The sequence below is a fragment of the Cupressus sempervirens genome, chromosome 5 (genome assembly GCF_028749045.1).
Source record: "Cupressus sempervirens isolate cs-2001-9-10 chromosome 5, ASM2874904v1, whole genome shotgun sequence".
NCBI lineage: Eukaryota > Viridiplantae > Streptophyta > Pinopsida > Cupressales > Cupressaceae > Cupressus > Cupressus sempervirens.
Genome location: NC_143122.1, coordinates 523,233,157 through 523,305,245, shown reverse-complemented (window position 1 = coordinate 523,305,245; position 72,089 = coordinate 523,233,157). Strand labels below are relative to the sequence as shown.

Genomic DNA, 72,089 nt, shown 5'->3' with positions numbered 1-72,089 from the left:
TGGTCATGATCTTTATTTTCCTTTTCAGTGAACATCTATCTCCACATGCATTACTTTATTAATCTATTTACTATGGAGGATTGAGCAAAAATTGTGGCCATCTTTCTGAATATTTTTCTGATATTCAATGTCTAACAAATCTGAAATTTATTCCATACTAAGGGAATCTCTCCCATCATTTTTCAATTCGATGAAGTCTATTTTCATGCATGTCTCATCTTGAATGGATTAGACTTCAATCTAAGTTTGCACTTCACTAGGGTTATGTCCTCCTTTCATGAATTTCTCCCTACATTCATTCTCTTCCCGCATCATTGTATTCTATAAATGATCAATAATATTATTAAATTAGGGTCTCCATAGATTTTGAATTCACGAATTCTATTCAAGTAATCCTGATGTGTGGGCCTCATGTCTAAAGGTATTTTATGATAAAAAATTTCCATCCTTATGATCAAATGCACAACAGATTCACCTTTGTATCTTCCCAAATTGAAGAATGCATTCAAGGGAGATATATGAGGTTCATCTTCCATATTGTTATTGTGATCTTTATCCTATTAATTGCACACATTTCTTCATCTTCATTAGCACCATGAAAGACATGAATAAACCATTGCTCAAATCGCCTCCAAGATGAAATACTTCCTATAGGTAATAATTCATATTCTTCTTTTGCATTATCCTTTAGTGTCCTCACAAAAAGTTTCATCACATACTCTTTAGCATATATTTGATTTCTTCTATGAATGTGTAGAGTGCATCTAAGTGGTCAAGTGTTGATTTATACCATTCTCCATAAAACTTAGGCACAAAATTTGAGAGCTTTGCACACAACTTATTAGGGTTGTATATAAATCTACTGATATCCAATGGTCTAATGCCATCTAGAACAAAAGGTTTTCTTTCAAATGGCTAATACATCCTGAAATAAAATTATCTCCCTTTTTGAAAAGGAAAGTTGTCATTTATTTGAGTCTCCCCTCTTAGTAGAGTCATTGATTATTTTTTGAATAGAGTCACCAGCTCTTTCAAGGAAGATATTACTGTCTATATCTTCTAGATTCTTCCTCTTCATTATTAGAGATTCAAGAATTTATGTCACCAACCTATTGGTGTCAAGATCAACATATTAGAAATCATATGAGATTTCCCTCTCAATTTTGGGATCTCTAATTAAACTTGTCCAACTCACAAGAGTGAGCAATTATGGCCCTACTCCCCTACACTTCGAGCTTAACAGGATCCAGGCGGGTGAACCTATTCCTCAACCTTAATCTATTTGTTAGAGGATTTTTATAGTATATAATATGAAGAGAACTTTGTGATTCTCCTTAAGATGACAATGAGTTCTTAAGTAAAACAAAATTGTAAACTTGATTTCTTTGGATTTCTTTAAAGTAAATTGAATGTGTATGTAGGAATATAATGCTAGATGAATTGTAGATGAATGGACAATAAACTTCCAAAACTTTAAAAGTATATCAAGTCTTATGAAATAAACATTTCATACTAGTTCCTTATCCAACTTAGGGAAAATGGAGTCAAGCTTCCCCTAGATGTTTTAGTGTTGGAAAGATTTAATTAGGGTACTGGAAGGGGTGTGAATCAGTGCCACAAAAATTTCAACCTTAATTACTTTGTAAAACATAAACCGATAATCAGTTAAATACTTTCACATATATCTTTTACTTTAATCAATAACATACCAATAGTTTGTAATCTTATTGTTATTAATTGAAATGTAAAGTAATAAACTTAACACCAACATCACACACATAAATTCATAACACAATATTTTGGGTAAGCAAAAACCCTTGGTTAGAGGGAAAACTATGGTGGGGATGGTACCCACAACTCGTGACTGCACCAATAAGATGCCCTATTAAAAGCGTACAATAATGTCATCTTCCGAATGACTACACCCTGTCAAAAGTGTCTAATATCCTATCAGGAGTATCAACAAACATGTTAAAGACTACTTTGTTAAGAGATTTAATCCTAGTTATACAATGTCACCCTGTGAAAGACTACAATGTTCACCCTATTAAAAAATTTACAATAAGTTCAAAATATAACTCCTAAGTCCTTTTAAAGACCACCTTGTTAAAGGATCTATCGATCTTGATAAAAAATTATTAAGTATAAAAATAACAAGAAATATGACATGTACTATCCTTCCCTCAATGATTGATAGGTCATATTTTCTCTTTCTCCTTATTCACATTGCCCTGATAGCTTACTCTTCTTTCATTCTAATTGTTTACCTCTCTCTCTCTCTCACACACACACACACACACACACACACACACACACACACACACACACACACACACACACACACACACACACACACACACACACACACACACACATTTTATCTCTTTTATGGTCTTCCTTATCGTTATTCCTTTCCAACTTTGTGGCCTAGTTAGGGTTTCATCAAACTTCTTCATGAATTTTCCATAAGTCGTTTCCTTAGAGTCATTGATAAGTCTCTCACTCTGATAGTACCTCCTTTACTTTGATAGCTCCACTAGGTTTCTAACAATGTATTCATGATTCTGATAATGTTATTTTGATAGTGACTTCACCTAGTCCTTAACTATATTTTCTAGCAATGACAACCTGCAAAATCATACACATAGTGTTCTATGATTTTGTCAAGTAACATTTAGTACAATTCTTAAGAGACAGTTTCAATATACCATCCACTATTGTGAAGAGTGAAAGAGAAATAAAAGTATAAACCCTAATCTAATTGAAATTGATTTGGCTTAAGTTAACAACAAAAATACTTTGTCTTGTGAAGAAGTTGATGAAACATATAATGAACCAAAGACAGGTAAAAACTTGATGGTGAGAAGAGTCTTATGGAATGAAGAAACTGATGAAGAACCTATTTAGAGAAGTTTATTCAAAACCAGATGTAAGATTGTTGAAAAATGTTGCAAGGTAATCATTGATATTGGAAGTTCTGATAACTTGGCATCTGAAGAGATGGTTAACAAATTGCAGTTGTAGAGGTTGAGACACCCTAAGCCATACTGTGTTGCTTGGATCCAAAAGAAGCATAAACTACTTGTAAGTGAACAATGTCTTGTCAAATTTAAAATTGGGAATTATCATGATGAAGTCTTGTGTGATATTATGCCTATGGATTGTTGTCATATTCTTTTCGGTAGACCTTGGTAGTATGATAAACAAGCTTTGCATGATGGTAGATTGAATTAGTGTACTATTTGGGTGAACGAAAAGAAGAAAATATTGTTACCTTTGGTGGAAAAATTGAGTGAAAATCATTGTACTATAGTTAGAGTATGTATAGTTGAGGGTAATAAGTTTGCAAGAGAAATGAAAGAACAAAATATTTGATGTGCTTTGATTCCAAGAAAAACTGAGAAACAAGATGAATTAGAACATGCACTTGAGCTTGAACCTTTGCTGATAGAATTTAATGACACCATTTATGATAATGTACCCAATAGTTTGCCTCCTATGAGAAGCACAAGTCATTGTATGAATTTGATACTTGGAGCTAGTTTTCCTAATAAAGAACCACATAGGTTAACACCTGATGAGAAGATTGAGCTGAATAGACAAGTGCATAAGTTTGAGTTCATGTGTTGTACCTACAGTACTGGCACCTATGAAAAATGGAAAATGGAGAATGTGCACTAATTCTAGAGCTATAAATAAGATAACAGTGAAATACAGATTTCCTTGCCTAGGATGGATGACATAATGGATAGTTTGAGTGGAGCAAAATATTTACAAAGATTGATTTGAAAAGTGGATATCACAAAATTAGAATCAGAGAAGGAGATGGATGGAAGATTGCTTTTAAGACTAATGAAGGTTTGTATGCATGGTTGGTTATGTCCTTTGATTTGACTAATGTGCCTAGGACTTTCATAAGGTTGATGAATGAAGTTTTGAAAAGTTTCTCAAGTAAGTTTGTGATTGTATACCTTGATGACATTTTGATATTCAGTAAAAGTAAGAAAGAGTACATTGAACATATCAGAAAAGTATTGCAAAGATTGAAAGAGGAAAAGTCGTTGATTAACTTGAAGAAATGTTCATTTATGAAAGAGGAGATTGTGTACCTTGGTTTTGTAATTTCAGCTAATGGTTTGAAAATGGACCGAAAAAGGTGAGAGTAATTCTTGATTGGCCTACACCTGAGAATATTGGAGAGGTAAGATCATTTCATGAATTGGCAAGTTTTTATAGGAAGTTTATCAGGAATTTCAGTTCTATGTGTAATGCTATGATTGAGACTATGAGAGGAGATAAAAGGGATTTCAAATGGACACAAGGAGCACAAAAGAGTTTTGAAACATTAAAACAAAAGATTGCAAAATTTCCTACACTTTCTTTGCCTAATTTGAGTAAAGTTTTTCAAGTTGATTGTGATGCTAGTAGAAGTGCAATTGGAGCTATTTTGAGTCAAGAAGGAAGGCCTATAGCTTTCTTTAGTGAAAAATTAAATGATGCTAAGTGAGAACATTTAGTTTATGATCAAGAATTATATGCTATTGTTCAAGATTTGAATAAATGGAGACATTATCTGATGCCTAAGGATTTTCTATTATACACTAACCATAAAGCTTTGCAATATTTGGGAAGTTAGAATAAATTGAATCAGAGACATATGAAGTGGGTTGAGTTCTTACAAAGTTTTTCCTTTTCATTAAAACATAAGAGTGGATAGTTAAATAAATTTGTTGATGCATTGAGTCGAAGAAGAAATTTGCTGACAAAAATGAGAGTTGAAGTGCTTGGCTTTGATGACTTGAAGTGTTTGTATGATATTGATTTGGATTTTGTAGAACCTTGAAACGTTTGTATGGAACAGATAGTGAGTGATAAGTGGACTAATTATTTCATTCAAAAGGATATGTTGTTTAGAGGAGAGAGAACATAATAAAAGAGAACCATAAAGGTTGACTTGTTGAATATATTGGGATCGATAAGACTGTTAAACTGATTTTTAAGAGATACTTTTGGCCACAAATTTATAGGGATGTACAGAGAATGGTTAGAGGATGCAAAATTTGTCAAGTAGTAAAAGGAACTAGTCAGAATGTGGGATTGTATTTGCCTTTAATTGCACCTAATAGACCTTGGGAAGATGTGAGCATGGATTTTGTCCTTGGATTGCCTAGAACTCAAAGAGGTAATGATTCTATTTTTGTAGTGGTTGACAAATTTTCAAAGGTAGCACATTTCATACCTTCTAAGAAAATCTCAAATGCAATGCATGTAGCTGAGTTATTTTTCAAGGAAGTACTAAGATTACATGGTTTTCCTAAGACTATTGTTTCAGATAGAGACACTAAGTTTACTAGTTATTTCTAGAGAACACTTTGGAAGAAGATGAATACGGAGTTGAAGTTTAGTTCTACATTTCACCCTTAGATAGATGGAAAAACTGAAGTAGTGAACATAAGTTTGCGTAACTTAGTAAGATGTTTAGTTGCAGATAAGCATGCTAATTAGGATTTAGTTTTGGCACAAGCAAAGTTTGCATACAATAATTTTGTGAATAGAAGTACTAAGAAGAAACCTTTTGATATTATTACTAGATTTCATCCTAAAGGAACCACAAAGTTGAGAGAATTGCCTACTGAGATAAGGAGTGCTTAAGCTGAGGACTTTACAATTTTCATAAAGACTTTACATGAGGAAGTTAAAAGAAATTTGGAAGACAATAATCATAATTATAAACAAAGAGCTAACAAAAGGAAGAGACACAAATCTTTTGAAGTTGGTGATGAGGTTATGATTCATTTGAAGAAGAATAGATTTCTAGATGGTACGTATAGTAAGCTAAAAGTGAAGAAGTTTGGACCTTGTAAGATTTTGAAGAAGTTGATAGTGGAAATGCATATGAAGTGGAATAACTAGAAGATATGGATATATTTCTTATATTTAACATTACAGATATCTTTGAGTACTATTAGTTAGAATATGAGAATGACAGTAACCTGGATTATCCTAGAAATCAGAAAGAAGACATTAAAAAGGTTTTATAGCAAAGTAAGAAAGAGTACCAGAGGAAAGGATTACATGTAATACCTAGTTCAGTGGAAAGAAAAACATGTTGAAGATAGTTCATAGATTACACAAGTTGAATTGGATCTTTATGATTTAGGTCAGTATATGAGCAGTGCCCAATGTGGACATCAGTTCTTTATTAACCCCAAGTGTTTGATGCAGGAGCATCTTGGGATTTTGAGAAATCTTGCATCAGCAAAAAATATTTCTTGTTTCTTATACTAGTATGTTGTTTGTAAAGTAGTCATTGCTTATGTTGGTGTCTTGTTATACGCAATTAACATGTTGATGGGGACCTATCCCTAATCTTCCTCCTACGAGCAAAAGCTTTGATCGTTTGTATTTCTCGAGTTGTGAACTATTCTTTGGGATCTTTTTTTGACATGTTTCCTTCTAGTGAGGCATGTTGTTTCGTTTGGCATGGTTTCTTATGTTTTAGATTAAGGTAAAAACAAGTTTTGAAGGGACTCAAAACCCTTTACAAAAAACTAAAGATAAACATTAATGCACTACCAAGTTTTACAAGGACCTAAAACCTAAAGTTTAAAAAAAAAAAAACCAAGTTTTACAGGGACCTGAAACTAGAAGTTAAAACCATAAAAAGCAACCAGGTTTTACAAGGACATGGAACCAAGAGTTTAGAAATAGGTTGGAAAAGAAAAGTAAAAACTAGAAAAATTGCTCGGACCAACAACCAGTACACGAGCTCCACAACTAGCACCTACAATAGCTCTTTGATGATGTTCACCACCTCCTTACTTGCTTCTGCAGTACTTTGGATAATGTCAGCTGAAGCAAGGATAGGATCCTCAAGAGCCTCAGTGACCTTTTTCCTCATGCTTTGCCTAGTTCTCTTACAATCTTGCATCAACAAGAAATATTTCTTGTTTCCTATACTAGTATGTTGTTCATAAAGTAGTCGTTGCTAATGTTGGTGTCATTTTATGCACAATTAACATGTTGATGGGGACCTATCCTTGATCCTCCTCCTATGAGCACAAGCTTTGATCATTTGTATTTCTCGAGTTATGAACTATTCTTTGTGGTCTTTTTTTTGACGTGTTTCCTTCTAGTGAGGCATGTTGTTTCATTTGGCATGGTTTCTTATGTTTTAGATTAAGGTAAAAACAAGTTTTGAAGGCACTCAAAACCCTTTACAAAAAACTAAAGATAAACATTAATGCACTACCAGGTTTTACAAGGACCTAAAAACTAAGGTTTAAAATAAAAAAAACCAAGTTTTACAGGGACTTGAAACAAGAAGTTAAAACCATAAAAAGCAATCAGGTTTTACAAGGACCTGTAACTTAGAGTTTTAAAATAGGATGGAAAAAAGAAAGTAAAAACTAGAAAAACCACCCGAACTAGCAACCAGTACACCAGCTCCACAACCAACACCTACAACAGCTCTTTGATGATGTTCACCACCTCCTTACCTGCTTCTGTAGTAATTTGGATAATGTCAACCGAAGCAAGGACAAGAGCCTCAAGAGCCTCAGTGACCTTTTTCCTCATGCTTTGCCTAGTTCTCTTACTAGGTCCACTTGGACTCCCCATCCTAGCATTACTAGGAGACATTATCTCCTTGTTACTCTTCTTACCCAAATTGGCCACCGTAGCACACAGACTAGAAGTGACTTGTTCCATTCTTTGACCACTTTCCTTAATTAAGTAACAAACCTCCTACTCATATTCTTTGAGCTTTTTAGGGATGTTACCTATTTGTATTTCCATCTAAGCTCTCATAGTGCATACAAAGTCCAATCCTTTTTGCATAACCCCCATTTTCTTCTTGAGTACCATTATTTCATTATACAACCAACAATCACCCTAAAGGGAAGCCTCCTCTTTAAGATTAGCAGTGTGAAGAAAGGAAAGTTTCACTTCCTGAGAGTCATCCCTACCATCAACGTGGTTTCTTATGTTAACATGACATGTTGAGAAGTTAGGAGCCAAATCGTTAGACATGTGTAGATTCGCCTTCAAGTGCTCATTGCCTTATGTTTTATTTAGCATTGTCTTTGATTTACTCTTCCTAGGTTGGACCTATAATGTAATTAAATGCTTGACTAATCAACTTATGGCTAAGTTGGCTATATAAGAAGCTTAGTTAGAGATAGAAAATGCAAAAGTGGATGATAGGAAATGACATGAGATATTGAGAAGCATGATAGGATGTGAACTTGGATTGTAACATTGTAACTTTATTGTATATGGCTGAAACTTGGATGGCTTCACAGTCGGGCATGTTGAAAATCTTCTTTTAATTATTACACCAGTGTGGCTACCAATTGTTGAGCATTATGTTCAAACATGTTTCTTATTAATTACATTGGAGTAAAAGTCTAGAAATCTTGCCTTATGTACATGGTTTTGTATGTTGCTTATGTGTGTAAATCTAAGTGAGGTTGTTGGTAAGCTTTAGTTGAGTTGATTTTTCTTAAATTTTCTCTGTACCTACTTCAAATTATAAACCCCAGTCTAATTGAAACTAATTTTAACAACAAAAACCAATTAGACAATGACTACATAGACAAATTTGTATGCAACATTGATGATCAAGAATATATACTAAGTTCAATCTTTCACACAACAAATTGATCCTTAATCAAAAAAATCTAAAGGACAAATTTGAAGCAAGTAATTGAAGTTACAAATTTCCAATTTGGAACACAAAAGCAGGGTCTTTTGTATTAATTTCAAAAAATGAAGTATAATTGAGGTGTGAATAAGTTACATATACCTATCCAGAAATTGCAAAACATCTATCTAAAATCTATATTGTATCTTGTATATTCTATGTAGAAAATGGTCTTAGTATCATTCTCATAGAAAATGAAAGGATGCAAACTAGCTTTAGACCATTGCATCTACTCCTAACTAATAACTACATATAACTGAAAACACTTTAATTATAATTAAGAACAACATAAACTTAAAACTAAAAATATAACTATAAAATTTAAAATCTCACCATTTGTCGAATTAATCCAATTAAAGTCATCCTCCTCACCATCATTCTCAGGTTCTTCTAGTGCTTCTTCAGGGATCTTTAAGAAGGCCTCAACCTATTTTTTAATCAATACATGACAAGCCCAGTTAAACTATGAGAATTCCAAAATAAGTGAGAGGAGCTCCAACCATCGTTTGCCTACAAAAACTTTGACATCTATCTGGAATTTAGCAAACCTATTTTCTAGATAAATTATTCTATCTAACAGTTTATGAAACTTATCCAATTGGGAACTATCTTTATTCTTGAAATGAATCAAGACCTTCTTTAGTAATTCCATAAATTATTTTCTCCAATCCTCTAGACCTTTTATTTTTCTAGTATTATCCTTAATAGATGGAACATACTAATGCTCTGAGGTAGTTAATGCTAACATTTTTTGTTCAAATTTATGTTCATTCTATTCAATGTAACCTAGGTTGTTTGACATGGTATCTAGCATGTGAATTGTTGCCATGATTTGTAGAGGGACATCTCGATCCTATCTTGTAATTTCATATAACTTGTTCAATTTAAACTTCAAAGGTTTCCACATTCTTTCTAACTCTGTAAGCATAGGTTTGCTTTGTCTGAATGTTCTCAATATTTAGGAAATACCATTAAAACCTATATGCACTTCATCACACTTACCTCATATGTTCTTTATCCTATAGGGCAAGATCTCTTCCATATTCTTATAAACACAATCCCTATGGAGATCTTCCTATCCTCCCTATTTGGTTTCATAATAGATGAAGATAATCACACCATTGTCTTTCTCAAGGATACTATATCTATTCTGAAGACTACCTGTTCCATCATGAAATACACTTGAATTGTCAACCTAGGGATGTAAGACTTGAAATGGGTCAGCATAGTATGTGGACTAAGTTCATTTAAGAGTCTTAACACCTATGCTAAAGTAAAGTAAAATGCATGAAAGGAATCTATACTACTGTGACAAAATAATAAACAGACTCAGAGTAACAATAGATAACCATAGAAAGCTTTGGAAGATGAATTCTAAACTAATTAACAACTCAAAACATCCACCATGATCATTTTCCGTAAGTGCTACAAGAACTTTCACAATAGCAATGTTGTAGGATTAATACAATAAATCTATCTTGAAAATAGGAAATTGCAGGGAATGAATCTACTCTACCTAAATCTATTCCACCTCCCAAGTGGGCCCCCTTGGTTGGCTTTAACTAACTAAGAACACAACAGGTATTCCAAAATCACTCTCTCATTATGATCCTTCTTTGATTACATCACTGAATAATTCATGAAGAATAGAAAAAGAGTAACTTCTAAATCTTAAACTAGCATTGTTTATTTTCTCCTTACATTCCCTAAGACGATCCAAAAACCCATTATATAGAGGACTGGATGCTTATTAAAAACATGACATAAAAGTCTTGAACAAACATCGTCAGAAAAGAAGGCGAAAGATCAACCATAATATAGTACATTTACTAAGCAACAGAATGACAGCTCGTAGGAAATATAGCAAGTCGGGTCTTCCTGGATTTTCTAGAATAGTAACTCCTCTGCAGGCGCAACCTATGCATAGGAATTGAATTGCACTTCCCTTGCCATGATTAGTCTCCATCATCTTCTTCCTTTAATGCAATAATCACCACCCTTTTGCATTGCTCTTCATTTCCTAAAAGTTAGAAACATCTAGAACATGTATGCAAGATAACATTACTACTCTTATTCAAATATTAGAACATAGCTTAAAATATTTATATGAAATACTGCATTCTATGTATAATATTAAGCTAGGTATGTCATATACGCTACCCATAGGTTTAGTAAGTTCTAGTTGTCTCTGGCATAAGTTTGCAAGATATTTAAACAAATTTTTTTTTAGACAAAGCACAAAGAGTAAGTCCAAACTATAAACTATATCAAAATTGAGACATTAAATTGCCTCATCACTCCTTTGTTTGATTGCTCTTCTTTTGTTGCCACTATTGAAGGATTTTGGTGGACAACATTTTCACTACTCCTATTAGAAGTTTTCAACTCTTGAAGCTCCTTTCCCATATCATGTATTTTCATATACAATTTATTTACACTTTATTCATATCAACCTCTCTAGTTTGGTGTTCCTCAATCCTTTCCTACATATGTTTCATCCATACCTTATTAAACATGGCTCTGAGAATTAGTTATCTAGCAGAGTTACCATCTTAAATTGGGTACACTTATCTTATAAGACCTTTTAACACCCATCTCATAGTGACTTCCTAGACCTTGGATGGATATGTGCCCTGGACTCTCATTCTCCTATTTTCTCCCACCTTCTTCCCAAATCTTTTTGTGTTCCTCCCAAACTTTTTGTGGTCTACCATTTTCCTCCTTTGGGAATACCCAAGTTGACCTAATCTAGAATAGGTTGACCCAGGTCGACCTCTTCTCCTACGATTGTACAACTCAAGGCTTGAAAGGTCTCTAGATTTTAATTTGTCAACTCTCACTCTCCAATCAGCCTATATTATTTTCCCACCTAAAAACTATATAGTCTAAATAAATCTATTGTACCTCCTAATCAAAATTTGAAAATTTATACTAATCCTTTTCCTTCACATTCATCAAATTCCATTAATGAACCTTCATTGTTTGACATAAATTATGATGATAAGATTGAAGAAGCTAATCATGTAGTTAATTACATTGAGTTTCAACCTCAACCTCTGATTTTTTCTCCACCTAGACCTAAACAAGAACCTGTTATAACCTTTAGTCAGTCTAATATGCTTAAGACACCTAATGGTCCTCTTTACATCACTACTAGTGATGCAAGCAAGAGGGCGGATAACTAGGGCCAAAGGCTCACCCAGCTATCCAAACCACCCTGTAAGAGTTAACACAACGGAAGCAAACACAAGTGGACAACAACCAAAGGAGCAAGAAGAGTGAATTACTTTTATTGATTCATCAAGATATCTTCATACATGCCTAGCTATGAGGCCTTCTAGGTTACGACCAATTACAAATACATTCACATTCAAAGATCCAACTGTAAATTTGCACTTTCAGTTTTTCTCTCTAATCTGCTCTCTCTGAAACTTCTTCTCTCACAAACTTTTTCTCTAAAAACTTGCCTAAATCTAAGCCTAAATACTTTATATATACTTGCCAAAATGGCTTACAAAACATTCTAGAACATTACATAAGAGGAAGGCTGACACAAGATCCTATCGTTAAATTCACGATCAAAATTAAATATGCAAGTTGGCTCCCACTAAGAACCAAAAACAGACAACTCGACACCCACTGGATAACTCGACACCCACTAGGAAACTAGCACTCGGCATCACTCGACATCCACTAGAAACTGACACTTGGCATCAATTGAAAAATGGCACTTGGCATCACTCGGCATCAACTAGAAATTGGCACTCAGCATCAATTAGAAACTAGCAACTCGACATCACTTGGCATCAACTGGAAACTGGCACACAGCATCACTCGGCATCAACTGGGTAACTCGACACATGAAGGAATGCTACAATAACTTGGCATATGAAGAGTGCTACAGTAACTCGGCACATGAAGGAATTGCTAGGAACATGAAGGAACTACTAGGTGAACAAAATGAGCAGGATAACAAGGCAACCCACGATGCTCCTGCATCAACTAGGGTTTCTCATATTCCTTCTCATGGTCTTTTGATTGATCCTTCTTCCACTGTGAATGTGATTAATGAAGAACATCTTTATAACAAATGGTTGCATAAATATACCTATGATGCAACTCTTATACAGACTCAAAATTGTAATGGATCTCTTTATTGTCCTTGAGGTTTTATAATTCTCCCTATCACTCTTATCAAAAGGGTTGTTTACACTACCTTTTTTGTTATTCCTAATTCTGATCAATTTCAAGTTAAAATTACTATTCCATGGATCTCTTCCATGCAATTTGTAGCTTCTCTTTTCCATAAATGCATTAAATTTCTCCATAATGGGGAAATTGTCACAATTAACCATTCCCTTTATAAACCTTTGCATCCTCAATATTGTGTTGGGATTGATTTTTATTGGCCATATCTTCCTGAAAACCCACCTACTCACCTCGATCATACTTATTGCTTCTATTAACGTTACAGGGTAAACAAGATTCTTGAGCTTAGCCTTCCTAAGGGTCATTCTCGCACACCTATCTTTCCTACTCCTTCTATCCCTTCTACTTCAAAACCTATTTTACCTTCTACATCTATTCCTTTAACCACTAATCCAAACTCATAGTTATTCCTTCTTCAGAACTTATGGTCTTTGATCCTAATCCTTCTATTGTATCTTGCAAAACCATTTATAACCAACATGCTTGTTATCATCGCAAGACCATCAAGTTAAAGCTAAGGCTAAGGAATTTTCTCTTACTTCTCAACTTGCGACTTTATCTCAACCTTTATCTTTCTTTGATCAAACTTTGTATGATTGTTTGGAAGAAGCTAATTGAGGTAACAATATGAAAATGGATGGACATGATGATTCTATTCATATTTTAGATTCTATTAATCTTAATATGGAAGATACTATTGATGATGAACATGTTAGTAGTGATGAAGAATTAATTGATATGGATTATGAGTTTCCTAAAATACTTTCTACATAGCTAACAATCACTTATAGTGATGGGCATAGTGACTCACATCATAGTCCTTTCTTAGAACTAGTTGTGATTCCTACTATATTGGATGTTGTTGCACTTGTGAGCCGTTATCCTTTCCCTAACATTTTAGACAAAGATGGCGGGGTTGGGGGGAGAGGGGGGGGCACATAGAAGACTTGAAGTGGACCTCATTTAGCATGGTAGTCTTTTTTTTTTTTTTTGTCTTGTCTTGTCTCCTGCGTTGTCCTTTTTGTTATCTATTTTGTTTAGATTACTTTAGAATATCCTTGTTTCTCCATTAGCGCAATAGGATAGAGTTTTGAAAATTGAACCTTTTGTATACATTATTCTACTTATATCTCTATTCTTTTATATGAAATTACATGTTGTGTCGTACATGTGTTTCCCTCTTGGAGAATTTTATGAAGGCTTGGCTTTCACTAGGTTTAAGGATAGAAATCTTCTAGCTTGGAGGCAGTGGACATAAATCCTTTATCTATTGGAGATATCACTAAGGTCACTTGAGTGTCTCACTTTGTACTTCACATTCATATTTTTTGTTATCCAATATGACTATAAGTTATGTGGCTACAATTGAATATTTTTGTTATTGATCTACTCAATATTTAAAGGCAATACTCATGTCTCATTTCAAATTCTATATTTCAATTTTGATGTTTTATAATTTTTTTGTACAATATTTTGGGTAAATTGAAATCAATTATATGTAAATTATTTGTTAATATTTTTTTGTAGATATATTGTTGGTATTGTTGGGACTCAAAAATGTGAGAGAATTTTGAGTACCATATTTGAAAACTTTGCAAAAGTAACCCCTCTAATTGCTTTTCTTACATATGTACCCAACCATCATTTTGAAGCCTAGGATGTGTTTTAGGTGTTCCACACATTGCATTTGGTATATACATGCATCTTAACTTTTTAGGTTGCAACTCTGAATCATTTCATGAGATGTCATTTAGAGCATTTGAGAAATCTGCATTTTTGCTGAGTGTCAAATAGTGTTCGAAGGGCTAATTTGCATTTGAATATCTTTTACTTGGTTAAGTTTTAAGATTTTTTGCTTTGGGAGTGTTTAGCATGCATCCTAGAGAGCCTATGTTTCAGATTTCAAGTCATTTTGACATGTTTTGATAGGGTTTTGAGTTTTCCAAAGTCAGTTTTTAATTGTTGTTTTGTTGGTGCACTTTTTTCATAAATTTGAGAAGCCCTATTTGACCTTGAGTAACTTTGAACTAGTTGACCAAGATTTGAAAACTCCTTCACTACTGCATTCTAGAGGTCAGGAATATGTCATGTTCCAGATTTGAGCTTATGACGAATCTATTTGATCAATACGCAAACACAATTCTGAATGCAATTTCTAACTTTTGATTGCATATTAGTTTCATAGATTGATTGGTAACCCTATTTGGAATGTTATATCTTTGAATCCATAATAGGATTTAGCTACCTTTAGATGTATTTTGTTTGACCTTCCTATTTATTTAAACATTGTTAAATTAGGAGCCAATAGGTATCAAAGTTGCTTCTACTCTAGCTTCTGGCTTTGCTTACAAAAATACTTGATTTATAATATTTTGAGAATTTGTTTAAGAACCAAATAATGCCTTTATTAAGATGGATAGTTCATTGTTAAAATTGTGGATCTAATTATTTTTAAATAGATGTCAAACCTAATTGAATTAAAGATTTATTTATTATTTATTTGTGTCATCATAGTTTTGAGCTCTATTATAATATTTTAAGGAGGGAAGAAATGTTTGGTTGATGACTATAGTATTGAGCCATGGAAAATTATGATTAATTTGTGGAAGATGTCCCATGTTTTAAGTGTACAAAGTAGAGGCTTAATATACAATATTGTTTTTGGCTCTACACTAAAGTTTCAATGGAGATTTATTGGGCTCTTGTATTGATTGTTGTAAACTATTTCTCAAGTGACTAAGTTTTTGAAAGGGGCTAAGATTTACATTAGTAGAAATCATCATGAGTGAAAAATATTCCTAAATTTATCAAGGGAAAATATTGAAACGAGCATGATTACTTTCAGAAACATTTGCAAGTTGGGAAATCTTTATCAAGCCATTTTTCTAGGACGACTTTGTTCTTAATTTTGGACAATTATTTATTCTATGTATCTATATATATGATTCTAGACAAGCATATCAATTCCAAAAGAGAACTTTCATAATATTTTTAGTATTTTTCGATAGGCTAATTACCGTTGAATCACTTTATGGATTGCTAGCCTTATCTAGTGATTAAATGAATTATTTTTAACCAATCTTCATCAATTACACACAACCATTTTCTTCATATTTGTAAAACCCTCCTTCTCCTCCTAAGTATACTTGTGTATTTTTTAAGTTCTAAAATTTTGAAAATTATTCATCTAGACAATGATTGGATAAACTATTTGAGGTCTTATTTGTCACCATTCAAAGAATTTTTACTCCATCATATATTTGGTAATCTAGGAGCTTTGGAATGGTGACATGTGTCACTATTTTAGGAGCTTGTCTTTTAGTAGGATTTGGGTCCTTAAGGTGTCCTGAGATGGTGTTTTTTATTATTTATTTGTGTCATCATATTTTTTAGTTCTATTATAATATTTTAAGGGAAGAAATGTTTGGTTGATGACTATAGTATTGAGCCATGGAAAATTATGATTAATTTGTGGGGGATGTCCCATGTTTTAAGTGCACAAAGTAGAGGCTTAATATACAATGTTGTTTTTGGCTCTACACTAACATTTCAATGGAGATTTATTGGGCTCTTGTATTGATTGTTGTAAACTATTTCTCAAGTGACTAAGTTTTTGAAAGGGGTTAAGATTTACATTAGTAGAAATCATCATGGGTGACAAATATTCCTAAATTTATCAAGGGAAAATATTGAAACGAGCACGATTACTTTCAGAAACATTTGCAAGTTGGGAAATCTTTATCAAACCATTTTTCTAGGATGACTTTGTTCTTAATTTTGGACAATTATTTATTCTATGTATCTATATATATGATTCTAGACAAGCATATCAATTCCAAAAGAGAACTTTCATAATATTTTTAGTATTTGTCAGTAGGCTTGAGGAGGGGCACCACCACTTCTCAAAGGTTTACTGTTGCTTTGTTAACTTCTACAAAGCCTTTGACTTTGTCTTGAGGATAACTCTTTCTTAGAGGCTTAGAGACATTGGCATTTCTGAGACTCTTCTAGTGAGACTCTACAAGATGGTTTTGGGTCATCTTGAGACCCCTTCTGGGTTCCTAGACTTCATCAGGAGCACTATTGGGGTTAAGTAGGGCTGCCCCATGTAGCCTATTTGATTCAATATCTACATTGATGCGCTGGAGAGGCTTCTTTAGGGTCATACTCTTGAGGGGGATGACTTCCTTCATCACTAGGTTTTGACTTTTATTTTGCTTGTTGTGGATGATGCTCTTTTTGCCTCATCTTTGCGGGTTTGCAAAGACAGTTGGATAATCTTTCATCCTTCTGTGAGTTACGACATTTGACAATTAATTTGGGGAAGACCAAGGTGTTGCACTCAATAATTTTCACCTCCATTTCTTTTTAAGGGGTCTGGAGGTGGAGATCTCTCCCTCCTAAACATACTTTAGGGTCAAGTTCTCTGATCCCCGCTTTAGTATGATACCTACCCGCCCTTCAATTGCGGCTAAATAAGGGATAAGGTTTGTGAGAGGTTTTTGGCACCACTTTCAAGACACTTTCCAAAATGACACTTACAGATACTTACTAGACCTACTGTTCTCTATGATTTGGTGGTATGAGGCCCTTCCTTATTGGATTCGTTCTGTATTTCCATTGAGTGGGTTTCGATTCTCCTTCATTGGCACATTATTGGGTAAAAGCAGTCCATCCTACAAAATCATATACTGTTGAATCACTTTATGGATTGCTAGCCTTATCTAGTGATTAAATGAATTTTTTTAACCAATCTTCATCAATTACACACAACCATTTTCTTCATATTTGTAAAACCCTCTTTCTCCTCCTAAGTATACTTGTGTATTTTTTAAGTTCTAAAATTTTGAAAATTATTCATCTAGACAATGATTGGATAAAATATTTGAGGTCTTATTTGTCACCATTCTAAGAATTTTTACTCCATCGTATCCTTGGTAGTCTAGGAGCTCTGGAATGGTGACATGTGTCACTATTTCAGGAGCTTGTCTTTTAGTAAGATCTGGGTCCTTAAGATGTCCTGAGATGGTGACATGTGTCACCATTTCAGGCACTTATCTCTGATGCTTCCCTCCAGGTTTAGGTGCCCTAGAATGATGACATGTGTCATTGTTCTAGGTGCTTTCAAGTGACATATAGGTTCCCATTTAGTCTTAGACTTGTAGGTTCAATTGTTTTTCAACAATACTCATAAGTCATTAGTAAAACTGTGAACTGGATTTATTAAATATGGATTAAAATAAAGGGTTATATTTCTAACACTAACGCTAACATTTTAGTTTAGCTTTGTGATGAATGAGTTACAGGGAAACAAAGATAGCAGGACAATTGGCAGGAATAAATATTTGGTAGAAATTAAAAAGAACAAATCATTTTGTCCTCAAATTCAAGCATAAGATGGTATGCCATCAATATAATTTGTAAAAGGAGGAATGCCTCCTTAAAGTCCCTTTTAGGCCATCTGTAATATATACAGGATTTTGGCCCTGGGCTATACCAGAGGATTTCTTAGCCCCATTATTTTTTCTCTGGTGCCTATAGTTGAACAAGGAAAAACTTTTGTAAATTATTTCTAATAATACAATATACCAACATTTTCCTTTTACTAATAAAAAAAATAAAAAAATATTTGAGGTCTTATACACGATTATTTATCTAGAAGATGCACGATAATTTTTGGGCATTTTTTTCCTCCTCTTTTATAGGGTTCTTCACTCCTTACAATTGAAACTAATCAAAATTTACACTCATAAATCTTTTATTTTACATAGTAAAACTAAACATTTCAAAATACAAATTATATATTTTAAACAAATAAGCAATTCATAACAATGCTTTATTGTACAACTATTTTTTGTAAAAAAAGCCTATAATGACTTTTATTAGTGTGATTAGATTAGTCATAAGTTTAAACTAGCAGTTGCATGCTTTTGTGCTTGCAACAATAAGCCGATAGGTGCTCGATAATATAATTATTAGTTAAGATATAATCTTATGTGAATTAGATTATTAATAATTTTCAAATAAAATAAAATAATATGTACTAAAATATTTTAAATAAATTAATGAATATTATTTATTTAAATTCAATTTATCAAATATGAAAAAATAATCACTTAAAAAAATTCATTAAAAAATCTATTATGAAAAATTAAGAAGATAAATAAAAATATATATATGAAAGGATAGTCTAACAAATATTATATTTGACTAAATAAATTATAGAAACTAAAAAACAATATTTAAAAAAATCTAAACTAATATAAAAAATTAATTTAAATAATTTAAAAACTAAAAGCTAAATCAATTTTAAAAATCAAAAGTTAAATAAATATAGATCACAAGCTAATGTGGAGATCACAAATAATTATTTTTTAAATAAATAGGAAAAGAAAATAATAGTTAAATGTGGGACCCACCCCGACCCATCCTAGCATCGATGATACATTATTATTTTGATACTCATGACTCGATACGTCAGAACATTATTTGATGCACTGAACATTATTATGATATTTATGATGTGTGATGCTTTACTTTTAGATATTTGATTTCCTCATTTAATGCTTTACGAACATATATGATGATAAAGTAAATGAATGCAAAACTAACACTTTGATTTTATAATTTAAATGGTCGAAAATATGAGTAGAATTAGATAAATAATTGATCATTAGAAAAATGGATGTTTTAATTTATATGATTTTTCTGATACGTAAATTTCATAATGCATGTGATTTCTTGAACCTACTGATGTGTGCAATGAGTGTGCAGGACATGTAGCCGGGAAACCTAAAGGAAAGATAGAATTGAACCCTTGTTTAAATGTGCTATCCTTGCATTGTCTATCTTCAAAAGGTTGTTATTTGATTTTATTATTCTCCTAGCTTTTAATTGTTCCTATTATGTCTTTAAGGCTTAAAAACATCAAATTTAAGTGCCCTAGGGGTAAGGGTATGGGTGGGGAGTACTTTCCACCCCCTTAGCCTCTTAGTTTGACTTTTAGGGTCACTCAAAAGCCCCATTTTTGATGGATTGCGAAAATGGATTGTCATCTACTTGAGTTGTACTCAAAACTCCATCTTGAGTTTGCTTGAAGTCTAGTTGAGTTAAGGATCATACTTAGAGGATTTTGGAGAAGTTTTGGGGTTGTTACCCAATCTCTAATTTTGGAGAAAGTTTGAAGATTGAAGGAAGAAAAGGGAAAAGCTCTTCTCAACTTACCATTTTTTCCATAACATTCTTCACCCTTTTCGTTTTGTTCTTCATGTTTTCATGCTTGAATCTTGCATATAGTATTGTGTTGTTCTTGTTTTTGCTTGCTTGTGTGCTGGGATGGATTTGGAGGGATTTTTGTTTGTTCTTGATGCATTCTTATGCTTGTCTTGATGATTTGTTTTTGAGGAGATTTCATGGGGATTGTTTTGGCAATACTCACCCTTGGATAGGGAAGAAGTAGCCATGTACAGGGGTAGGGCCTTAGTCGGACCTTGATGGTGTAGAGTCTCCTCTCATGGTGAGAGGAGGGAAAGAGGGTAGGGTGTATGGGCCCCTACTTCTCATCACATGCCTTGTTTGATATTGTGAATTCTTGAATATGGAAAGGAATGAAAATCCTTGTGGTATTAGCCTCGAAAGGGCCTTGTAGAAGAACATAAGTTCTTGAAGTTTTAGCCCCGAAAGGGCTATGTTATGGCATGGTGATTGATGTCTCCCATTGGGAAAATCCACCTCCCCCCTAGTCAGGTTCTATGGTTGGACCTATTGTGAATAACCGGGTTGGGGTGTATGCTTGAATTGCTATTGATGTTGTGATGTTTTACCCCAGGTCAGCTCTTGTATTCTCCTTGTGTTCCTTGAAGAATTGAAGATATTGGAAGAAGGCACTTGTGATGATTTTAGAAGAGATTTCATCTTAATTGTAATATTATGTAAAATGTATTTGAATTTATGTAAAATGTGTTTGAAATTTGATGTATTGACAAAGACATCAGGTTTTCTTACTGGTTCTTTCCCGATGGAGCCTTGAACTATGATGAATAATAGAAAAAAAAAAAAAGAGATTATGAAAACCTCCTTGTATTGCTCTCATGTGATTTCAAATGTTGCATATGTTGTGAAAAAAGTAGATTGATAGATAATGTCATTGAATTATAAATTTCCAAGTTTTCAATTATGTTAATGGAAGGCAATTTGTTATGTTGAAGTTTTCAAATTGATGTCTAAGTATTAAATGAAATCAAAATCCTACATCGCAATCACAAAGTTATCACTTTCATTGTTAAGTTTCATTATGAACAAAATCAGTTTGAGTAAGAGATCATGTATTTCCTTGAATTAAAAAAATGGAACATGCACCTTGATGTATGATGATTAGATGAAACATAAATTATAGGAGAGAAGGAGAAAATATAACCTTATTACACATCCTTGTTAGTATGCTTGTTCATAGGAAATCAATGTGGTCAATAGATTCATATTCATCCCTAATATAACAAGAATATATATAACTTGTCAACACTAAGACTAAATGGACTTAAAAAAAAATTGCATCTCTAGGAGTGAAAAACCTCTCTGGAAAATGTATGGGGAAAACTTTAATCTTCCCCAAGGTCACAGAGAATATTCTCTGAATTATTCCTTTGGCTTACAACTAAACATCATTATTAAATCAAATAAAAGATAAATTGAATATATTTAAAATTAAAACATTCAAATGCATGTCTTGTTTACATGTTCACCCATAAAACTTTTGCATTCAATTTCCTTGTGACTAGGGAGGCAAGGTACTAGCCTAGGTTGCTATACCTATACTTTTAATTTAATCAAGAAAATTTAAAACCCACCCACTTAATACTATTTTCCCCCTTATTCTCTTACCTTGTTTCACCTTTCCAAAAAGGTAGGCGTAGATACCCATCCATTGCCAGCATGAATTCCTCATGCCACTTATGGCATGTCACGTCATTTAAGAGAGGGGGGGGAGGGGCGCAGAGTAATGTTGTAAAGTTTGAACAGACCTTTTTACCAACCCCCTTTTTCCAACCTCTTACCAAGTGCATGTCTTTGGTTGAAGGTCACACAAGATGGAGGTGACGCGGGTAACAAGTCTACAGTGTGCAGACTTGGGCAACGCGTTGTCCTTGCGTATGGTCACGGTTGGGACTAGATTGAGTTGAGTTTGGGGGGGTAGTTTAGTATAATAATTAGCATTGGTTTTTTAAAATTTGTTTTTTTGTTGTGGTGTAGTTGATAGTTAGTAGTTAGGGTTATTTGTTAGTATAGTTAGTTGCAATTATTAGTGTTAAGTATGGCTTAGGGATGAGTAAATTTAAATAAGTTTAGGTTAGATAGTATGTGATTAGTTGGGATTATATTTGTTTGAAGTTTTAAATTAGAATGTTAGGGTGGTCAAGATTATAATGGGGTTAGGATAGTTTAAATATAGTGAGGCTTATGTTTTAGTAATGCATAGTTATGGGGTTTGAATATTAGTCATTTAGTATTCTAATGAATAGAATTTTTTAATGGGTTAATTAGATTTTAGTTTTCTTATATTGTTAAAGTCTTAGAGTTAATTAGATGTTGATTATATGTCAATGTTCTAAATGTTAGTTATTGTTAGTTAGTAGATTATAATGCTAGGTTAGTATAGATCGTTTATGTTATATGTAGTTAGGTTATATTAAATTTAGTTAGTTATAGATTTAAGTTAGAATGATAGTTACATTTTTAGATTAGTATTAGTCTTGTTTAAATTAGAGTTAGTAGTAATGTAATGTTAGTACCTTGTTGTAATGTTAATGTTAGTAAATTTGAAGTAATGTTAATAGTTATTAATAGCAATATAAATTAGAAATGTTAATGTCTTAATTATTTATTTAATTTTATTTAAAATTAGATTAGTAAAAGTTTAAACTTAAAAATATGATAAATATTAGAATTAAGATAGTTCTTAATTAGTTAGTCTTTTTATTTTAGCATCATTTGTTATAGTTGTATTTTATTTTATGTTATTAATTAGTTTTATAGATTGCGAGAAGAGTTAGATGGAACCCTATACTGGCATTTAAAAGTTGAAACTAAAATTAGAGTAGTTTTAAATAACGTTCAGTTTGACTTATAGATCTATTTGAATTAACCTTAGTCTTCCATTTTAATTGTAATGATAGATTAATATAAATTAGATTGTTATAAGTATGTTGGAGTTAATTTTCAATTAAAATGTTAGATTGGTAAGTTATGGAAGCTTTTTTAATTTTATTATCTAATCGTAGTTATATTAATTATATTGTTATAACCTTTAGAAATGTTTCATTTCTAATAAATTTAGGTTTAGAGTTAAGTGGTTAGTAAAGGTTTAATTAGTGTAACTCTAGTGCTCATTGGTAAGGAAAGTTAATGGTTACGTTTTAAATATTAATGGTCATAGTATGTTTTAGTTTAGATTTCTTTCATTCAATTTTAGTTAGGTAATTAATGTTATTATCATTCTAGAAAGATTCTTAAACTTTAAATGATTTAGTTTTAGAATAAAGTTTAATTATAGTTGGGATTATGACATTACATGATATAGTAGAAATTAGTTCTTAAATTTCTATGCTATGTAACAATTAGACTTATACTCCACCCGATCAATCTTAGAATTAATATTATATATCGTTTATTAACATTTTTCTCAATAATGTTTAAATAGTTAATCTTTGTATGTCCCTAATTAGATTTGGTTAATTTTTAAGTTAGTAGAAATTGGAGGTAGTTTAGTGTAATGGTAGATTAATTATTTAAGATAAGTATAAAAAAAATTGTGTGTGTTTTGCCCTTATATTTTGGGAATGGCATTAAAAGTGAAGATTTAAAATATAATCTTATGTGAACAAATTAGATTATTAATAATTTTCAATTTAAATAACATAGTATTTACTAAAATCTTCTAAATAGATTAATAAATATTATTTATTTAAATTCAACTTATCAAATATGAAAAATATTCATTTTAATTATAGAAATTAAAAAATAATATTTAGAAAATTAAACTAGTATAAATAATAATTTAAAATAATTTAAAAACTAAAATCTAAATCAATTTTAAAAATCAAAAGTTAAATAAATAGAGATCACAACATGAGTTAATTGGAGATGACAAGTAATTAATTTTAAAAATAAATAGAAAAAGAAAAAATAATAGTTAAAGTGGAGATAACAACTAATAAATATCAAAACAAAATTTAAAAGTGGAATAAGATAAAAACTGGCCGATAAATAATTAACGGAAAGGATTTACAATTTTCCTGGTAATTTTTCTGGCCAACTAACAACTTTTTCGTCAAAATTTCAATTTTCATGAACAAAGTTCCCACAAATAGCCTATTAGCTGAATTAGTAATGTTACAAGCAAAATTACAACTATTGCCATCAATATAATCATCACTGTTTATTTCAATTATAAAAATTAAATTATATGTAAACCAGAATTTATTAATCACAATTGAATCTAATTATTTAATAACTATTCATTTCTTAAAATATATTAAATAACTATTTTTAAAGTAAGTTTATTTGAAAAATTAAAACTATAATTAATTATACAATTAAAGATAATTGTTTATTTATGACAAGTACTTTAGTGTGACACTTGTTTCATTTTATGATATTCATTCTATATTCCAAGATTTGAGACTTTGAAGTTATTTATGTGGGTCCAAATTATATAAACAGGGCATCAACTTGCATAATCACAGGTTGTGATTCGTGAATGTAGCTACGTGAGTTTTTTTAAAGAAAATTATAGGTTATAAGGGAGAGGACCTGGTACTTGAACAGGTATCAATAGTTGTGAAGGCAGTTAAGATTTTATTGGCCAGTTATGGTATCAATATAGTCTATTGATTGAATAATAAGAGACTAATTTTGATGTATTTATTTCTCAATAATTACTTAAAATTAAATCATTATAATTTTTCCTTGTATATATCATTGATTTATACAAATTCATACTAGTTCTAGACAAAATTATTCATTGTGTGTTTGATATAAAATAGTATAAAATGGTAGCTTTCATAAGTCAAACTACTTTGTACACAATTTAAAGAAACAAGTAATAAATATTATATTTCAAACTGTACAAATTTACAAAATAGATGTCCAAACTCATGGACAAGACATCAACTCATTAATTGATACCTATGTCATGGCTAATGTAGATATGTTCAACTTCCAAGAAGTATACATATATAAATAAATAAATATCTCTTTGATAGCCCATCCCAACTCTGGCAAGTCTTCAACCCTACTCTAACAAATCTTCGGGTCTTTGACAAGCAAACATGGAGTCTTTAGCAAGCAAAGTTGGAGTACTTGTAATAAGTTGGAGTACCTGCAATCATAATGATGGATGTGTCTGAGCTCCCCAATCCATCCAAATCTAACAATTAATGGAACACAATTCAAAATCTACTCCTAGCAAATCAACAATTAATGCAACATAGTTCAAAACCTTCCCTGGGAAACCACAACCAATCAAATTATAGAGTTTCAAAGCCACGGATCAACCATTTTGAGAATTCTTAGAAAAGGGCCCAATTTTGAAAAGAAAGCCACAGATGATAACAATTTTCCAAATTCAAATTCAAATTTTTGGGAGGGAAAAATTTGTATTTATATGACTTGTGGTAAAAGAATTCTTTTACAAATGACTGCATAGAACCAAGTTGCTCAGAATATCAGAGGGCCTAGTAACATCGATTTCTCAAGATATCAGAGGATCCAGGTATTTTACCATTATGTTATTTTGTCAATGTATGATGTTATAGTCCATAACATATTTCAATTATGTTGCAGCCCATTATGCTATTATGTCAATGTATGTTGTTATAGTCCATCATTATGTTATGTTGTTACTGTCCATTATGTTATGCTATTACAATCCATTATGTTATGTTGTTACAGCTCGTCATGTTTCAATTATGTACCAAAAACATACAACATACAACATTTTTAAAAAATAACAACATATTGTACCATTTGTATCATAATCCACTACAAAATATGTTCAGTCCATATAATCTTTACATCATATTTAATGTATGTTGATATTCATTAAAGATGTTGTAGTAAGATCAAAGTCATATGTAATATATGTTGTTATTCTTTTCAAATGTTATATGTTGTTATTCTTTTCAAATGTTATATGTTGTTATTCTTGTCACATGTTCTAGTAAGATCAAAGGTAAAAAGAACAATGTACTATACCAGTTGTGTCATTTGTGTCACAATGACTTTTATTTCATAACCCATTATAGAAATTTGCTGCAGTCCATCATATATATATGCTGTCATTTACAAGAATGATTGGAAAAATAACATACAACATTTGTGAAAAATAACAACATACAACATTTGTAAAAAAATAACAACATACTATACCATCTTTGTCATAATCCACTAAACATATATGATATATGTTACAACCCACATAATGTTTGATATATGATATATATTACAACCCACATAATGTTTGCTTCATGTTTAATGTATGTTGTTATTCTTTTCGATGTAGTTATTCTTTTTAATATATGTTGTTATCCTTTTCAAATGTTGTAGTAAGATCATTCCAAAATGTCATTCTTTCATATTTAAGGTAAAAATAACAACATATTATACCATTTCTGTCACAAATTACACTAAAAATACAATCTTCTCCAATGTTTTCATCATCTAATGTATGTTGTTATTCTATTTACACAATATGACAATAGGAAAGAGAGAAAGAAAAAGAACTGCTAGAAAAATGAGACCTCGTTATCCATGAGGTGTTAAATTACATGTTGTTGACTCTGATGATGGGGCAATTCAGCCAAGACAACTCCTGATAACACACGTAGTGTAGATGGTGTTGCCAAATCCTCTGAACTCCAAAAGAATAAGAACAAATTCCGAGGAAATCAATGGATGAAAGAGGATATGGAACATGCAATTGAAGATGTTGAAGATAATTGTTTTTCAATAAAAGGAGAAACAAAGAAGTGGGGAATCCCTATTAGTAGCTTATTGTATTGGCTAGCGGAACTAACAACAACAAAAACCAAGGGACCACCAATGATTCTCTCCTTGGAAGAAGAGCTAGAAGTTGTTGAGTGGTGTAAAGATTTAGCTCAACTTGGTTGTGGATTAGAGGTAATTGAGTTGAAGTCACATGTGGATCACATATGCCAAACAAGGCCAAATCCATTCAAAAATGGGTTTCCTAGTAGATCATGGTGGGTTGGATTCTGCAAAAGACATCTAGATTTAACAATAAGGACTGCAAAGGGCCTAGATAGGGATAGAATAGTGATGCTACGACCAAGTATTGTGAAAAATTTTTATACTAATTTGAAAACATTATATTATGCTAACCATTATGAACCAACAAACATTTGGAATTGTGATGAAACACTCCAGAGTGCAAGCAAGCAAAAACTATGGGATGAAAGTGATTTCAAAGTTGGGAAGTAGAAGTGTGCCTCGAATCTTATCTAAAAGTAGAGAATGGATTATAGTACTATGTTGTATCAATGCAACAGGTCATAGCATACCAGGATTTTACCTTTTCAAAGCAAAAAAGAAAACTTATAAATTACATCGCTAATTGTGAAGCTAGAGCTTGTATGGCAGTACAAGCACATGCATGGATGACAAAAGAATTATTTTAAAATTGGCTAGACATCCACACATAGAAATAAGGAGAACGGAATTAGTAGAACTAGCAAAAAAAGCTTTCAAACTTGCCCTTCTACCTGATAATATTACAACTGGTTTTCGAAGGACTGGAATTTGGCCATTGAATATAGATGCTCTTCGTAATGACATGAAGTCAAGTGATGCATTCAATGTTGAAGATGAAAATGATGCTGTAAGAATTGAAAGTTTTTTAAGGTCAACTAGTTATGATGATGATGCCATTAAAATTGTGTTGCAAAAATGGCAAACCAACATAAAGATGATGCAAATGAAGAGCAAACTCCACTAGTAGATGTTGTTCTATCAACACAATTTGAAAATGACCTGCATGATGATATGAGTTTGCCAATAAAGTTTGATACACCTGATTGGTTTAAAGGAGTAGCAAAGGAATTGGGAGTGCAGATTGAGTTTCAAAATGAAGATATTTCATTGTCCATTCCTTCTCCACCTCTAATGCCAAGAGAAGAGGTGGTTCATTATTATGCTGAAACAAATAATTGGGAAACTACATATCATAATGAGGATGAAGTTGGCTACAATGAACATAACCTGGAAGCTTCAAATTTGGAGACAAAAGATAAACAAATGTTATGTAGTCAGGGGTCATTAAAAAACTTTTTGAAGATACCAATTGAAAGGGTTACAAAGAAATATGTTCCATCTGATAATGCTACTCTGAGATTGGGAAGAAAATCCCAAATACTTATGTCTAATGAGTACATAATGTTGCAAGAAGCAGAGAAAGTTGAACTTCAAGAGTTGAAAGAAAGGAAGAAAAAATAGTTGGAGGAAAAGAAAATACTTCAAACTGAGTTGAGAAAAAGGAAAGATGAGTAGAAACTTGAAAGACAAGCATTAAAAAACAAAAGCAAGAGGAAAGGTTGCAACAAAAAAAATAGAGTGAGTTGAAAAAGAAAGAAAAGCTGGACTGTAGAAAAGGTAGGCTAGCAAAAGAGCAACCTAGCAAAGGAATTGCGAATATATCCCCTCTTCAACTTGGTCATGGCAATAGTATTTTAGAACCAAATGCAAACAAAGTAGGCTACCACAGTACTCCAACAACTCTTACCTGAGCATCATCAAATTTTGAGGGATATGTACAACATTCTATCCCCTACCTATGTTACCCTCCACAATATCCAAGCTACTACTAGCCAAAGCCCACCTCATACTCCAATCAAGCAATTCCCAATTGGTAGACTGTTAGATGAGAATATGTTTGAGCGTATGACTCCAATCACCCCACAAGTTGTTTCAACAAGTCTAGAAAATCTTATGACAGATAGTATTGACGGGGAACCACCCTTCCTTGGCTTTATGTTGAACTAATGATCCCATAGATAGGTTTTCACAAGCTAGTCATTTTGTTATACCCTACAAACTGGTCGTCTACTATAGTACTTCTATTTCCCTATAGGTTGGTCATCTTCTACAATACTTCTATTTCCAACTATGTCTTTTTATTGGATAGTCCAAGCTTATTTTCCAATTGCAAGTTTGGCATATTGTAATGTTCTATTCACTAGTCCTTCTGTCATACCTATGTAATTTCTTCCTGCATGCTTATGTTCCAACTAGTAGAATGTTTCCAACTTGATAAGCCTTCAAATATGAATGTTAGTGTTCAAATCATTAATATAAGAAATATTTGTTTTGAAAAAATGATAGAGGGATGATTCTATAAGCACTGCATTATGGAGAAATGTAATATGATGTAAACTCATTTCTTTTAAATAGTCGCAGACATAAAAAATTGAATGTCTACTCCAAACATTATATAATTTTTATGTCAAACGTTACAATAACAAATTGCCAAAAGAGGCAATCAGAAAAAATGTGCCAAATTTGAGGTGAGAGATCAAACATTGAATGTCTATTCCAAAACACAATTATTACATCTAAAAATGAACTATAAATGAACTCATTAATTTAGCAGAATTCCTTGTCAAAAGATAACAAATTCATATGAAAGGGTTCTAAAATTGCTGGAAAAGAATAGATGGGTCATTTGCCCAATAAGGTCCAAGAAAGACCTTACCTGCTCAAAATGTGCCAAATCTCTTAGATTTTTGTGTGTCCATAGACACATTTGCAAAATTGATGTCCAATTCCTCTGTTTTCCAAATAAGAATGAAGCAATTTAATAAGTTTATCCTATCATAAATACAAAAATCAATCAAAAATCATGCAGATTGAAATCATGCACTGTGAATCATTATATTCCTCATTTAGAACATTGAAATTGATTTTAACTTTCACCATTTTCACTTACCCTACAACTTCATGCCCCAAAATGTGTGGAAACACTTGTAGCATCTCGTTCTAAGAAAACAAAAATACAATCTTGCCTATTAAATCACACAAATAGGGTTTTTCGATTATAAAATATCTATCTGATATGAGAACATGGATCTATGTTAATGTTTATTTGATTGAGAGAAAAAGCTTGAAGATTGGTGAAAAAAAATTGGGGAACGAATCCATTGAAGTCATACAGAGATGAATAATGAGATCATACATCCTAGATTTTGAATCTTGGCGAATAACTCAAATCCCATAGATTTTGAGTGAAAATAGGGTAAATAAGAATGAGTTATGACTTACATCGGTAGTCTAGTACATGATATCTGTGTTGCAGAGATAAGTGTGGGTGATTTGATGCGGACTTCCATGGCCTTCGATAGATCTACCTGCACCTCCTCGATTACCAGTGGCTTCTTCTCCAGCCTGCTACCTCTAACAACTAATTGCCCTCTATTCCATTGTTAGGGGTGTCCAACCCACCATGATGTTCTTGGCGAGGGGATTATTCTCCAACAATAGGATGAAAGAGTGGGACATGATACACTGTAGCTCAGGGGAGATGCCAAGAGATGAAATTGTTTGTGAAACAGAGAGCAAATGGTTGAACCTAAACATAGGCCCAAATAGAACGAAATCTTAACCAAAAACCCAAACAAGAAAGGCTTGGCAAAGAAAAACATGCACTTTGAATGAAAATCATGACTATAGTTATTATAAGAAAGGCTTGGCAAAGAAAACCTACACTTTGAATGAAAATCATGGCCTTCGTCCACGCCATCCCAAGCCATCTGCAAGCACACAGACTTCCATGAAACACCTCTGTGTCTTCTTCCCTAAACAGGTAAATGCATGTCGTCTCCTTGCAAACCTTGCCACATGGTATGGCAGTGAAATAATGAGTGGCAGTGGTGATAGATTGATACATGTTAGGTTAATAGGTGGAATAGGAATTTAAGGTTAGGTTTAAAATAGTTTAATAAAATGATTTTTACAATTAGCTATTAGACATTTAGCATTCACTAATATAAAAAAATTTGTTAATTAAATAGAAACTTAATAATTAAATGAAGAACATGTTCACTTATATATAGGTGTCATATTATGCAACTAATAAATATTACATATTTATATAAGGTTTTATATATTGTAAACTGACACGCTAGAATGTTCAAGTAATGGGACTTCGGCAATTAAATATGGGGGGTGGTAATTAACTACGAATGTTAGGGGTTCCAAAAAATGACAAATTGCACACTTTATACTATAACGAATAAAATTGACATCAATTTTTGTGGTGGTGAGTTGAAACCTTAGGTTTAAGCACTTCACTACTGGAAGAAGATGACCAAAAGAAAAAATCATTTTTATGATTGTTAGAATATATTTTGAGGGACCCCAAGTTAGGACCTAGCCTTCTTAGGGTTCCTAATCGTTTCTATAAGGATTGGAGATGATAACTATTTGATTCATTTACAAAAGTTGATTCATAGTCACCAAAAAAGCTTTGTTGTACATGTTGGAACTAAATAAAATTTTGTTTCCTATATCATTTTTTGTTACTTGTTGAATCCAACATCCAGGACATAAGATCAAATATCTCTCTTCTACGGTAAAAATGATCGCCAAGTAAATGTTAGAAATTTGTGATTTATCTCCTATTCTGGGAGTATATTTGGATCTGGTATTTCTGAAGTGAATTTGTGCTAGTTATCCATTGCTCTATGGTATAATAAATCTTGGACGAATTAGAAGGATTTATCTTGTACTGCGTAAATTGTTCGAAATGTTAGTCAGTACTCCATTGAAATTATGAAATCTAATAAAAACAGATAACTCCGATATAACCGTAGTTAAGTGTTCTAAAATTATATGTTGATAGTTTGGCTTATGCTTGTGAATGAATTCTTTCATTATTGACAATATCAAGACAAAACCCCTTAAAACTAATAAGTAACATTCGAACAAATAACAAACTAGAAAACTTGCAACTTATTTGCATACAAACTGTTTGACAGAATGCCTTCGTAGTTGAATTCGTAAAAGGCTGTGGTATAATTTGTTTGAAAATAGGGATGGTCTTTTACAGTGGTGAAAAAGCCGTGAATAAAAGGTTTACAAAATTCAGAGGCAAATAAGGAGTGTTCTAAGAATCATGGCATAATCCAAATGAAGTAATTGGCAGATAGGAAAAAAGTAATATTTTCTTGAAAGAATTCAATGACAATAGTGATTAGTTAAGGGACATGAAAAAAGAAAAGGAAGTAATGAATTGGTTATATATAATTGGATTACAATTGTAGTCTATAAAATTTCCTAATGGTGTTCTCTCAAATCTGGATGTATTAGACTCATATTTGTCTAAAGTAGACCAGTCAGGTTGGAAGCTTCTGAATTGGGCTCTCCAGCCCTTAATGCTTGCTTCAGTTCAACACAAGTTTATGGATTATCCATGTAAAGATGACATAACTACAGTTGCTTCATGTCTTAGTGAGATTATGCAACTAACAGCTCCTACAAAACCCTATAATGATGACTCAATGAAGAAGTCTCTAACTTTGACTGTGGAGAACCCACGTGGATTAAATGATTTCCAAAGCCCTACTTTTGATAAGAGGTATAAGATTTTATACATTATGAAAAAACTAGATACTTCATTATTATGTTGGATCTAAAATGTGAAATAATGATTCTTCAAATGTTTCAATATATGCAAACTATGATAGATGTAATCTTAGATGAGGATGAAGATGCAATCAGATTTGTTGGCTGTTTGGAGAAAGGCATATAAAATCTTACACATGAGTTATAATCTCTCAAAGGGGCTGCTTGAGCATAAGATTGAAAAGTTAAAGGAGCACATGACTGAAAATGAACTTATATCAATGGGCTTATAGGTTGCAGTCTCTCCCAAGAAAAGGAAGAATCAAATGGGAAGGGATCAGATTTGTTTTTTGTATCAGGATACTTGGATACCTGGCCAAAGAGGTTCTAACTAATGATAAAGAAGATATAAATATCACAATTTTCTTTTGATAGAATAACACAAACGTTTGCAAAAATGACTCAATTGTTGTTATATATAAGAGATTTATAAACCTCTATATTGGTGACTTAGAAGTTTTCATTGACAAACATTTTTATGAGGATGCCCTTACTCAAGGAGAGATCATATTGGAGTCTCAAGATATTTCTAATGAAGTGTATGAATCTTCACATGTTCAAATTTTTCTTGAAAATGATGGCATAGCAGCAACCTTGGCCTTGCACATAGTGTAGTCAAATTAGGATTTGGAAGCCCATGATGACATTGACAACAGCTATGAAAAGTATAATGAATCATATGTTCTTTACAACAATAATTCTAAGGTGATGGTGTTGAGGCACAGAGTTTGAAGGATCAGCTGAAGATTACTGATGATATGGTCATTACAGATTTAGTACATCATGATGAAACTTATAGGATTCTTATGTTGTTGACTTGTGGGAGGTCAAAGGGGCTCTTGAATTAACGAGATTTGAATATTTGGTATTTACTTTCTGATAGAAATCATATTTTAAAGGTTGCTAGAGGACAAGGTTAACAAGCTCATTAAGGAGTTTAACGATTCACAAGAGACATTGGAGAATACACAAATTGCTCTTCAAGAATAAAAAAGTCAAGTTTTGGTCACTAATCAGTTAAAGGAGCAAGACAATAGAGGAAGGCCTAAGTTTTTCTAGGAAATGATTAAGGAACTTTGACAACTTACAACAAACTTATGACTTGGATAGCTGTCCCAAAAGTTCAAGTATTAGTTTTTTGAACCACTCGTAATTTTAGTATGAGTTGGATAATATTCAGTTGATTGACAATTCTTTGTTTGAGGTGGATATTGATTGGACATTTGATAACCCACTCTTCAAGTTGGATGAGGGAGTTCTTTTTATTCTAGTGGTGAGAGTAGAATTGATTGCATGATTTGGGACCTAGGTACAGTTCGTATAATTAAGGATGATCAAAAGATTGGATTAGTGGATTAGTTTCTTATTTACCAGTCTGCCTATATATGAGTCTAGATTATGATCTATAGATGACATGCATAGATTCTTTGTTTTAGTAGATTATTGGTTCCTGGTCGAGGATGGACGGTCTGATCAGAGGAGATGACTTTTTATCCATTTTCTTACTTATGATTCCTATGTATTCAATGGCATCTCAGATTGGTTACCGTTGCAATAGTTTGGTGTTGATGTAAACTTATGAGAAGTTTGTGTTTTACATCAACAACTCAAGATGGGCTTATATATTTTATTTTGTGCCTATGATAGGTGTTATACACTTCCTGACAAAATTATTTGTGTAACGTCTTTAGTGACTACTATCTCCTCATATTTGACAATTATGACAACATGATGATTTGGGATCCTGGCATCGACATGTTTGGTCAAGCAGAAAACCTTTCTATTTTACACTGTAGAGGAGATTGTCTCAACTACCATGGCCTCCTCAGATCTTGAGCAAGGCAGAAATAGCAATGTTGTAAGTTCAGATTCCACTAAGAAGATCTTATGTATAGTGAGTTTATGCAAATGGTTTCGCCCACATTTTAATTGTTGCAAATAGCATTTGGGATTTTATAGCATTTCTTTCACTTTTATGATTTTTTTATCAGAATATTTTAATGATGTCCAAGAGCTTATTTATGCATGCAATCAGCTTTGATTTTTAAAATGAAAATACCACAAGATCGAAAACCAAACTAGCGAGTCTTCCCAGTGGATTCCCTAGATTTTTAAGAGCTTGCTTGGCTTGAGACTGGACAGCTCTTCCAAGACATACACAGTCTAAAATCCAAGTACCAACACTGACAAACAGGGGAAGGTTTATATTTAGCAGCTTATCTCTTTGTTTTAGAAGCAGTTCCCATTTCATCTCTAAATAATTTCCAATACCCACTTTGGTTCTCCGATGCTGGTGCAGAGGCATTGAAAGTTAAAGCAATGCTTGGATCATGCATTTTCGTTGCTGCTTATATGATCTCTTAGATTTTATTATTACACCCAAAAGGAATGGTTGTATATTTTAATAATTTCTGTAATTTAATCTTCCTTCCCCATTCATGCTCATTGTAAGGTTGTGATTCTAATTTTGATGCACTTGTTGCCACTAAATCCTTTTCTATTGCATAATAATTTATAGGGCTTATTGTACCTATTTGTTGTATTTGGGCACTCTTATCTATTCCAGTATTTGAGTTTACACAAGCTCATTAACCTTATATAAGCAGATTACTAATACTTCATTACCTATTTGGCATCTAATACTTCAAATAAAATCATTATTATGATGAAGAGATTCAAATTTTATGATTATAGTATAATGAAGAGATTCAAACTTTATGATTACTATAATAGAGAGAATTTAGTAGTTGATCATGATCAATTGCTTCAATAACTACTTATGTCCCTCCCCTAATTCAATTCTTGATTGACAAATGCTACAACATCTTGCACATGATCAACCTGCCTTGTGATTTTATGGTATGGGGGAGTATTGTGTTTAGTGCATGGAGAATTCATAACTGCATAGTATGTTTCCATCACTATTGTGTGTATCTGTTTTATACGGTGAAGAACTTGCCTTGTGAAAGTAGGATCAGATTCCCTTGAGATGGAAAATCTTACCAAAGTGGTGGGGACTATAGTCAGTCACATTTTTTTCTTAAATATCAGGGTTTGTTCTAGAAGGATTATCTTAATAATTTATCCAAGCATATTGCCTTTGTAAATATGACGGATTCATCTCTAAGACTAGATTTCTCTTTGTCTTTCCCTCCACATAGTGGTGTGTCTATAGTCTCCTTTTGCCTTTTTGTAATGTATGGGCACTTTTATATTATATTCCTTAGATACTTGATGCAGGCATTCTGGGGTAGAAGGCAGCAATCGATGCCATTGGAGGTGGACACCTGTGGAAGCCACTTGGAAGCACCTTGCAAGCTTCCACTTGCCCCTGGAGGCCTAGGTGGCACTTCCAAGTGGCTTCCATAGGCATCTGGATGCTTTCCAAAATCTCTGCAGGTTCAAACCCCCAAAAAGGTTATTTAATTATTTTTTCCACTTAACTCTTAATTTAGCACATGCAAATAAGAGTTTTTAATCCTATTTTTTGCTCCTAAACCCTAAGACAACCCTAAAAGAGGTCATTCAACCATTCTTTATCTCATTTTGTTTGCAGCTCGACTCTCTTCTCATTTGGTCTCCTTTTTGGCATTTTGAAGGCTAGGTGATTATTTTCAAAGAGGATCATTCATAGGGTAAGAGATAGCTTCTTAAAAGGAGTTTTAAGCATCTAAGGTAAGAATTTGATCCCATTCTTGAGTTAATGAATTATTTTGAGATTTGGATGAATTTTTTCAAGTTTATGAAGAAATTTCTCAAGTTTTAAATTTTTTTAAAAAAAGAAATAAAGAAATAACTCTCTATTTTAGTAGTTTTGTATCATTTTTTTGCACTTGTATGCTTGATTTTCATAGTTTTTTTCTAATTTAAATTTATTTAATTTTTTATTAAAGGCATAGCAAGAAATTAGATTGTATTGTGCAATAATGATTGCCATCGAGAGTCAAAGTTCAATGAGAGGGCAAGGAGATGATAGTATTAAAATTTATGTAGAATCTCCTTTATGGAGACATACCACAAGAATCTCATAGGTTTCTGGAGATGTGTAACACACCATTTTTACTAAGCTGAAAGTAAAGAACATATTCTAAGATTACAACCGAATATCATAACGGAATGACATGAAGTAATTTAGAAACAATACATCATACGGAAATGAAACTATTTCTGAATTTATTACACTATTTATGAATTCAAATTTTAGTAAGGGCTGTATCCATTTCATATGAAAGACAACTAAATTAATTTCCATAACTAACTACTATGATTACATTTTGAAAGAAACAAATCAATTTAACCATATTTATGACTATATATTTCAAAGTAATATAAAAGTACGTATAAGTAAAAGATTTAGAATTTCATACATGAATTGAAATAATTGTTGATGTGTTGTGCAAGCCTTGACATTTGGTGAAGAGGAGAAGCATTGACATAGGCTTAACCTCCCAACCGTGAACCTTAATATATCCCCACACAATCTCTTATGAGAAAGGCCCTCCCTATCCCAGGTTAGGCTTGGGGCACCATATTCCTGCCATCCGAGCATTTCGATGTTAGAACATTAGCTAAGCAATAGAAAAGGTTGAGGAATTCCTCCGTCAACCTTCCCTCTGTCAACTAGCACTCCTGACCTCTATTGATCATTCATGGTGAGCATGCCTCTAATCTACCTTGGCCAAGGATTTGGATGGGCAAATAAATAGCCTGATCACCATCGCTCAACTTGACAACTGAATATAATTTGGACAATGATGAAATGACTTGGACTAACTATTCTTTTTAAATGTTTATGCACTTCAGTTACTGATTTATAGTTTTTCCTTACAGGGATACCTCTCCTCTTCACCCATTCATACTTGACCTTGCTGGTTTGGGGTGCATCCTGGGAGATTGTTGGTAACTATGAGCTCTTTATCAATTAGAATTTATGTGAACCAATCTGATTCTTATCTCAACTGGTATATGGCTAATACCAATGTACAAGTCAGTTGTATACTTTGTAAAAATTGAAGGAACCTTCCTTAAACAAAAAGTACAATATTATGCATTACGCAATACTTGTTCAACATTCTAAATGTGACCATTTCGGATCAGACTCCATGGGTCTGTACTAGCACCCGATATGCATGGATGAAAGAACTATTGTGTATAAAGAAGAACAAAGCTGATGCTTATCAAAATTCTAAATACATCTTGAGCCTTGGTTACGGCCAAGATACATAATCAAGATCGTGGTTACACATTATTATAATGTTCCTTCCATCTGAAGTGAGATTCAAAAAGAATAGCTGCATCATAAAAGGCATAGCATATGAAGTATGAAATAAGATAGGTGAAAATGATTTCATGACCTGAAATGCAACTCAAAATCTATTGACGTGATCTTATAACACAACTCCACATGGAATCATTATCTTAAACGCATCCAATATTGTCGTCGAGGTATGGTAATTGATGTTCGGATACTGTCAAAAGGAATAAGGAGAAAAAGCTTCAGCTCAAAACAATCAGAGGTGGAGAAGAAAGTGAATGATTGTGTTTGTCCTCAACTGTGGGGAGAATAATGAAGGCCTCTTGTGGCTTCTTCGGTTACAAGAACGGAAGCTCGATCACACAGCTAACACCAATTACAAGAACGTCTTTAAAATTTTCAAAATTTAAAATAGTGATGCCAAAATGAAGGTGGCAAACGCTTGTCAATATGTAGTCATAATTAAAGCATAAAGATTATACTTTCTCATTGTTGTGTCAAATATATATATATGTGTGTGTGTGTGTGTGTGTGTGTGTGTATATGTATATGTTATGTCATCATGCTATTGAATTTAACCTATAATTGTACATGCATATACATATATCTATGTGTGTGTGTGTAACATGAGAGTACATATAATTCCTTTTTATCATTATATTCTCTCTAGGTCCGCACGCATATATTTATATATAAAGTTATAATGTTCACCACTTACACAGTCTCAAAATAAAAGAGAGGTAATAGTTCTTATAATATTAAATGTTTAATATTTCTCTTGTTATAAAAAAATGACCAAGTAGCTCATGACTGTCCAAGATATACTCCATTGCCTAGCCGTTAAATCCTTCATCAAAGTAGTTAGAGTCCATACCTAATGGTTTGACAAAGGACTAAATTGGTGCCCCATTCCTTGAATCCCGTTTAGCAATGTTTCCCCCCTCGTCTACTCTTGCAACCAAAAATGCATATTCCACAATAATAACATGTTCCTTCATTTAAAATGAAATATCAAAGAATCATAATAACTGATAATTGTCACAATGGCCAACCACCACTAACATTTATCTTTAAAAATAAACATTGAAATAACAATAATCAACTAACAAGTCATTTATACATCAATCAATTTCGATTAATCATAAGTTCCATTTCACAAGACCATGATATTCGAGTGTTTCTAACCAACCATTACAATGATTATAATATTATTTTAAAAAATCAAAAGTTTAGGATGTAACAAGATGGCTCAAATGTTTGGAAGTGTAATTATTGTCGAAGTAAGAAAGGAAAAGCATTCAATAGCTCATATTCCTGGGTCAAACTTCATTTTATGGGCCTTGTAGGTAAAGGATTTGCAATGTGCAAAGGCATAGATGGTAAGGGGATGTTTGATGCACAAATAGATTCATTTGTAAAAGAACAAAAAGCTGTTGATAAATTGGTTGAAAGATCAAGACAAAGTTTTTATCAACCTCCACAAATAAAACAATGCAATTTACCTACTAAGCCAATTGTATCCTCCAAACAATTATTCTTGCAAGTACAGGAGAGGGAGATGAAGAAGTAGAAATTACAACCTGCAAAACAGGTCCGTTAGACAAGGCATCTAAAATGGAGGCAGGAGATCCTGCTGATCAAGCCATTGCACATTGCCTCTATGCCAATGGTCTTCCTTTCAACTTTGGTGAGATCACCATATTCGAAAAAATAGCCATAAATAAAGCATCGACTGATTAAACAAGTCTTAGGTATAAAAGGTATGTACCACTCTATTGCAAAAAGAGAAGGCTTGTGTAGAGAAAGCTATTCAACCAACTAGAAATTTATAGAATACTATGGGTGTTTCTATTGTTTTAGATGGATGGAAAGATACCAAAAATCGACCATTGATTAATGTGATTGCAATGTCTACAAAATGGGCAATATTTTTGAAGCCACTTGATTGTGAAAGAGAAGTGAAAGATTCATAGTCCATTTCCAAAATTCTCATTGTAGCCATAGAGATGGTGGGTAGTGGGAATGTAGTCCAAGTGATTACAGATAATGTCGAAAATTTTATGGGTTCAGATGCTTTGGTTGAGGGATGGTGTGACTGTATTTCTTGGACACCATGCACCATACACTCCCTAAACTTGGTCATGCAACATAATGACAATTAGATTTGGTGAAGCAAAGTTACCAAAAGGGGGAGGGGATGCGAATGTTTGTGACGAACCATCACATCTCACAATCAATATTTAGATGATTCTCCGAATTGGAGTTGTTGAAGGTAAATTATAATTACTAAATTTATTTAATTTGAATATATTTTATGCCATGTTCAATTTATCCACTTGTATATAACTTTCCTTAATATTTATTGACATATTATTATGATTAAACTTACTTAGGTGGCTCAAACCCGATTTGCATATCATGCTATAGTTATGAGATGACTTGTCAAGGTGCAAGGGGCATTAAGACAAATTGTTATTCATAACTAGTGGGGTGTATGGAAAGCTTCGAATTCAGAGAGGGCACAAAAGGTCAAGGCATTGGTCTTGGATGATAGTTGGTGGGCTCATATATAATTCGTATTAGATTTCACGAACCCTGTTATGACTATGCTCTTCTTTGTTGATATAGATCAAACTTGTTTGGGCGATGTCTATGATGGGATGGATACAATGGTAGAGAAGGTATCTATACAAACACATGGGAATGACCCCACAAAATGTGAAGCCTTATGTAATCAACTAGAAACAATCATTCATCACTAGTGAGAAAAGATGAGTACCCCATTGCACTTCTTTGCATATGCCTTATTTCCAAGGTACTATAGCGAGGAAGTAGTTTTTGTGCCGGATAGACTAGTACCATATGCAGATGAAGACGTTTTGCAAGACTCTTCCTAAATGAAGACATTCACAAAAAAGTTAGGGCAAAATTTGGCTTATTTGTTTCAAGAGAAAACTTAGTCCACTTGCAATAATGGACCAATGTGACATGGGAGCTAAGACATGGTGGTACCTCTATGGTCAACCATTTGAGCATCTACAACCTCTCGTAGTCAAAATCCTCTCACAAGTAAGTTTTATTTATTTTTTGTTGCCACTACTATTCTACAATTCTTTAAATTGCTTTTCGTTTTTATGTTTTACTTTAATAATTAATTTTTTAATTGTGAACATTGTCCAGGTTGCATGTTCTTCTGCTGCTGAACAGATTTGAAGTACATACTCTTTTATCCACTCAGTAAAGTGCAATTAGTTGAGTTCTAGAAAAGTTGAAGACTTGGTTTATATTCATACCACTTGCGTCTTTTGTCATGTAAGGAGGATCACTATAGGGAAGGGGTAGCCAAGCTTTAGGACATAGAACATAAGCATGCAAACTTGGATGCAACGATTCAAAATCTTACTACAATCACAGATGATGATGCTGATAATATTATGACACATGGTGCATCTAGCACAAGTGGAACCGTTTTCAATTCAAATGATCTTGAACTTGCAGCAATTGGAGGAGTTGGAGATGATGAGGATTTTTTTGTGAATCCATATGATTCGGATTCAAATAACATTGAATCATGAACTATACTTTGATTTCGTAATTAAGGTGATTTTCTTATTTGCATTGGGATTGTGAACATATGGTATATGATATGGTTTATAATCTTATTGAATATTTGAATATGTATTGGTGAAGTTGCAAGTATCATACTATTAGATGTTTTAATTTTATATATTTCTTTCATTTCTTTGCATATATATATATATATATATATGATTGAATATTTGAATTTCAATTTGAATATGTATTGGTGAAGTTGCAAGTATCATACTATCAGATGTTTTAATTTTATATATTTCTTTCATTTCTTTGTACATATATATACATATATATATATATATATATATATATATATATATATATATATATATATATATATATATATATATAATTTCACACACCCACTTCTTGCATCCGCATCTCGATCTACAATCAAATCGGTAACTTAGTTCTATTCCAATATTTGAGTTTGCACAGGCTTATTAAACTTATATAAGCAGATTACTAATGCTCTGTTATCAATTATCTGGCATCTAATACTTTAAATAAAATTATTATTATAATTAATAGATTCAGATTTTATGATTATAGTATAATGAAGAGATTCACTCCATTGCAGTAAAATGTTCATAAAACATGCATGCACTATCAAATTTAGGGATAGGTAAAACCGTATCCATAGGAGAATTGGAAAGCTTACCTTGCAAGGTACCTTCAGCACATTCACAGTTACTTGTTCGGAGGAGTCATAAACTGGAGCTGCCAAATCATCAATGCCACCAGAAATTGTTGGGCCTTAGCAGAGTACATTACCTTCCCAAGTTCACTCCTTCAATGCCTATATTGTTTCACAAAGTGCTAATTGTAAATGGTTGCAACTCTTTCCAAGGACAATAATTATGAAAGATTGTAAATCTGAATAATCCTCGAGTCACACCATTGCTGGGTTCCTGTTGGAGAATACAATCTCAGCACACTGTAGCAATAGGCCTCCATAGACACTTGTTCCTCTAACCACAAAGATCTTGTATTCTCCATTCATTCGCAAAAGGGCATGCTCTGACACAGAGCACACCCTTTATGCTTCAGAGTTTGCCCTTTATCACTCATAAATTTTTGCAGTTCCCATTGCTAACATAGTTTTCAACTATTAAACTCTAATGTGTTTTTACCAACACGTTATGTTGACAATGAATGGAATAAGTTTCGGGGTTTTAAATGTTGTCTACAACAAATAATGCCCTTCTCCACTACTCACTATCTTACTTGATTTTCTTCCTCTTGGCATTTACAATTTTTGCAGATCCCAGATCACCTCTCGACAATTATAATTTTTCACAGTTTCCAGATCAGTCCAAGAAGCACATTCTCTTATTGATGTTGACACATCTGACAGAAATATAATAAAGAAATGTAATCATAGTTTTTCTTAGGCCTCTGAATCACCACTGTCTTGCAAAATCTAAATATTATTTTGCTCTGTTGATGAAAATGTCAGTTGTAGACTTTGTTTTTTTGTTTTCCTTATGTCTATATAGGCATGAAATCTTTGGAACAACGAGGAAAGATTCTAACGAGTCAAGTATTTTTCCTTGAATATTTACTAGACAAAGTTATAGAAGACAGATTTGAGGTTTAATGAAAACGAATCTGTTGAATAGTATTTGTGCTTCTGTACTAAATTCTAACCTTAATCACAGGGAACCACATTTATTTAATTAGTTATTTAAGGTGACAAATTGTTTTGGTCATGTTAGTTGAGAAACTCATTCTTGATGGCACTTGGAAATACACATTTGGCTCATCCATTGCCTCAGCCAAATCATAAAAGATAATAACATTAAATGAAAATCGATAACCTGTTATAAGCTGAGTACATCCGCTATACTATCGGTTCATGTAGTTCAATAAATTTGTTTTTCAAATTAAATGAGTTAGATCTTCTTAATTGAAAAGATTTTAACAAGTATTGCACATCAAAAATGTCATGAAAAACTGGTGCTATGTTAAGATTGAAACTCCTATCGGCTAACTGTTGCATGTACAAAAGAATGGGACTGCTACTTTTATTTATTTTCAATGAAGCATGTATAGGAGCTTCATTTGGCTGGATCACTGGAGCATTTGAGAGGCTCCAAAATGCAGTGTAAGTGCCACATTGGAAGGGCAATTTCTTCTTTCCAACGTTGAAGGTGCTTTCATATATCGTGGGTTTCCAGTGCAGCAGGGAAAAAGCAGTGCAAGGTGTGAAGTCGAAGTTTCTATTTGAGGTGAATAGGGAGGGCACAGAGTTGCACCCCATTTTTGAGTATTCCATTTTATGGTGTCATCACATCAGAGTTCATGTGCTTTTCCATTGAGCAAGTGAGGGGATAAAAGTGATGTAGCAAGAACAGAGACTTGAGCTGATGAAGTCAGAAAATAAAGAGGGAACATTTTGATAGTCTTTTCAGTTGTCCCAGCTGGTGGAGTTCTATACTTCTCTTTATTAGATTTATCTTGCATTAGCAATGTTTCTTTGGGCACAAATCTTCAGCAAAAGTAGTTTTATTCATTCATTGTTTGATAAGGATATCATTAATTAATATGAAGGTTGTAATGCGGAATATGATCATACGTCCTGGTTGTATGCTTATGATAATGAGGATGGAAATGGATGTGCAACATGCTCTTTCAAAAGCTGCATGAAGAAATAAAAAAATTAATTTATCAAACACCTGAATGGTTTCATTCTTTCTAGAACATCTGAAAATAGAAAAGAGGGTTTTTAGCAAGGGAAGGCTTATGCTATTGGGAGTAAGTAGGATAAAGATTGCAAGGGAAACAGCCAGAGGGGTAGACACATGCCAAATGTTTGGTTAAATATCAAACATGGCATGGGAATCAATGGGCAATTTAAGGGCTAAAATGTAGAGGGGGTATTTGATTATTAATTTATTGGGCAAGTTTGATACAATAGAGGAACAACCCCTTAGCAAACACCTGTAACACACTTCAAACACTCAGGCAATCTGGTCTATAGCAGTAACTTAGATAGATTGAAATATCAATTTATGCAACTCATTCAAATTCTTATTGAAGACAAAAATGGTTTTACAGAACAGTGAGCCATGACTACTGGCTTCTCAATACAAATCTGATTTGGTCTATTTTCAGACCTGCAACATGATGTCTTTTACAACCAGAGATGGCTTTTCCCCCAAAATGCCTATTCCCCCAAAAGAAAAATCAGAAAACTTCTCCCTAAAACCTGCCCCCTTCTCTCTCTTTTCTACCACACTCCCCCAAAAAATTAAAAATTCTCCCCCAAAAACATTGCTACGGAAGCTTTAATAGAAACCCCACTTCTTCTCCACTCTTTTGTTCCTCAGCCACTTACTTTCTCCCTTCCTAAACCTAGAGTCAACCAAAATTAAGAGATATCGTAGGATTAATGGCATTGAAATCTTTGTGGGCTTTCTCCACATGGATACCCCTGCATCAAAGTTAGAGTGACATTTAATTTAAGAGATAAATAAATTTCATAGGTAGTGTTTTTACCAGAAAAGAGAAAAGTGCAGCTGTAGGTTTTTGTTCACGTTATGATGAAAACTATTCATGGGAACACACAACAAAGGGGAAAGCTTACTGCAAATGAAGGGCAAGAGTGGAGAAAGTGTAAAGAATATTCCATATGCCAACTATTACAAATCAAAGGACGATGAAGCTGGCAGATGTCATTCTTAGATGCATTCTAGGGCTTTTCTTTTCGTATAGTGTAATTCCTTTCATTTGGAAAGGACCCTTGATGTAGTTTTTTGGACAGAGGCTCTATTTGTGCAGTTGTTTTTATTGTTGTTTAAATAATATTTTTTTTAAAAGTAAAATATGTATTGTCTTATCATTTCCTTAACCAGAATACAAAAGGGACTCCATGTTTGTTCAGCTGTTTCCAATATGTATGTTCAACATATTTTGAAGTGAAATAATCAAGGATCTTTTTGTTTAATCTTTTTAAATTTTCAGCAGTGTGTTTTGTTTTGTGCTTCTCTTCAAGGAAGAGATTAAATTGCCTTGAGCAGAGCATAAATGTGGTTAATTATATATAGGACTTAAAAGAAGAGTTGCAACAAATCTTAATCGGGGGTATCAATGTAAGGCAGTCATACCTAGAACTCTTTGGTTAGAGATAAATTGCTAGGATAATGTATTTGCTTGCTAAGAATCAACTCTTTTGCTCTGGGAAGGCACCAATCTAAGAAGTTGTGTCCATCATTTAGAAACAAAAACAATAAAAAATATTTCATTTTTGTTTCCATGCTTTATAAGTTATTATTATTATTATGTTCTTTATGCAAGAAAATGAGAAAAAGCTAATACCTGAGCCATTGTTGTGTTAATATTTGTTGGCATACTTATGTGAGAACACTATCTGTTAAACAGTAATACACCTGTTATATAAGTGAATCCATTAATATTGTCAAAAGCATTACCTCCTTAGGTCCTATAGAACCTGAAGTGAAGGGAAAATGTGTTTCGTATCCATTTCTTATTCATTGGTGAAATCTTGCACTAATCTAAGCATGATAAAGTGGCTGATTTTTTAAGGTGTAATGAAATTGTTGATTTGGAAACCAACATATTGGTGACTCTGCTGGAGGAAAAAGTGATATATTAGTGTGCAAAGAGTCAATAACCTCATAAATCTAGACATGTAATCAGATATTAATGAATTGTAGACCTCGAGAATGTTTTGTTGCAGAAAATTTGAAAAAGTCATGAAGTGACTCTTCCGATGAAGAACCTTGAATGAAGTTAAGCTTTAATTAACTCTGTGTTGTTTGAATTTTAGACCTCTATGAAGACAGGCAATGACTCTGTCCAAAGATCTTGATGAAAAAATGAACAATGTTTCAGATCTACAAAGGTTTCCAGTTAGGGAGGAAATTTAGTAGAAGCTGCGACATATCTGCATATTTTATTAGTTTTGTGTCTATATTTTATAACCATATGTTTGAATATATTTTGTGAAAATCCTTAAAGAGCACATTGATTCCTTATATGTGGACTTAAGCACAAAGAAAAGGAAATATCATTAATAGATCTATATATCTCTACGGTATGAATTGCAACCCAAATATTGTTTTGGAGAAGTGTACTTGTTTTGATTAAACATATTCATAGTGAAATGATCTTAAGCAAGGTTGAAATCAGATTCTATATTGTAAAATGTTTGGGGTACTGTTGAAAGCAGGATCGTGAATGTAATTTCAAGGTTGTAAAAGTTTGTAAAAGGCATAAAATATATTATCAGCCTATTCATCCATGTATGGTTCCAAATGTAACAATGCAAGATGTTCATTCCCAATCATGTCAATCAAGGAGAAGTTTCTATTGAAAGATATAGAGCACTAAATCTCAACAGTAGTTTTGGTTTTCCAAATCATATACAACATTAAACCACAGATAAAAATTTAAGGTTCAGTGGGAAGAAAGATCAATCAGCACATAAACATATTCAAGAGTTCTCTTGGAAGATAATGAGATAGGTGCTAAATATGTTGGCATGTCTGTGTAGTCTATAAAATAACTAGCCAGAGAGATTTGATATTTGTTTTACCAGCTCATTCAATCAGCTCTTGGGGTGGAGCATAGATCAGTTTTCATAGAGAAATTTGGATAGAGATTTCATATGATTTCAATGCCTAGCAACTTCATGGACTTTTAAATAAAAGAAGACAAATCAGAGTCCCCATAGGTAGCAGAGTTGGCTTGGGTTGTGGGTTTGCTCCCCATTGGCCTTGGGTTTGACTCTAAGGCCTGGGCTTACTCAATGCACATGGTTCGCAGGCTGTTGTGTGCATTCTTAGAGGACTAGTATTGCCATAGCTTGCTCCTTCTTGAACACCAACTTGGCAATATATTAGACCAAAGTAAGGTAGGTTAGGTGCTAGGCTGAGTCATAAGGATTCGTCCGAGTTAACTGAAAAAAAGAAAAGAAAAAAGGAGATGAATCATTCCCATATTTTAATATCAGATTTGCAAAGACATTAAGGGCCCGTTTGGTTGCTGGAATACAATGAGAATAGGAATAGAAAATTAGAATTCGTTTATAATTCTCTGTTTGGTGCATCAAATTGGAATTGAGAATAGGAATACGTATTCCCATTTTGCCCCAAAATGAGCATTTGTCCATTCTCCAAAATACTTGTAATTGGAATTGCTATTCCCATTCCCATTTTGATTTTGATTATTTGATTAAAATTTAAAATCCGCTGGAAGGAATCGAAGTTAATCCGCTAAAATTTGGTCGAATTTTGCTGTACAGTGTAACGCCCCGCCAAGGGATCCAAAAGAATTAACCTAAAGTTTCACTAAGTTTGCTAAACATTTTTTTTTTAAAAAGTAAGAATGTATAACATACACATCAAACACATAGTAACGGAAGCAATAACATGTAATCATTGACAAACATACATTGCAAGTTACATTTCTTAAAGATCCCAAGACGTTGAGTCACGTTTAAATTTAATTAAATTCTAAGTCTAACAACTAATACATACATAATAAAGAATAATCAGAAACTCCAATGTCCATAATATACATTTGTTCCGAATGCTCCTTGGCAAATTAATTCGGAATGCTCCATCATCCACTGTACATGTCACAGGGTATGAAAGGTTTAAAAGAATATACATATGTAAAGATCAAGATACAACATCCTCAAATCCATGATACAAGGTACAGTAAAAATATATGAAACTATTCACCATACATGATACATCCATACATCCATAATGATAAAACATCTATCATAAAATCTAACCATCCGTCATAATAATCCAAGAACATAGTGAAGGTAAAAGCCAATCACGAAATCTCCAGCCACGGTGACCACAGAATGGATCTCAATGGTAAGAGTAAAAGCACTACCACCCGACCGCGTGGAACCTAAATGGTCCACTCCCACCGCGCTGAGGAGATAGTCTCAAGTCCCAAACAAGGTATCAAAACACAAAACACAAGTACTCTCTAAGTCTGGGAAATCCTAAAAGTATACTAACTCAAGGGTTCCAACATAGATAGACATCTAGACCCAGAGGCACCCCAAAGACACGTAGGAAACCTAATATGCAAGCGGGAAAGTGTCATAGCAAAAGTCACGTAGAAGTTACCCGAGCAATCCCTTAGGAATCCCGGGTCCCTACTGATCCCTGCGGCCATTAGTATCCTCTCATACTGACGAGGCATACTATGGAATGCAAGGTCGTAACCAAGCGTTCTCTCTACCCCATCCTAGTCTGTACTAGCACTCAAGGCATGGGAGAGAACATACAATTATCTTATTAGGTTCATTTTCCCTTATTTAGTGTAAATGTTTTCACTTATTAAAACAACTTACAATGGGTTACTCCAGGCAGCCTCTTAGGGCCCCGATCCCCATTGCAAGCCACTTCCCGACTCTACACATAGATAACCTACCCTAGGCTCATGAAATTACAAATCAAGAATCATAATAAAATCACCTCAGTCCTATACAAGCAATTGAAAAATATCATAAAAGATAAGCCACAAAATTACATCATTTCTTCATGAGCAACCGATAATATCAAATAGTAATCATATGATCACGACAGTTCTCTATCAGTAACTGAAGGCATCAATGATAAGTCACAAAATTCAATGGTTCTCCAATGAGCAACCAGAAAGTATCCCAATAGTAAATTACAATACTGATCGAAGACTCCAAAATGGTCAAGTCAAAACATGACATCATCAAGAACATAACAAACACTTCAGTCCTCTCAAGCGACCGAAAAGCAATCTAAGTATAACTGATCGAGACTCAAAAATGGTTATCAATATAACTGATCGAGACTCGAAAATGGTTAAGTCAGGTATCTCAAATACATACATCTCAGCTTCACACAAAGAAACTAGAAAGCAATAACAAATAGTAAACACAATCATGTCATAGAGCACTTCATCACATTACCATGGTCAGGTTAATAAAGATCGAAACCAAATCATCATGACATCACATTCACAACCCCGAGCCTCTGGTAACAACCTAAACTGTTTAATGCTAAACCAACCCCAAAACACTCAAAGCACAAGGACAACATCAAAGTCTCAGAGATTGGATTTGAAAGTATATTATTGAGTTAAGGTAAGGTTTATGTTTCAGTTTAACGTCGAATTCAAGTAACTAGGTTTTCATAACTACCCCTTACGATTAACCCAATTCTATAATAACTTCCATTAAGTCAATATTCCAAATCTACCATTTAATCAATTAATATTCATTATTAATTAACTTTAATTAAACTAATTTCAATAATCATTTGTTCTTATCTTAATCTATTCATTACTTGTTAATTTATTAATATTAAACCAAAATTATTAATAAATTAATATTTACACACTATGTTAAATGCATTATTATTTAATTATTAAATATGAATAAAAATTAAAATATTTATTAATTTAAAAATATATATATTAAAAATTTATTAATTAAAATTTTTAAATAATAATACAATTTGTTTTATAATTAATAAAAATTATATTAAAAAAAATATATAAAAAAAAATACAACTTTAATACATACGTTTAAAGTCCGTCGGCTTTGCCGCAGGCCTGCGGTCGCAGGGCCTGCGGCGGCAGGTACGTTGTACCTGCCGTCGCAGTACCTGCGACGCAGGTACTGTCGGCCGTCAGCAGTGGGGGGTGGGTACGGGTGATCCCCTCCCCCCCACTTAAAACAATAATTTTATAAATATTTTTTTTTGTATAAAAACAATTTGTTTTTAAAACGTTTTCTATAAATAAAGTCATGTATTATATATATCGATTTCAAGTAAATTTACTTTATTAAATTTTATCAATCATAAAATTTAAATAAAATAAATCAATCATATTTATTTTCCAACTTAGAGTTTTCTTCATCCAATTTCACAACCCTAACCTTATTAAATTTCTCAAATTCCATTTAATTCAAACTCAAATCTTGATTTAATTCTTATTTATTTCAATTGTTGACTGAGGTTTGTAAACAGTTTTTCAATCTAGATTTACAAATGAAAACGAGTAGCAAAAGATTCAGAACGAAGAAATGACACATTCGAGAAGGCAAGTTCTTACAATCACGGAGTAGACAGGAATATCAAATTGCATAATTCAAGCAATGATCAAAACACAAGACCCTACCTGAATCTGATGCTAACACACAAACACCCAAGAATTGTGAGAAGATTCGCCTCCAAAATCCGTGTCCAAATTCGTCTCTAAAAATGTTGTCTCCAATTCCTCCTCCAAGAATGAACCTCCAACGTATGTGATAAGCAAATTTTCTCCTCAAACCGGGGCACTTAATTGTGCGTTCACCCGAAAAGACTCTTTGCACAACTGAGTTAACTCCAATTAACCTTTCTTATCTTTTATTTTATTTTGCATTCATCTTTCATGCACATTAAGTTGATTTATTAAATAACTTTATTTAATATTCTACTTGACTTCTATTTTTAATCTTTATTACTTTTAATCCCATGCGCACTTTATGAAATTAAAGTAACATTATTATTTTCACTTATTTTATCTTTTAATAAATTTCTTTTATTTAATCTTATGCATAAGTCATGTGAACTTGAATCTTTTATTAAATAATTATATTTTCACTTTTTAAATTATTTTAGAAACTAAATTGATAAAAATATTTATTAACTCAAATAATAATAATATTTAGCATTTATTTAAAAATGAACTCTAAATATATTATTATTAAATTAACTAAATATTATCACGTTCTAAATTTAGACTTAAAGCTTTTATTTCCAAATTTAATTCCTTTCATTTAATTAATTTCTCAATTTAAATAAAAATAATAATTAAATATTAAAATGTCATAATAATCTTCGATTAAATTAAATCATTAATTAATCATTTTAATTAATTTCTTTTATATTTAAACTCATGCTTAGATCATGAGATCTAGAAACCTTTAATAATTTAATATCTTTTCCACTTTTAATTTATTTAAGAAACTTTGATTGATAAAATATTTATTAATTCAATTAATAATAATATTTAGCATTTATTTAAAAATGAACTCTAAATATATATTATTATTAAATTAAATAAATATTATCACATTCTAAAATTATACTTAAAACTTTTATTTCCAAATTTAATACTTTTTATTTAATTAATTTTTCAATTAATTAAATATAATTAAATATTAAAATATCATAATAATTTTCTATTAAATTAAATCATTAATTAATCCTTTTAATCAAACTTAATTAATAGAAAATACATCGAGGACTCAAAAAGCAACATATGAAAACCCATCATAGAAGAACACATACTAAATCAAACAAAAAAGGGTTATAATCACGAAATAACATCATTTGATGCATTCGGAGGGTACTTAACTCAGATACTTGTCCTAATTATCAATTAGGACAATTGGCTAAAGGGTTTAGGATTTGGACTTAAGAGTTTATCTCCCCTCTCTTACCATTGAGATAATGCGATAGGGTACGCTCATCTTGGCAATTCAGAGAAGTCGATACCCGGTACCTGCAACCTGCATAAAATTCACGCATGTACAGACACAATATTCTAAGCTAAATAGACAATGGCAGGAAGTGGTGCATCGTGTAGATCCCGACTAGCAGGTGACTACGACTCCCTTCCTTAACCACATCAGAAACACCATACATAAAGAAAATAAACACGCACACCATACACATGCAGTATGGGGTAAGTATCCATAAGAAAGCACATGTGATAATAAACCATATAACTAATCATCATTGATAATTGAAAAGATTGAATAATCATCATACATGCATGAAATATAGAGTACCAAGTCATCATATAATAATCATCATATAATAAATTGAGTGTAAAACAACATCTAATAATCTGAAAGTAATGCTACTAAACATCAAGTATAAAACTGGCCTAAAAGAGTTTGGCAATGAAGACTGAAATGTGACTTAGGGGCAGGCACTACATACAGATGTTTTGTGGAAGATCGACAATACCCTTAGTCGCACTTTGGACATTCAATAGAGATCTCTGCACTGCAAACATCCTACACTTTGATCCTAACGACTCACATTTTGAAAGTGTTTCTTCTCCAAATCGAGTCATACAGTTGAAGCTATGCAAGAAAATGCTTTTCCTAACTTTTAATATTTACGTTGTTGGCGGTTTCTTATTTGGAGTGGAAGAGTTGATTTTGCAATCTAATACGTCCATCACAACATTTGTTAGATTTTTCCGTGTTTTCTATTCCACCGCTCGCTAAATTCAAACCGATCTTCGAACAGCTTGCAACTTGCTTGACAATACGACCAGCGCCAGATTGTCTCATCATCTAAACGCAAGTAATAATGAGGAGACAACATCGATAGGATTTTCGACAGCCAAGATCGCCTTCTTACAAGAAATGGACGCTGCCCTCTGCAGATGTTGCAAATTCCAAATTCTATTTTATCCAACCAAACAGAGAGAATGAATTTGTATTCCAGAATAGCAATTCTCAATTATCAATTCCTATCCCTGTAACCAAACGGGCCCTAAGGGACTTGCCTGATAATTTGAGATCAAATTATGCAATGGTCTTAGTTGTTTACTCTGGTGCATTTGATAAAAAGATCGGATTAAGAAGCAACTACCCTGCAACTTTTCATACAGCTTTTGAAATGGCCATGGACATTGAAAACAATCCAAGTATGGAATGCTTAAAGGAAATGCAGGTGAACAATACTAGCATACCTAAAATTTTAATTAATTTTTTTTTGTAAATTATGCCGAGAGATATCTAATTTTAAAAATGTAGAGTTTAGAAATATAAATATGTCATCATAGAAACATCATAGAATTGATTTATTTTTTTAAAAAAAATAGAAACTTAATAGAATTTAATAACTCAATATATAGAAATAAAAGAAAACATAATCAAATTTTATGGATAAGATTTTTGTAATTGGGTAAAAAATCTTTATGACATCTAAAATACTATTATATCTATTAGATTTCACAATTTACTATTTAGCCAAAATCCAAATCAAAATTTTACATTTAGCAAATCAAATATATTCATTCTATTCAAATAAAAAACATAATTTTATATGAAAAAGTTTTAATTTATTTTAAATAATAAAATTATTGAAATATCATAGAATTACTAATTGAAAATATATAGACTAGCTAATATATACTCTATATGTAAAATACGTCGAAATGCATCGAGGCATATTTTACATATAGAGTAAAGATTCAATGCCTCGATGCATCTCGACGCATTTTACATATAGAATATATATTAGCTAGTAGTAGTCGCGGCATGCATAACACATTGAATAATTAATTTGATTATATTTAAAATATAGCTGTACAATTTATATCATGGTTAGGTTTAGTATTAGGATTACTCTTACTATATATTTATTATAATAATAATTAGGGACAAGGTTTAGTGTTAATGTGTTTACGAGTGAATATATGCTTAGTGTTAGTATTAAAGTTAGGAATAGGGTTAAGGTTAGGGCCTAGACTTATATTATGATTATAAAAATGTACTCAAGATAGAAATATAGTTTTGATCATGATACCATTTACAATTTCAATTTAATGTTAAGGTTTATTGTTAGGGTTGGATTTATGGTTAGGGTCATGATTTAATTTTATGGTTATGATTGTGTTTAGCCTTTAAATCAAAGTTAAGGTTATGGTAGGGATTAAGGTTAGAATTATGGTTAGGGTGATACTAATAAATACTAATATGTTTATGATACAATTATAGTTATTATAGGTCAAATACTTAAGATTAGGATTAGTGTTAATGTTAGACTTCAAATAATGGACAATCTTAAGATTTATATTATGTTTAGGATTATGGATTTAATTAAGCTTGGCTTTGAGAGACATTTAGATTTTTGTTTATTTTTGGTATATACTTTGTAAATAATATTTCATCTATATTTTCCACATCCATTTCAAGATAACATTTAATGTTATCCATTTTAGAATTTTGTTAATGATACATATTTTATAAATTTAAAGAAAGAAAGAAAAAAAAAACCAGCAACAACAACAACAATTAGTTTTGGTATTTATACACGATGGTTAGGATTATGCATAGAATTAAGATTTATTACAAATAAATTTAATGTTTGATTTATTTGTGTTACCACATATGTGTGACTTCCATATAAAGCAATATTTTGATACCAAACATATTAGAAAGTCATTCATATAGACTTATGACAGTATAGCCTACAAATCTTTTGAATATAGAGTTATGAAAGTATACTATACACATAGAAAAAAAAAGCATTAGAGTTTATGGAGCCATTTTGGGCTTCCAACAACAATTTCTGATTTTTTTTTAAAGCATCCATTGTTTTAATTCTTTACTGCAAAAAATATATAAAATATAAAATATCAATATTTCAAAATTATGAGTGTAAAATTATCTATAATTTGTAATAAAGTAAGAGTTAAAATAAATAATGTTTAGTACTACATTTTGTGCAAGAAATATTAAAAATACTTGGAATAAGAGATAGATTTTTTTACCAAGGTGAGTTTTGACAAAAAAGACTTGAGATAGAAAACCAAATATAAAATTATAAGGACATGATGTTACATAGATGAATTTCAACTTGTTAGTTTCCTTCATGAATCCGTCCATTTATTTTTTTAAACAAAATGTATAGATACAATATCATATTAAATGTTTTTAAAAAAAAAGTAATATAAACATTTTCTCGTATGAAAAACCTTAGCTTTAATAAACCTTTATAAAGTGTATAAACACATAAACCCATGAAAATGCAATTTTTTACCATTCAAATAACTAACTCGAGTACAAAATAATGTATTTGAATTACCAAACTTATATAATATAAATAAATGAACATTAGATTTTATCACCGAGCATTTGGATCAAGAGACAAAATTTAATAATTTATTGTTCATTATTTTGAGAAGTACAAACCACCAAAATATATTGATAATGTTTATTATGTATCAAACAAACAACAAAAATGTGTTGACAAAATGCACAATCTATCAAATAACTTCTAAGGTTGCCAATCTGTTTTGTTCTAATTTTCTTCTAGCAACTTGTTTTCCCGCCTTCATTTTTTTATATTTGTCATATGTGAAGGGTGGCATAATCCTTATTCCTTGCAAAGATTTGACGTATGATATTGCAATAAATGTACGGCCACTTCTTTTAGTGGGACCTATATCAATAGTAGCTTTTTGTAGTGTTAGCCCTTGTGACCTGTGTATAGTTAAAGCCTAGGCCAATCTCAATGGAATTTGTTTTGTATTGCCTCTATCAATTGCAGGAATTCAGACTCTCTGAGGATGATGATGATCGAAAGGAATTCTAGAGTAACTATCAAAATCAGCAAGTACATATGATGGCAGTAGTGGTGGTGCAGTTCTAGGACGATATACAATACTTTGAACATATCCTAATGCTCCACTGACAAGACCAGCTTCAATCCATAGGTTTGAAGTTAGCATTACCCTTGCATCTTTGCTAAGTAATAGTTCAATGTTCAACTCATCGCTTCCATCTCCATCCATAGAAGAAGCATGTGTTTTTTTAATAGCAATGCTTCGTGCAATAGGGTTTGATAATGATAGTAGCATTTTCTTATTATGATTGTACACATTATCATTTGTTGAAAATAAATGAACACTATTTTTAAACTCCTCATTTTTTGTACTACTCATGTGTGCATTGCATCTTGACATAAGCAGCATCCAGTCCTCTAGTGTGGGGTTTGCATCCCTTATATTTGATAGAAGAACAAAAAATCTTTCTTGCTCATTACTTTGTCCATCCTGTCTAAAAATATGATTTAAAGTAACTACAATTTGGAACTCTTGCCATAGTAGCTTTGCATATCCCCCCTACTTTCATATACTGGTCTATCACTATCTGGAGGTAATTGTGCCAAATCTCCAACCAATATCACAAATATCCTTGGAAAAATATTAAAATATGTATATCAAATAAATACTTACAAATTTATATCCTAAAAGTAAGGAACAAAGTAAATTACAATGCAGATCTCTTACTCTAATAAATTCAAACAGTAAACATACCTCCAAAAGTTTTATGGCTATTTTCTGGAAATGCTTGTCGAAGACAAGAGTCTATGTTTTGGATTAACCTCTCTCCAAGGAAGCTCATTTAATCTATCAATATGTATTTTATATGAGATAATTCCTCTTCGACACGTGTGAGTCTTGCTTCTTGTAGCTCTGTAAATTCTTTTATAGGTATTCTCAACTTGGAATGAACTGTTGAATGAACTGTTGATGCTCCAGTGTTGAATGCCGCAACACCCATTGGTGCAAGTAGAAGGAGAGGAGAGCATTGTGGAAAAGATGCATTTTGTAATGCTTGGCTGATTGCACCAATCAAATAAGACTTTCCTATTCTGTTGTCCGTTGAATTATCATACATAAGGGTGATGCATCTTGACATGTATGATAGTGTGACATTATAATGTTAACTACTTTATTTTGTTTGTCACTAAGTGTTTCATAGTCTACACATTGTGGTATCTCATCATGGATACGACAACCTACATCTCTCATCAATCTTATGATATTTATGGCTTCATCTGCGTATTGGTCACTTTGAAATTCTTGAGACCAATTTGTTTGTCAATCAATATCTTTTCTCCCTAAAATATCTATCTCTGCAACTTGCATAATTTGAGCACGGTGAAGCCTAGATAAAATCTCCCATTCATTCTCTATAATAGTACCTTGGGCATTATCATTATCTCCAAATTCTGAATTAGACACATTTTCAATATTATTTGAATCTTGTTTTCTTTCAAGGTGTCATGCATTATATTTGAAGTTATCCCAGGTTTCAACTATAGATTTGTCATTGCTACCAATATTTGTATGAATGTCATGAAATTTTTTATAAAAAAATAATTTTGAGAAGCAAAAATCAATCCTTTTTTTTTAATGTCGTGCAAGAATTGAGTAAAATCTAGGAAATACTCTTACAATAGCTGATTTTTTTCTTAGACTCCATTTATCTTCACCTCTCTTTTTCTTGTTATATATCCATGATTTTGCAACATCAATAAGGCACAAAGCTTCCATAACATGTGGCCTATTTTTGTAAGCATCAATGAAAGATATGGTATGTTCCTCACTTTCTTCATCAACATTTAAGTCTACACGTTTCAATTCTTCCTTTGAAACATTTAAGTTGACAAATACTCTACTACTCTACACCAATGGAAGCTTTAGTAGTATATGACTTGTTTCTTGTGCCCTAATATCCCTTTCCATCAATGTTTCAATAAGAAGTCGTCTATAAGCCTTTGATGCTAAATCATCAGGATTTTCTACATTTGCTAGTCATTTGATGGTATGTCTTTGAACTTCTTTCAGCTTTAGCTGCATACTTGGCAATATACTTAATCACTGCATGCTTAGGCATAATAGGTTGCCAATCAATATTTTCTCTCCAGAGTTAAAGTATGTAACGGTTATATGAGTTAACTCTGTTGTCATTTTTGAATGGCTTAAATATTTTCTCACCAATTTCTAAATCTTTCTTTAGTCTAGATCCTTGTAAATTCAATGGCCATGGTATGTCTCTGAACTTCTTTCAACTTTAGTTGCATACTTGGCAATATACTTAATCACTGTATGCTTAGGCATAATAGGGTGCCAATCAATATTTGCTCTCCAGAGTTGAAGTATGTAATGGTTATATGAGTTAACTCTGTCATCATTTTTGAATGGCTCAAATATTTTCTCACCAATTTCTAAATCTTTCTTTAGTCTAGATCCTTGTAAATTCAATGGCCATGGTACATTATACCTATATTTCATTAACATGTTTTTATTGGTAAATACAATGATACGTTAAAGGAGAATAATATCAACACTTCAAATGAAAAAAATTTGTTAGGAAGTGTTTACCTGCAAAATAATATCCCTCTCTTTTTGTGCAAACATGCACCTTCTTTACACATTGTGTGTCTTTGTACAATATTTAGAATCTTGTCATAGTCGGTGTTAAAATACTTTCAACTAATTGTCTGGTGTTTTTCAAATGTGGGTGTAGGCTAAAATTTTGATATGCCTGAAACATAAATTTAAATATTTAATATCATATATGCTCTTATGTAAAGTTACTACAATAAAGAATGTTTAATTTTATAACTTTCTATAATCATACCTATATATTCCAGAGGTGTGTATCTCGTCGAGGGTTGCATGCATGAACCAAATCATGGAGATATAATGCAACATAATATAATTGATCTTGATTATTCCAATCAATACTTTCCATTTTTGGTGCTCCTTTAAACCATACTTTTAAAACCGTGGACATGTGTAGATCCTCTATGTTGCCATTCATATCTGAACAAATAGTCTTCAACATTCATCCCATTCTCAAGTATCTCTTTTCTGAAAGTTGTATTTCGTAAATGCATGTATTGTGCAACAATGTGTGGATAGTCAATGATATTTTGTTTCCTCCACATTTGGGCTTCTCGTGGATCACTTCATGGTGTTCTAGGACTCATTGCATGCAAATCGATCCAGTACAAGTCTTTTGCACTTAATGTAAAAAATATTGTTGGTGCTCCAAGTTGATGAAGCATGTCTATCAATTCTGATCGACACTTTGTCCAATAAGACCATGTTCCCCTTAAAGTGGTTCCAAATCACATCAATCTATTTGCAGGATGAGACTATGGCATTTTGTCCATATGTTCACACAATTCTTGTATTGTAATTGGCATTTCTTGTAGACTTCTTTTCATGCAAACACTTGTTGAGGTATGTGCTTGGTGTCTCATAATCAAATTCATCATATAGTAATGAAACCTTGGATGCTTTCCAAATCTGTTATCTTTGTATCGTATTAGGTGCTTGACATATTCATGCAAATGTACTCTTTTTAGTCGTGATTCTAACCAATCACATTTACCATTGGGAAATAATGAGGGGAATGTCATGTCAATCAATCCCGGTGTGGCATATTCATTAATAGGAGATGCACCGATGTTAGGCCAATCCATCATTGTTTTTGGGTCTATGTTGGGATTTTTGACCCATTCACAAATCAACTCCATTTCCCTTTGGGCATTTGGTGGTTTCAATGCCATTGATATTGTCTGCTTTATTACATTCCTCTCATCTGTCTCCACTAAAGGGCCCACAAAAACTATGTCATTTTTGTCTGAATCGAACTCCATGTGCACTATTCTTAACTCATTGAAAACATTATGATCTACATTTAGTGATATATTGTCGAGAACATTTTCATCAATAATCACATTAGAATAAAACTTGTCATGCATAATTTTTTATCTCAAGGCAACATATATGCAAGATTTGTTCGCTGTAAAGTTATAGCTTGTTCCACGTTGATCCTTTCTACGTACTACAATCAGTGGAAGATCTTTAACTAAATGTGGTAATTTTTTTACCACACTTTCAACATTATGTGGGAAACTTATTGTGTGCCCTCTATATTTTAATTGACCACCAGTTGCATGTGTCACTTGTAAAATTGGGCTTACACATGCAATGGACATTTCTTCCACTTGAGTTAAATTTGCTAATTCTATTGGTTGTGGTTCTGGATCCATATTATTTTCAATCGAGAATCTATAAATATCTTTTTCGTGTCTACATCTAGTGCAAACAGGACCTTGGGGAGTGTGGGAGATATTAATTCCAATATAACACTTTTGACATATGTAACTCATTGCTAGTGATGCCAATCTATCCAATTTATTTCAAAATGCCAATTGAAATTTCATGAAATCTATTTCCAGCAATCCATTTACATCAAGGAAACCATGTTGACATGATTGAGGACTTGATTGTATTGTATTTTGATGTTTTTTTTTTTTTTTTGGGTTTTCTGCAACATATTCAACTAACTTTAAAGCTTCATCTTCTACATTCCTTTCATAATCTTGATTGCATACATTCATTTCAATATCACCTTGATGTCTAATTGTTTTTGTTTCCTGTAGTTGGGGATTATTTTGTAGTTGTTCCATATTATCTAGACCTTCATTATGTAAATTATGTACCCCAACAACATCTTCTTTTCTTATCACATATTGTGCATGTACCTCCTCAGATGTGCATTGACCCATATTTCTATTTGTGTTCCCATGTTGCAAGTTTTCCATGCCTTGTTTTTGAGGATGAGATTGATCCTTAGGTGTCTGGTGACCTATATTTGTATTAACATAACCCTCTACTAATGCTTCACTTTGTAATTGTTCAACAATGACCTCAGATCTATGTTTACCATGTTGTTCTCCTTCAACTTCATTCATGTGACTTGTAGATTGATCGGTTTGAGCATTTGTCATTCTCTACATACGACATCTATGATACTTTTGTTGATATTCTTGTTTGTATTGTTTTCTTTGCTCCTCTATTTCAAAGAAGAGTTTCTTCCATCTAACCATAGCTAATATATAAAAAGAATATATAATGTCAATAAATAGAATACTTGTTTTTATTACCATAAAGATAAATTTTAAAAGTAAGAAAAATATAGAGTAATTAAAAATTTTCTAATATTTTTAATTAATAATATTGAAAATAAATATTCTGAAACTTGACTTCAAAAAATATAAAACACACAAACATCTATAAAATGTGTACTTATATTATTAATTTTCAAGCAAAGATATAGTTGCATATATTTATCATGAATGTATAAATGTAGTATTTTGTTTAATTTTAGTATTTATATTTATCTGAGATGAGTAGAGGAATAAATACAAAATTATATATTTATATTAGCCAAAATACAAAATTTTATTTCTATTTTAGTAAATACAAATGGTGTGCTTCACACTACAAAATGATTTGGTGCATGTCATACTTAGACCTTTTGTTCTATTACATTTCATTCAAATATTTGAGGAATTCATCCTTGATTAAATCAGAGTTGTCTCGCTCATATTGCTCATCATAAATAGCTCCCTATAGAATCCCCCAAAAGCAGCATATATTTTACTCATGTCACGTAACGATTCAACCGCTTCTTGAATGAAAGTGGCATCATCTCCTTGAACTACATGCACATGTAATATGATGATTTAAGTTTGTTGATGAGTTCTTTGCAGAAATTCATAATTTCTCTTCCCATTTTATGGAGATCTGTATCATTGAAGTCATTTGATTGCACACTCGATAGGTGAGAACTTGTAATCAAGTTATTGTTCGTAGTTGAATGCTCATAAGTGGTATATGGAATTTCAATGATTTATACATCTTCTTCATGGTTTTCCATAACTAGTTCAATCATTTGTATTTCTTGATGATGGATCACGGAGTATGATCCGAAACGTCGATGTAAAAATCTGTTCACACAATCAAATCCAGAAATCAAATGCACAACATTTGTATTTCATCGATATGATTTTCCATGACCTACGATAAATGATCAAAGAATATTTTAAAAGCGATCAATAATACAATTATGTATAAAAGTTGATTATACCCTAACTTGAAAATATATGATTAATTGTAATTTACCATTATCATAATAATAATATAACTTACATTTGATCCCACTTTTGATCTAATTAAACCCCTAGAATTTAATACTATCTCTTTTGGTCAAATTTTTTAAGATATGTTGATTATATCATTATTAAGATGTAAGTTTAATATTTTTAAAATTAATTATATCATTCACTAATTTTAAAAATCCTTTCATATTAAATAACATTAAACATCTTGCATATTAAACAATTTTTAGTGTAGTAACATTGTCATCTAGCATTATTAATTTCATGTATTTTATATTAACTTATATCTCCATATTTAAGAACTTGATTTATTTGTATGTTGCACATTCTATTTTATAATTCTCCAAAACAAAAATGTTTTAGTAATACTTAAAAGCCAAAATAATTCAAGAATATTCAAAAATGATTTTAGAATAAATGTAATGATAAAGCTCATTACTAAATTGAATTGTACCTGATTGTTGATGAGGATTGATGTTGCCAACCGCTTATTTGAAATCAAATAGGTCATAAAATCTGCTTTTAGCAAGAAAAAAATAGTTTAAATATTTGTTCAGTAAAATTGTAGTGTAATCTTTAACTTTAAACATTGCAATAAAACAATTTAGACGAATAGAGATTTATTTAAGGTTATATCAAAATCATAAAGCTTTATAAAAAAATATTCAATTGATTCCTTTGTAGAAAAATCTATCATAAAGCAACATTTTCAGAATGACATATATTGTATAACATCATTTAGATTTTCAAAGCTATCATACTTTCCATTTTTAGTGCAGCATGAAAAATAGAATTTTTCCATTGGTTTGGAAAAAAACGGTTGAAAAAATCAGATATCTATTTTTCTAGAATAGAACCATTCCATTAGCTTATTAAAAATAAAATGAATAAATATACAAATCAAATCTACAAATGATTTTCATTTATCTAAATACATGAAAATAGTTTTCATGAATGTTAAAATATAGGCTTCCAAATCCACAAAAAGAAAATAAAATTCTTGATTAAGTGGTTGATTGAATCTATGGTTGACGTTTAGGAGCTCAAATATATGGTAAATGCAATCATGCAACATAATTAGATTACATCTACCTCTTGCCATTGTTGAAATCAACTTATGACCATCTGGACATTAAAAAGAAAGATCATCGTAATGGTAAAAAAAATCTAAAAACGGAGGTAGAACAAACTCACGATTTGCAACAATAATACAATATAGAGTAGCAAATCTACGGGCTAGATTTCCTATATAAGATGAGAAAATAGAAATTTTTAATAAAAGTATGGATGTTGAAAAGAATTAGAATAAGAGTAAATCAATTTAAAATCTATTACTATGTGCAAATATTAAGATAAGGAAATGAAAAGTTTGCATCAATAAAAACAATAAAATTACTGATAGATTTTTTAGAAGACTCTACAAATTAAATGTGGCCTGCAAATGAAATAACCAAATTGAATGAAAACTATGAGCATTGCTTACTATAAAATCTTGCAAATATCCTTGTGTCTCCACTCTCTTGTTGTCTCCATTATCATGCCATTCCACTACCCTGCCATTCCAATACCCTGCATGAACATGCACGTGGATGGTCTGATTAAGTGTTGAGTATTCCATTCAATTCCCATCTACTTGGACCATTACATTCACTATGTTATTTGACAAAACAAAAATTAGTGCACTCCTTAATCTTTCTTAAATATAAATTAGATGTTATATGAACATAAAGGCATTATAATATGTATCAACATTTGATTGAGTCATTATTAGTAATTAGTAATTAACTATATAGTGACAAGTTTGATTCTTTATTATATGCAACTGACTTCCATTATTTTCAACTGTTTCCACAAACATGGCCTATTTTTGTGAAGCTTGGGTGGAATACTAAAGGTTTTTTTTTTCTTATGGCAGTTTTTTTTAATGACCTCCTATAGGGGGTATTATGCCATTGTAGTGTTATGCCTCTGGGGTAATAACAAGTAGATAAAAATATAGAACTTAGCTAATTATTGATATTTGTAAATATGAAAATTTTGTTTTTAAAAAAAATATTTAGATATAATTTTTAAAAAACAATCAAGGTTGTCTATATAATTTTCTTAATTTGACTTTTGAACTTTTCAAATTTTTTTCTAAATATAAGATTTGATTTTCACAATTTTTAGTTTCAATCTAAAAAGAAAACTAATTTTTTATATTTAGCCAATTAAAAATGTTCCTTATATTCTAAATAAAAGAAAATATTGATGAAAACAAAAATAGCCTAAAAGTTTACTTCCATTTATGGACTTTGAAAAATATCATTAAAATTTTTGACAACAATAATAGCGGTCAACAATGATAAAAATGACTACTTCCAGTCAATTTTTTTTATATGCTAAAAACTTTACATATATTTGTACACAATTTTAGAATAACTGAGGCATCATAATTGTTATTATATATCTTAAAACATATACACGTTTTTATTTTCAGAATTTGCTTCTTTATATAGCTTTTCTAGTTTAATGAATAACACTTTCTACCTATGGAAAAGAAGTTTCAATTAAAAATAATCTTTGAAGTTTATTAATTTTGAATCTTTTCTATCTCCAAATTATGAAATTTTATTTTCATTATAAACTAGCACTTGCATCTTTGAAAGGTGCAAGGGTTACACATAGTTTTATATATAAAGCAAGTGTCATGTAGTGGCGTGTACTTGTGGTATAGTTATAATGTAGTTATAATTAATAAAATACATATGTAATTATAGTTAATAGAATACATATTAAGTTATAGTTAATATTTTAAATTTTATTTTACGTTATAGATAGTTTAATTATTTTCTTGAATATAATAAATATATGTAATATTTGAAATAATAATAAATGATATCAAATTGTTTTTACAATGAATATTGCTGGTGACTATACATTAGCTTTCAAAGTTTTACTAATAGATAATTAAATTGAAAATGTGATATAAGTATTATAGTATATAATTGATCTCGTTCATACAGCTATATTAATATATAAAGATTCATATACATATTATATTAATGAAATATAATAGAGATATATTGATTTACATGTTGATACTTCAAATTTTTAAATAAAGGTAAATATATATATATATATATATATATATATATATATATATATATAAGTGGCATGTTTTGATGGTTAAGTTGTTGCGTTGTTATCCTTGCCATCAAGGTTCAAATCTCATGGGGATGAGGTCCCCCGTTTGTGGCCTCACTGGTTCATAGCTCTAGGTCAAAGCATTTACCCCTTGAAAAAAAAAAAAATTTATTGTTTTTAAACTTTATATTTTATATATTTTTAAAAATATACTTTTGAATATATTTGAGGTTTTAAACTTACTTAGCTTGAATATGTGATGTTCATAGGCTCACCTACTTACAAAATTAACTACCATTGATCCATATAATTAAGGTTGTAATGAAAAGATAGGGGCAAAATCAAAATATAATTGTATATATATATATATATATATATATATATTTTTAAAATTGATATTAAATGATCTGTGTAAAAATTTTATTCCAAATTTGGTGAAACACAAAAAAAAAACTTATAATCTCTACATACTGATTTTTTTTTGCTAAAAATGCAATATGGAGCAACTTCGACAAAAGGGCTCCTATAAGGAAAAATGAATTAAGCCAATCCTATAATTTATATAGTTATAAAATATATAATTAAATAATAAAACTTTAGAAAAAATGTTTAACTCAAAAATAATTATATGTGATTGGCTAAAACTAATTGAATTTTGGGCAAATTGAATGCAATAGTATTTGCCTATGGCAAGTACAATAATGTTACAATATTTTTGACATGACTCTGGGGATTGGTTGTAGTGGTCTAATGCCTCTTATGGGCAAATTGAATGCAATAGTATTTGCCTATGGCAAGTACAATAATGTTACAGTATTTTTGACATGACTATAGGGATTGGTTTAGTGGTCTAATGTCTCTTGTGGGATAACACGACATGGCTTAACCAATTCCTATGTCTTCTATTAGTCATGTGATTATATTAGGCATTAATAGGTCAATCTTTCAACATAATGACAAATGTGAATTGTAACATGAAATTGCTATTTTAACCTTTCTAGCTTTCATAAACTAGGGAATTTAGATGGGATGCTAGTAAATAATCTTTAAGGGTGTTCTAATAATTATTGGCATCATCTCTCCTCTTTAACTCAATTTTTTTTGTAAACCTTACTTTCACGATGTAAGGTCTAGAATTTTGAGTAGATAAAGAGAGTGAAGGCTTGAACCCTTTAAAACATTCCACTTACATCCTTATATTTTTCCTTGTTGTACATAAAAGGTGTCATAATGAGATTCAAGGGACACCTCATGTATATTGGTTTGCTATGTAGTAACACTTTCTTCTCCCTTAGGGAAAAATGCATTTCTATGTTTTTATAATAATAAGAATCTTAATCAATTCATAATTGAACATCCTAGATCATTTCAATTTAATAAAGAGTTTTCTTATAGAAGCTTTCAATTTTCATAATAACCTATAATGCTATGTATGTAAGATAGATCTTGCAATGCCTAAATATTCCTTATCAAATTATATTAAATGTGGAGATTTAAGATCCTAAGTTATATCTTATCAACAATCTATCCAAAATGTGTAGAATAATTACATTTACTTCTAATAAATATAAGATTCAAATAGATATATCAACATTACGATTGCATTTCACCATAATTTTTTTGCTACTGAAATAAGTTTCATTAATTACAAACCAAATCCTCCTTTGTTTATCTATGAGGTGTTGTAGTTATGGAATGTAGATTTGTTGCTCAGATATCAAAAATTGCTCCGAATTTTCAAAGTACTCGTTATGTCAAACTATGATTATTCCTTGGACGCACCTCTTTTAAAGGTTAAATGACTTCTTCTCCTCAATCTTTTTAAGCACTTTTTCCTTTTGAATATCTTTGGCCTATTCCTATCTCTGTCCAACACTTCAAATTTTTGAAATCTAGTTCCTGAGTCCCAAGTTATCAAAGGTTATTGAAGCATTCCAAAACACGTGTTTCATTTCAAAATCTTAACCTCTCCATCAAAAAGGTTAAGCTAAGTTTCCAAAATATGTGTTTTCATTTCAATCATTAACCTCATCTAAAAAGGTTAAGGTTTAGACTCCAAAACACATATTTCAATTTGAAATCTCAACCTCTCCACTTTTACAAAAAGAAGGTTAAGTTTCCAAAACTAACCTCTCATCCAAAAAGGTTAAGATTGGAGTTCAAATCACATATTTTGAAGATGGTTATTAACCTTCTTGTTCAATTCATAAAGGTTAATAAATCATCAACTATACCAACCACCATAAACATTTGGCTAAACACAGGCAGCTGGTCATTCAAGAAAAATCAAATCCTCAGCTGGTCATTCAAGAAAAATCAAATCCTAGAGAGATCTTGTTATTATAGAATAAAGTATGCCTCAATTGTACCTCTATTTTTGATAGAAATCACACCAAATGTACATTGAGCATGAATTTGAAATGGTGAGTTGAAGATGATAACAAATTTTGCCAAGGTAAAACCATTTGAAAGACAACGAATTATTTGATAAAGCACTCAGATTGGAGCTTTGAAAGTGTCATTGGCAGACAATTTGTGGAATAATAAATAATGAAAGCAATGTGGAAGCGCAAACAAAGCATGTGATTTGTTTGACAGGATACCCCTCTACTAGCTCGCAGCCTGTAATGCATTGATGGAAGATGACAAGTATTAAGTTTTTGATTGAATGTGTCCAATGAATGCTCATCATTTCTTTCCTTCAGAGAACTCTAAGTCAAATTTGGAATACATGGAAGATGTATGATATTAGCTTATGCATACCATTTCCAATGTTCAGCCTACAAAGACACTAAATGGAATTGGAGAGTTGGTGATTCATTCTTTCAACGGTTTCGACACCCAAACATTTGAGGCATGCTCCAAATATTGGCTTGGCTTTAAGATCTCAACCTACTGGCACTGGAATACCAATTTGAATGTTGAAGATGACTTTGAATGTTGACAGAGTAGGGGATAATAATGCGCATCAATAGTTTGACATAATGCGTTGAGACCAGTCGAATGAAGGGAGTTTGTGAACTGTCTAACAAAGAGATCCATCCTTCAACACATGAGTTTTGTCATGAGCGAGTATCAAACAAGTATAGACAAATCACAGATATAAGACTTCTTTTCCATTGGCCAAATTCCATGAAGAGACGTACATCCTCTATCCATGTTGACCAAAGCCATCCAAATCAATAGAAATACATATACAACATTGGGCTAAGTGCATGGTATTTGTTTGATATAATGTTCATATGTATATGACCACCTCAAGGCATTTGCTGGAAAAGATGGAAGTCTCTGCAAACATATGGAATAACCCACACTTGTCTCTAGCTTGAAGTCATCACACAAAGTTAGAAGATTGCATACTCGTATCAACAATGAAGTTGGTGTTCCCTACATTGGGGAATCATCTTCAACATTTCACACTCTCAAGCATTGGCATCAATGAGTGGCATCTGCAAACAATTTCAAGGATGTGTGATAAATTTCTACATTTGTTAAAGCCTCTAAGGCTAAGAATCAAAATTGCGGTAGAATGGTTTGAATCTCTGTGCCAAGGTGTCACCTCGCACCTTCCTCATCCATGCACAAGCCTATTTTGTGAAGTATGGAGTTGCCAATAGGAACATGTTAAATCTAAATGCCGTCGTTAGTTGCCAATGAAATTGGAAGCACAAATAATATGCCTTTTAACCGTCTAACCAAATGCCTCAACCTTAGAGGCTTTGTAAGTAAATGGAAAGCTTTCAAATTGGTTTGAACATGGAAATATGAGTGCACATAGGTAGCAATATCAATTGACTCCAGAGAGGTACATGTAAAGTTTTGTAATAAACCATGATTAAAGAAGTGGTATTTGATGAGAGTCTTTTGAAATGATCACCAAAAAGTTTGGAGGGGGCCATCACATTCCCTTTTATGCAGTCAAAGATCAATACAAAACTATTACCTCAATATCTTAGCAGGTTGCAAGTTCATTTACACAATGCATTTGATTAAGCTCAAGGCCATGCACTCAAACTATTTGATGAAGTACCTCTTAAATATCTGCAGCAAAGATGAAGCTCAATCACATTATTTTGGAAAATCAACAATGTCTTCGTAGAATCAGCCATGTATTTCACATGGGTGGAGAACATTTGGAAAGCCAACCCTTCCAAACATACGGTCATTGTTGTTCCATGATCAAAATAAAAGATTCAAGGCATTTGATAATGGAGTTTGATGTATTGGAGAAAATGTTCAATGACTTGTGTCTTCATTCCTATCTGTACACAAATTTTGAAGTCATAATAAGGCTCTCTAAAATGCTTTATCCTTCATATGATGTAACGGTTTTAATCTTCTATTTCTGTAATCAACAACTTCTATCATTTTGAGGTTAATTTTGTAGAGGTTAATTAATCTAACCCAAATCATGTATTTGAGAAGTAGTTATTTTCCACATAGGAGTAGTTCTTAACTCAATGTATAGATAAGCGATCATTTTAGCTTTGTAAAGTAACTTTTTGGACTTTTGAATAAGAGAATACTTAGGTTAGAATTTTGGTGATAAGATAATATTTGGAAAGTGTGTACAAATTTTATCTTTGTAATAAAAAATTTCTCTTAAGTTCTTGGCACAAGAAAATAAGGGAAAATGCTATTTGAGTTCTCTTCTTTCAAAATCTAAATTGTTAAAAATGTTGATTCTCTTTATAGTGAGCATTTTCATGGTATTGTGCAGATGTATATGAATCTTTGGATCAACATTATGCTAGTGGTAATTCTCAAGCGTAGATCTTGATTGTTGTTATTAGCAGCTTAAGTTAGTCTAAGAAAGCTTTGAAGTTGTGTGGTGCTTTTCGTCATCAATGGCTTTCTATTGATCTTTTAAAGTTCGATTTCATCTTTATTTGAAAATTTTCAAAATTATATCATATAAGGGAGCTTCCCCTCTAAACACAAAGGAATGTTGCATATCAAGTGCCTATCCAACTATTGTAAACAATTTGCCACATACACTCTGTTGAACCATTTTCAAGTGACAAATCTATTTACCAAAAAGATTTCTCTTAAAGTCTTTCATGTGAGAAAGCTATGTTAAAAACAATATTTTTCACAAAACAACAAAATAAGTGACACTAAATATATATACAAAATTTATTTTCTAAAGTGATGCATATTAGTAAATTTGGAGGAAAACAATATGAACATGATGACATGACAGTGTTAATTAGAAAAAGTAAATTTATTCCTTATAAAATATTATAATTCAAGTGCTTGTTAAGGGTTACATTTTTTTTAAATGGATAAAATATTTTAATATATATTTCTATTAAAATAATATTATATTTTAGTATTTAAGAGAAATATATTTTGTTGATTTAAGTTTTATAAAATCCTTAAGATTTGAATTCATATATTAAAAATGATTTTAAAATCTAAAAAATGTATTATTAAAAATGTCTTAAGGTAAAAAAACATTTTAAATAAAGAAATAAGATGATATAATTTTTATTTGAAATGAGAAAAATAAAGTTATTTTATTTAATAGCTCAGATAATGATATGTTTCATTATCTTCCCTAATCAATTTATCTCTAATATTATATCATTAAAAATGTGATTCATTATTCATTATTTTATTAAGTCAAAACTTAAAATGCTTTCCAATAAATCTAACCTAGAAATAAAATAATATAACACCTTTCTCATTACTTTAATAAAAAGAATGCCACATTACAGATCCTTGAAATTCGTGAGGCTGGAAAATACCTTTTTATGACCTAAATTTCAAAAACAAGATATCTCTTATCTAAGTAAATCATGAGAGTCTTGAGAGTTGAATTCACCCTAACTATATAGATTGTTTTAAATGTATGATAAATCCTCATTCTAATTGTATTGAGCAAATTCAATAAATTTGTAAAGTCTCTCACATGTATACACCCAAGACAATAACCAGTTGCAAGAAAATGAACTTTCTCTAATAAAAAATGGACAATGAAATCTTTGTCATTTTAGAAAATAATAATATGACAGATTTGAAGTTGTAATGGTTTCTACTAATATTGTCAAACAAATGTAAGAGTCCTTGCATATGCACATCATGGAAAGACAACAAATGCAAAAAACCAATCAAGGAAATGGGATGGACAATGACTTAGATATTCGATTAAGAAATACACTCAGTTATTTATACATTTGAATCAATATGAATCTTACAGATCCAAAATAAAATTGGAAAGTATTCACTAGTCTTGAAATCATTAAAAAAAGAGAGAATGATGTAGCCCAACACCCATTTTTATTTTAGACATTTTGGTGCATCCTTACAAAATCATTTCTTTTCATTCCGCAAACATTGCGCTTGCATAAGACTACATCTCTTTGGCGGTGTTTGCTTCCATTTTCATAGGGAATCAAGCTATCTACCTGACGATTCCAATTGGTTGAAGGCTTTTAAAAACAAATTTAAATCACATCACAGTGGATAAGACTACGATGTTCACATGCCCTGTAGAATCTAGAATCCTGCGCACCTACCCTCCATTCATAGCAACCTTTATGCGTACAATGGTAAAGACTGTCTAAAAATCTAAAGAACCTGGCCAAGGTTTCCCAAGGAGTGAAGTCTATTGACTTAAAAATTAAAAATAAATTTCACATTTGTTTATCTCATAACTAATATTTTAATTATGAGATCTAAAAACATGTTGAAGTATTATAGGTGTATGTTTCATTTTGGAGGTTTAATTTTATTTAGTTTGTAAATCAATTTTGAATTTATTAATTTTGAACTCATGTAGAATTGCAATCCTTAAGTTCAAATGCTTAATCTCACATTCCAAAATTTAAGAAAATGGCACCAACATTTTTTAAAATACAATTAATAAGAAAGATAATCACTTTACAAAGCATTATAATTTTTCATATATATATTACAAAATAAATAGACCTTTTTCGATATATAAACATTATATTTTGAAAGTTAGAAACATGATCTT

General features: G+C 31.7%; 2 long non-coding RNA genes across 4 annotated transcripts; one reads left to right on the top strand and one right to left on the bottom strand.

Annotated features, from left to right (window-relative positions):
- Window positions 1-24,997: 24,997 nt before the first annotated feature.
- On the bottom strand, window positions 24,998-30,859 carry LOC149557003 (uncharacterized). Of its 3 annotated transcripts, none has more exons than XR_016364826.1 (5): window positions 30,684-30,859; window positions 30,242-30,548; window positions 29,910-29,985; window positions 29,676-29,750; window positions 24,998-25,289 (listed from the first exon to the last, which is right to left on the bottom strand). It is a non-coding gene; the product is annotated as an uncharacterized LOC149557003 (long non-coding RNA). The 3 variants fall into 3 exon arrangements; XR_016364824.1 differs by having other exon boundaries at window positions 29,910-29,959; XR_016364825.1 differs by lacking the exon at window positions 29,910-29,985.
- A 5,544-nt stretch (window positions 30,860-36,403) lies between these two features.
- LOC149557002 (uncharacterized) lies at window positions 36,404-41,581 on the top strand. The gene is made up of 2 exons (XR_016364823.1): window positions 36,404-40,925; window positions 41,037-41,581. It is a non-coding gene; the product is annotated as an uncharacterized LOC149557002 (long non-coding RNA).
- Window positions 41,582-72,089: the final 30,508 nt, after the last annotated feature.